This window comes from Hibiscus syriacus, unplaced genomic scaffold (genome assembly GCF_006381635.1).
Source record: "Hibiscus syriacus cultivar Baekdansim isolate YM2019G1 unplaced genomic scaffold, ASM638163v2 tig00110328_pilon, whole genome shotgun sequence".
NCBI classification, from domain to species: domain Eukaryota; kingdom Viridiplantae; phylum Streptophyta; class Magnoliopsida; order Malvales; family Malvaceae; genus Hibiscus; species Hibiscus syriacus.
The window spans coordinates 2,194,576-2,266,664 of record NW_024062685.1 but is presented as its reverse complement, the minus strand read 5'-3'; the positions used below and the strand labels follow the sequence as shown (position 1 = coordinate 2,266,664).

The 72,089-nt window shown below is 32.5% G+C and overlaps 1 protein-coding gene and 4 pseudogenes across 4 annotated transcripts; 2 read left to right on the top strand and 3 right to left on the bottom strand.

The window, feature by feature from the left end:
• Positions 1 to 4,001: 4,001 nt before the first annotated feature.
• On the bottom strand, positions 4,002 to 11,576 carry LOC120118845 (annotated as a pseudogene).
• Positions 11,577 to 31,196: 19,620 nt separating this feature from the next.
• Positions 31,197 to 36,403, top strand: LOC120118754 (prefoldin subunit 1-like). 4 transcript variants are annotated; one of them, XM_039138748.1, is made up of 7 exons: positions 31,197 to 31,325; positions 31,424 to 31,477; positions 31,604 to 31,657; positions 32,892 to 32,997; positions 33,641 to 33,647; positions 33,764 to 33,848; positions 36,090 to 36,403. In XM_039138748.1, the coding sequence occupies exons 2-7, from the start codon at positions 31,454 to 31,456 to the stop codon at positions 36,198 to 36,200; spliced, it is 387 nt and encodes a 128-aa protein (XP_038994679.1). In that variant the 5' UTR covers positions 31,197 to 31,325; positions 31,424 to 31,453; the 3' UTR covers positions 36,201 to 36,403. The 4 variants fall into 4 exon arrangements, with proteins under 4 accessions (XP_038994679.1, XP_038994677.1, XP_038994678.1 ...); XM_039138746.1 differs by having other exon boundaries at positions 31,409 to 31,477; XM_039138747.1 differs by having other exon boundaries at positions 31,404 to 31,477.
• A 771-nt stretch (positions 36,404 to 37,174) lies between these two features.
• Positions 37,175 to 59,172, bottom strand: LOC120118844 (annotated as a pseudogene).
• Positions 59,173 to 65,753: 6,581 nt separating this feature from the next.
• LOC120118843 lies at positions 65,754 to 68,601 on the bottom strand (annotated as a pseudogene).
• Positions 68,602 to 70,686: 2,085 nt separating this feature from the next.
• LOC120118842 overlaps positions 70,687 to 72,089 on the top strand; it is a 17,571-nt pseudogene continuing 16,168 nt past the window's right edge.

Sequence of the window (72,089 nt, the reverse complement as noted above, 5' to 3'; positions counted from 1 at the left end):
AGGGGTGTGTGATCTCCGAGATGCAGAACCCTTAGCAGCACCATGATGTCTACCATAGAGTAGGAGTGGGTATACAAGTATACTCACTAAAGAAGTAGACTTGATAGCTTGAGTATTTCATTGGTACACTTTAAATATGATCTAGTTGTTAGTGTGACACTGAGCTAGTTAGCTTAGCATTTGGAATTTATTTTCTTACGCATATTAAGTTGAGCAGTTGAGGAGCCTTAGAGTGACTGAGGTCCAGACCAAGAGCAGATCAGAGTACGTCTTAAGTTTTTGAAGGGCATGTATACTTATAGACCCTGTTGTAAAGTTGAGTCATAAATTCAGTTAAAAGTTGGTATGTATATGTTTTTGTTAGGATTTGCGGAAGCTCGAATTGACAACCGAAAGAGTTGCAAAGGGGAAAATTGATAAAATTTATTTAGGGAGTAAGGAGATAAAAAGATAAGACAATGAACACAAAGATTTATAGTAGTTCGACTTCTCAATTAAGTCTACCTCCACTACCTTAGCTTATCACTAAGGATTTTCTAACAAATTCACTAATTTGTTCTTTCTTTTTCAAGGATCAAGAGTAACCTTTATAAACCCCTTATATTATTACTTGGCTAAGATAGAACCAAAACCCCTTTACAAAAGGATAAAAGAAGTAAACAAATAAACATCTCTAAGGTAGGTGTTTACAAAATTTAGCTCATTAAAACACAAATATTTTCAAGAGAATTGGAATAAAGAGTGAAAAGATCTTCTCTTGTGTTTGATTGCTTGGATAGGTGTTCTAACCCTTCTTCAAGTGTCTTGATCTTGTATTTATATGTTGGAATAAAGTTATGGTTGTTGCTAACCGTTGGGAGTGTTTTGAAGCCATTGGGGATAAATTTTCATGCAAAATAAAGCTGCCCAAAATAGAGGGTATCGGTACTCCTAAAGGGAGTATAAGTACTACCTTTGTTATATTTAAATCAACTAAACGTTACTAACTGTTGGGGCCTGATGGTATCGATACTATACCTATGATATCGATACTACTATGTAGAGTAGTATTGGTACCCCTTTGGGTATCGGTACCATTTTTGCATTCTGGAATTTGAGCAATGTTGGTAGTATCAATACTACCTCGTGAGTATCGATACTTCCCTTACCTTTTGTATCGGTACCATATGAACAATATTGGTACTGTTTATGAGGTATCGATACTGTAAGAACAATATCGGTACTATTTGTCCAGAAAAATGTTTTGTGCTCAATTCCAAGCTTTAAGGACTTTGAATTATTTTTGAAAAACTTTGAAAGCTTTGAATAAATTCAATTCAGTCCAAAAACATTTTGCCTTAATTGTTATATCAAAATATAGTTCAACAATTTTGAATGTAAATATTTATTTTAGGAGTTCCCCCAATATAAAGTTTTAAATATATTTTATGGTAATTTTTTTTACAGAAATGATTATTAAAATGATTTAAATGGTTGTTTCGACCTAAAAGAAATGAAGAAATTTTTTTTCAACCACTCCGGTGGTTTCGTGTAACATTCTAGTCGTCGGCTGTGTGTCGTACTGGCTTAGAGTGTTACATCCATCTTTTTTAAAATGGGGTAATAGCACTTTTGGTCCTTTCTCATCCTTCTACTATTTTAAAATCTTCTTTTTTTACGACTAAATAGGCCCGATTCAAGCCCAATTAAGCCAAACAACTTAAATTATGAAATCCACAAGGTTCACAAGTCTCTCGAGTAAACTTGAAACTACTAACTCAGACATTGGGGTGTTACAATAATAATATACAAAGATTATAATTTAGTAAAATATTACTAAATTTGAGTTTTTAAAATTATTTTCTATGTTTAATATTTAATATATTAATTATTTGTAGTTTTTATGTCGTGAAAATAATATTTTTGTAAAAATATAATTATTTAAAATTATATCTAACTTTAAGTTATTAAAAAATAGATCTCATACATTGACCAATAATATCTTTTTCCATTCAATACTATAATATTATTTTTTTCCGTATTATATACACCCTCTGCCCCATGAAAAATGTTCATTATTGACTTTTTTTATCAATTTTTTAACTTTGACTAATTATTTTTTAAAATTTATTATTGATAAAAATATGTAATTTTTTTTATAAAACTTCAATCAATTAGTTTTTAATTATATATTTTATAAAATTTAATTATTTAAAATATTTAAAATAATCAAGATTGAAGTTTAAAAATTTTGACTTTTTAAAAGTCAATAAAGGATATCTTTATGGAATTGAGGGAGTATATTTTATATAAATGCATATAATACTTATGAAAATTATTTAAAAACATAAGTTTTATATACTAATTATATGTTAAATATATTTTTTCTCAAAAAGTTTGACAGTATAACAATTAAAATATTTCTATGAATTGTCATTCAAATATTTATAATTTGATATTAAAACTTAACTTTTTAAAAAAAAATTATTTCACAAAGATAATTTGGTAAAATATGCATTCAAGTAATCTTATATTCCTCTAACCAACCACCGTAATTTTACATTCTTGCTAAACAAACCAAACAAGGGGTAATACATCATTCTTATAGTACCGTTACGTCCCGTAATGTTATTCTCAAAGGTAATCTTATATTCCGTGAACAAAACGCCCTTTAAATTATAATGGGATAAACTACCTATTTAGTTACCACCTATTACTTTGTTTCTATTTTGATCTTCCAACTATTATATTTAAAAAAATTATATTTAACTTTACATTTTATTTTTATTTTTATCATCTATTGTTAACATTTTAAAAACAATACTAATATAATATTTTTTAATTATTTTTAATTTTCATATAATTATTCTTTTATTATTTTTAATTCAATTTTATTGAACCAATAAGATGGTGACAAAGTAGAGATAGTTGGAAATTAAAAATAAATTAAAAAGAATAAAAAATTATGTAGAAATTGGAAAAAAATAAAAAATTATGTTAACATCATCGTTAATTTTTAACATGTAACCAAAATAGAAATAAAACGTAATATTATGTATGATTTTGTTTAAATAATAATAATAATAAATTGGTGATCAAAACAAAAATAAAATAATAGATAAATGACTAAATAGGTAATTTACTCATTCTCATGTGGAAATGTTACATCAACAACATACGTTGACAATTAGTCAACTAACGATTTTTATCCAATAAAGAATATTTTAACCAAAAGCTAAAACGTTCTAAGCTAAAATGCTCCGAAGAAAAATACGAAGAATTCAAAGTGTTCATTTAGACAAATATTGGAGCTAATTTTATCATTATGCTTAAATAAAATTATCAAAAAATATATAAAACTATAGGCAGAAGGATATGCGAAGCCCATGTACTTAAAAACCAACGTGGCCCTCTTAATATTTCTCTCTAAATGTAACATTCAAACTCAAAAAAAAAACTCAATGTGACTCTTTGACCGACGTTTTTCGTTATTGACCAACAACTCCGTTAATTCCTATTGATGTTGATGCTTTCTCAAATTTGTTACAAAGGGAAAACTACTTGTGATGTTGGTAAAGACGAAAATAATCAATTTACAATTACATGTGCAATTACTGAAGGGGAAAGAAAAAATCATGAAGGTGAAGATGATTTTTACATAAACTTATGGTTGACTTATTACATCTTAATGGCAAAGGACTTACACTAACGTTGATCAATGACGAAAACGTTGGTTAAAGGACTACATTGAGTTTTTTTTTTAAGTTTTGAGAGCCACATTGAAAAAAATAATAATACAAAGATTACATTGGTTATTTTTAAATACAGGGATTCACGCACCCTTTTGTCAAAACAATACTTTTACAAGTTTGATCCGGTTTAGTACCAGTTTAACTAAGGATTGTTTTAACAACAGTATTGGTCCGGTTTACTATTCCATGCATAAACTAGCAACACATAACTTTTGCACTTTAGCAAGAATGATTCAAACATTGTTCACCTAATCACATTATTTCTACTAATCAACACACCGTAAGCTTGTTTTTGCGCCATATCCAATAGCTTGCTCTCAAGGAGTCTACATGTTCCAAGATGTCACAAATTGCCGTTGCCGAATCAGGATCTAATGGGTGAGTGTCTGAAGTCCAAAGAACTACTACAGCATCTCTAAACTCTTGGCATGGCTGAAAACCATAACAAAGAAGTCCGAGAAGCATTTTCAGCGTGAAAATGTAGTCATTTTTTGTGTTTATTACCTTCAAACATACAGATGAGACCTCCCGGTCATTAACCAAAGATTCAATATCGTCTTTGTAAAGACCTCGGAGGTATCTCCATGGGCACTCGTTGTTTGGGTTGGACAAAATGGCTTCCACAGTGTATCTCACTTCAGATGCTCTCATGGCTGTCAGGCCTCCCAAGAAAGGAGATCTTGTTACAACAAAATATCTCTGTTGCAAATAAAGAAACAAACAAATAAATGTAAATCGATATTATCTTATTGGAAACCGAAAATATCAGTTATGGTATGAAGTAATTGATGGAGATAGTCCAGCATTTCAGTGGCACCAAATATTGGGTTGGCAAAATAACCTATACGGCCATACCAATCGGGTTTTTCCTATAGGAGCAGTTGTTTTTTTTAAATGAAGTTCGGTGCAAGGCATAAACGTTAATATAGCATAAAGTTTTATGTAAAATTTTGGAGTGACATCATGTTTGGGGGTTAAAGTGTCGAATAAATCCAATTTGAGATGGGTCTGAGAATGTATACACAAAACTCGGGTTAAAGTAGGAGTGAGTGAAAACCCAGCAGCTGAAATACCTAATCATATGTATTGCTGGAATACACAAATTCTTCATTTTCTCTGAAACATCCATGTCCAACTCATATTCTAACATGGGAATGAAGGAATGATTCTCCAAATGTATTGGGGAAACTTAGATAACTTTGAGCATAGTCAAGTCGGACACATACCCATATCAAACACAAACCCCCACGTCTGGGTAACATAGAGCAGAACAATGAAGCATACCTGATTCCAAGCAGAGTTATTAAAGATATCTTCTTCAAGAAGTTGCCGACAATAATCAAATTCATCTTCCCAGCCTCCTAATGCCTGAAGCACCCACTACACTCAAAAACAAAAACACCTACAATTTAACCTCAATTCTCAAATAAACTACAAAAACCTTTAAACGAACAAAGATCAATAAATAAAAGTGGTTTGACTAGAATAATCAAAAGGTGCCTGAACTTTACCATTTTATTTAGATAAGCTCTTATACTTTTATTTTGCCAAAATAAACCTCTATCTTTTAATTTTAATTGTTCCTATATAAGTCTCAACCTTTAACTTTTGTTTTTATTCAAAGAAGCTCCTAACCTTTAACATAAACAACCTTTCATTTGGAATTAAGCTTTTTTATATACAACTAAAAGGATAAGAGCATATTTGAATACAATAAAAGTACAGGGGCTTGTTTAAAAATGTAGCGGTCAAGGGATTTGTTAATATTTTAGTCAAGAGGCTTCAAAAGATTCTTATGATAATAATCTACAATAGATGTTTAACCAACCTGCCTATGTGACCAGGCATGATAATTTTTCACATCAAGTGATAGTATACTCTTAATGAGATGAAGTTCCTTGGCTCTAGCATTAGTTCCCAATCTCTCAACAACCCACCGCCGATGGTGCCTAAAGAATTTTACAGAAAAATTACCACGTAATGGATACAAGAAGGAAAATAACAAGATCATAGAACATGAAATCAATTAAATTGACTGAAGCGATGTTACTCAGACTCGAGTGTAAGTGTTAGACATGGTTATGTGTCAGACACATTAATGTTTAATATTTTCCAACATTTTCATGTATTTGTAAGTTCCTTACAGAATCATATCCCTATACCCTGCCTGAGCATGTATTGAACACCAATGTCAGAAAACACAGGACTATTGACTTCAAAATATGTAGTCTCACTATAAATTCAAGCAAAGTTACTGAGCTGTGGAAAATTGGTCACACCTAGAATTTGGTCAATATTCAATAACCATTTCCGTAATAAATTAGGCATACAATTAGCAAATAACATGCATTTTTGCCTAGCTATGGGTTGTAAAACTCATAGCATATAATCTCAAACATTAAAATCATGATTGGATAATAAAAATTCATTTGCAATCTAAAATTTATAACAAGCCATAGTTTGACTTACTAGATTTTGAAGTAATGATCCCATCACGAGTGTCACAAATCAAATCGACAATTTGCACCAAAATGATTAGATAATGCATTCTTTATAAACTAGCATTTTTATCAAGATTCAATGACTATTTGCATTTGTAGAAAACAGACTGTAGAAAACAGACAAGTCTGTTATTTTTATTCTTGTGTACATTCAGTAGAACATATTACATATTTATATACAAATTATGCCTCTAAACTAGGAAACTCTAAGAAAGGAAACTAATCCTAGGAGATGTAATCCCTTGAAATAAGGGATTGAAAAAACAGAAAATAATTACATAATCTCTTAACTTAAGGGATTGACAACTCATTTCTATAATTCCTACACTCCCCCTCAAACTGGTGTATATATGTTGTATATACCCAGTTTGAATGACATCTCATCAAAAGTCACTCGTGGAAGGGCTTTGGTGAAGATATCTGCCAGCTGTTTCTTTGTCGGAATGTACTGCAATTTTGCAACTCCATTGTTGACCTTCTCGTAAATAAAATGTCTGTCTATCTCAATGTGTTTCGTTCTATCATGCTGCACTGGATTTTTTGCTATACTCATAGCTGATTGACTGTCACTAAAAATCTCAAAATTCTTCTTGTCATCTAAGTCCAGTTCTGTGAGCAGTCTTTTAATCCACATTCCTTCACATATTCCGAGAGCCATTGCTCTAAACTCTGACTCAGCACTACTTCGAGAGACAACAACTTGTTTCTTACTTCTCCAAGTCACCAAATTACCCCAAACGTAGGTACAGTAGCCACTAACTGACCTTCTATCAGTTAATTCACCTCCCCAGCTTGCATCTGTATAAACCTTCACTGTTCTGTCTTGATTTTTTCTAAATATAGGTCCAGCTCCTGGGGTAAATTTCAAGAACCTTAAAATTCTGTTAACAGCTTCCAAATGTTCTTCTCGAGGATCACTCATATGTTGGCTGACAATGCTCACTGAGTATGCAATATCAGGCCTGGTCAGTGACAGGTAGATTAACTTCCCAACTAACCTTTGGTAGGATTCCTTGTTTACTGGATTTTCAGTCCTCTCCTTGCAAAATTTCAAGCCTGGCTCCATTGGAGTTTCAACTGATTTGCAGTCGAGCATCCCAGTTTCTACAAGAAGATCCAAAACATACTTACGCTGGTTTATGACCAGCCCTTCCTCGGACCTTGCAACTTCCATACCCAGGAAATACCTCATACTCCCTAAATCCTTGGTTTCAAACTCCTTTGCAAGATTCATCTTTAGCTTTTCTATTTCTTCTATATCACTGCCAGTTATAATCATATCATCTACATAGACAATTAGGAGGGTTATCTTACCACTCGGTGTAATTTTTCTGAATAATGTGTGATCTGCTTAGCTTTGTTTGAAACCATTCTGTGTCATAGCCTTAGCAAATCGATCAAACCAAGCCCTGGGAGATTGTTTTAAGCCATATAAGGATTTATTGAGCTTGCACACAGTTTTCTTAGTGACTTTTCCTTCTAATCCGGGGGGGACCTCCATGTATACCTCTTCTTCAAGGTTCCCATTCAAAAAAGCATTCTTTATGTCCAGCTGATGCAATTTCCAGTCCATGTTAACAGCTACTGATAACAATATTCTGATGGTATTCAATTTTGCAACCGGTGCAAAAGTCTCCTGGTAGTCGATGCCATAGGACTGAGAAAAACCTTTAGCAACCAGCCTTGCCTTGTATCTTTCCACACTCCCATCCGAATGATATTTGACTGTGAATATCCACCTGCATCCAACAGCTCTCTTCCCTTTTGGCAAATCTGTCAAACTCCATGTTTTATTCTTTTGCAATGCTTTTATCTCTTCTTCCACAGCCTTTTTCCACTCAGGAGATTGAAATGCTTCTGTCACATTTCTTGGGATTTTCACAGTGTTAATACTGGCAGTGAAGGCCCTGAAATTATACTGTAATTTCCTATATGCAACATACTTATTTATGGGATGAGCAGTGCATTTTCTTACCCCCTTCCTAATAGCAATAGGAAAGTCATCAAGATCAACAGTAGTAGCCTCTTGGTAACCATCATTACCTTCTGTTTCAGCTGCAACAGGATCCGAATCTGGTTCTTGGCAAATGCTAGGCTGACTGATTTCTTCAGCAACATCTTTCCTTCTTCTTGAGTAAACACTGAGTTGTTTCGGTTGGGGAGTTATGGTTTCAGGGTCATTGTTAGGTGCATTTTTTGTAGTGGTGGAAGGTGTTTTGCACGGACTAGAGTGCTGAGATAAAGAGGAAGGTAATTCATCATAGTTATTTAGGTTATTCCCATCACCCTCCCTAGGAACTGGGACAGTGCTAGCCGGCTTTGGAGAGACAGTAATAGGTAAGGAAAGGATAGGTTGTAAAGAAATATCGGTTTGAACAGGTTGAAATTCCTTGTAACTAATAGGCTGTAAAGAAATATCGGTTTGAACAGGCTGAAATTCCTTGTAACTCTCCCCTGAATTTTTGTTCCTGAAAAATAAGGTTGGTTTTAAAAAAATGTAACATCAAAGGAGACATAGGTCTTTTTGGTGGAAGGTGAGTAACACTTGTAACCCTTCTGACTCGAAGAATAGCCCAAGAACACACACTTTATGGACCTAGGATCTAATTTCCCTCTGTTGTGGATATGAACAAAGGTTGTACACCCAAACACCCGAGGAGAAAGACTTGAGTTTAAATGTTTAAAATGGGGATACAGCTGAAACAGAACCTTAGTAGGAATTTTGAAATCTAAGGTTTTACTTGGCATTCTATTGATGAGGTAAGTGGCTGTAAGAAGAGCTTCCCCCCAAAGATACTTAGGAGCATTAGCAGCAAACATAAGAGACCTAGTAACCTCTAGAAGATGTCTATTTTTCCTTTCTGCTACCCCGTTTTGTTGAGGTGTGTTGACACAAGAAGTAAGGTGAACAATGCCTTTTTCCTTAAAGAAATACCCAAGGGTTTTATTCAAATACTCACTCCCATTGTCACTCCTTAGAATTTTGATTTTTGTGTCAAATTGGGTTTCAACTTTTTGATAAAAACTTTTAAAGAGAGACTCAACCTCAGATTTTTCTCTCATTAAGAAAACCCATGTTGTCCTAGAGTAATCATCTATAAAAGACACAAACCACTTATACCCAGAAATACTTTTAACAAGAGAAGGGCCCCAAATGTCACTATGGATGATGGAAAAAGATGTTGTTGGTTCAAATTTGGCTGGAATACATGGTTTTCTGGTGTGTTTGGCCATTTGACAAATTTCACAGGAAAACAAAGACGGATCTTTATTAATGAATAAGTTCGGTAACATTTTGGAAAGATAGAAAAAATTAGGATGACCTAATCTAGAGTGCCATAACATAATTTTATTGGTATTGAGATCAGAAGATAAAATTGGTTTCCTAAGAGCACTAGATAAGGCATGATTATGAGATGCTTTACCTCCAAGGGTGTACAATCCTTTGCCCAGCCTAGCACTGCCAATCACCCTCTTCGAGCCCTGTGTCTGAAAAATGCAACCACCAGTACCAAACACAACATTACAACCAAAATCTTTAATTAATTTGCTGACTGACAACAGATTGCATGCAAGTCTAGGAACATAGAGGACATTATGAAGTAGTAGATTTTTGTTTAATGTAACAGAACCACTCCCTTTGACTGTAGTGAGAGAACCATCTGCTATTTTGATAGAAGCTGGTAAGCTGCTTTCACTATATTCCTCCAAGATATTAATATTTCCTGTCATATGATCTGATGCACCCGAGTCTATTATCCATTGTACCGAGGAAGCATATGGATTATTTCCATCAGTAGTAGTATAAGTCACATTTGTAGGCTTGGCTGTCATACTGCTCAAAATCTGCTGCAGTTCCTCTATCTGTTTCTTGCTAAAACTGCTTGAGGAATCATCTTGAGAGGCAATATGAGGCTCCTTTTGAAACCTGGACCGTGTGTGCTGCCAATCGGCTGGTTTTCCGTGCAGCTTCCAACATTGATCTATCATATGGCCTGGCTTCTTACAATGTTCACACCAAAGGCGATTTTTCTTCTGTTGCTTTGAAAATTTGAAAACTGAAATCTGAAAATCAGATTAAGAGGGGCTGGTCTGGGAAGTGATTTCGGATGCTGAGGGATCCGGATTAGCCATGAAAAAAATAGAGTTGAATAGGAATTGATTTAGAGAAGCGGAAATCGGATTGATCGCTCTAACCTGATACCATGTAGAAAACAAACTGTAGAAAACAGACAAGTCTGTTATTTTTATTCTTGTGTACATTCAGTAGAACATATTACATATTTATATACAAATTATGCCTCTAAACTAGGAAACTCTAAGAAAGGAAACTAATCCTAGGAGATGTAATCCCTTGAAATAAGAGATTGAAAAAACAGAAAATAATTACATAATCTCTTAACTTAAGGGATTGACAACTCATTTCTATAATTCCTACAGCATTATATATATTAAGCCTACAATTAAACATAACATGCATGTCAGCAAAGCTAAGAATGAAAACCGGATATCACAGCAAACATCAAAATCATGCTTGGAATAAAAAAAAACCATTACAGATCAGTTGAAATCAAATATTTACAGCAAGTCATAGTTTCACTTGTAAGATTTTGGTGATCAAAAAGGGGGAGTCCATGTTACCAGGACTTTTCATTTTCCAAATACTACTTTGACACTTGAGTTTGACATATCAGGACCTAAGTTCAAGAGCATGAACTTTCAATACCTGAGAAAAGTTTAAAAACTCAAGCATACTCGAGTTTGACATATTCCCTTATCAAAAACCGACAAACCAATATATCACCAAGTTCAGGAGAGGATTAACCCAAGCTGAATAGAATCCCTGAATTAATTTCAAGATAAAACATTTTTCTTCATGTATGAATAACCAAACAGGACGAGGAAAATAAATTGAAAGATGCAACTCACCATAATTGATAGTTCTTAGAGTTAGAATTAGCAATCCGTTATAAAATCCAATTCCTCGTCCAGATCGGAATTGAGTGCTTCGAGCACCAGTCGTCTAAAATGCCAAACCTTCATCAACACAATAAACAACCAAGATTTACAGAATTTTGAGATTAAAACGACAAACAACAAGCGCATATATAAAAAAAATTACAGTGTAATTGCCAGGATTAAGATGGATGACTCGTCGAGTGAGGCGGAGAGCACGAGGGGAGCGTTCGTCGGCCTTGTAAATGGCACGGAAGTAATCCATGGTTTCACGGAATTCTTCCTTGTAAGTTATGGAGACGACAGGGTTGGGGCCATCGTCTTGAGGAAGAGGCGTCACATCACGCCACTCCGGTATCCGGCTAAGAGGCTCTCCGCTATCGTCCTCTCAGCGCGACTACTGGATAGAATCACTTCACACTCAAGATGGGAAGCGCTAACCGCTGTCTAGTTTGGGATCATATTCGTCAAAGAAAAATTGCTTCTACTATTTTGGGTTGAAGTTAAAAAATAGTGTAAACTACACTGTTTATCATCGAACTATAATCTCTCTCCTATTTTCCTTACCCAACTTTCAATTTATTCAATTTTCTCACTGAATTTACATATTGAATCATTTGCTCACTCACCCGTTTTCTCTCTAATGGCTGGATAATATGGTATTTTTTATTATTATTTTTAATATAAAATAATTAAAAATATTAAATAAAAATATAAGTTGTTCGGTTGCCACCTTTGGCCACCTTCGACCGCTATGGATGGTGGTCATTCGGTTCCAAATTCCATAGACCGCTTCGCCTCGACATCGTGAGTCTGAATCCGACCTCTATTTTGTTAGAAGTTGCTTCAAAGTCCACAAATTTGAGATTGAAACTGAGAAAGTTGAAACGTTTCAGTCAAGATTTACGGGTTTTGAGATATTTTCCGGTGAAATAACCACTAGATTTAGACACATGGGGTCCAAATGAACCAACCCATGAAATTTGGGACCGAATGGCCATCATCAATGACGATGGATGGTGGCCGAAATGAAAATTAAATAGTGGCAAACAGAGAGAAAACGAAGAAGAAAAGTAAAAAAGGTAAATTACACAATTCCTCACTAACTTTACTTCCTCTCTTATTTTACTCACGGAACTTTCAATATAGGATTCGAAACAACATTGTTTTGGTTGTTGTGCCACATCATAACGTCGTTAAATAGTTAATTGTAGAGTGAGCAAAATGATTCAATTTGTAAAGTTCAATGAGCAAAATAGAAAAATTGAAAGTAGAGTCAGGAAAATATGAGAGAGAATATACTTCAGTGAGGAACGATATAATTTACCCTAAAAATAAATTGTAAAAAGTACACAAATGATCTCTCGTCTATAAAACAATATTTTGTTGAGTCTTCAACTATTAAAAGTTATGAAATGGTCCCTTGACCATAAGACATTAATTTGTTGAGTCACATTACTATTATTAATTATAAAATGACCATTGGGCTTCGACTTAAAGGAGTGTGTTAGAGTTGCCACCGATCATTTATTTTAAGAAAAAAGGGTTAATCGGACACCTCGATTTCTTACCTGATCTGTATCTTACCAAAGATATGTCGGATTCGGGAGTCGGTTACAGTCAATGAAGGATTAACACCCTTGAATTACCCTTTCGGTACTAATTAATTTCCAGTTTTCTTAATTGAGAAAATTGCAAGTTTAAATTAAAAAGTAAAGTTTGATCCAAATTACTCACTTTTAATGGATTTACAAGCGTACCCTTAAAAGATAAAAACGTTATATTTATAAAAAGGCTGAATCAAAAAAAAGAAAAAAGAAAAAGATTAAATTATGATATTTTAAAAAAAATGTATATACATACTGAGGAATTAACTGAAATAAAGACAAAGTGCACATATTAAAACTCATGAAAAAAATTAAAAAAAAATAATGTAAGGAAAAGAAGTTTATTAAAGAAAATAAAAATAAAAATAACAATAACAATGCTAATTGCAGGAATAAATATAAAAAATTACTAAAATAAAGAAATAAAATAAAAAATAAACACCCTAAAAATAGCTAAATAAAAAGGAAAATAAATAAAAAAATAAAAGGCTTAGTTTAAAAGAAATAAATGAAATAATAAAAAACCAGAAAACTAGCTAAAATTAAAAAACAATTCAAAAAGAAGAAAACAGAAATAAAAATAAATAAAATAAAATAAAAATTAAATTAAATTAAAAATCAATTAAAAGAAGAAAAAGAAATAAAAAATAAAAAAGGATTAAAAAAAGAATAAAAAGAAATAGAATAAAAAGAAAAGAAAAGAAAATTAAAAAACAATTAAATTAAAACGTAAATTAAATAAAAATGACTAAATTGAAAGAAAAATAAAATGTGTGGTAAAATTAAAAAAGTAAATCGGGGTAAAAATTGAATTTAGGGATGCAAAATGAACTTTTAAAACAACAGGGGACTAAACCTACAATTTGACCCCTTTTTGGGTAAAACACGCGGATCCTATGGGGAGTTGTGTAACACCCCCAACCCGTATTCGACCTAAATACGAGTCCGAGATGTCACATTACCCTTTCAAATCATGTACTTATTTAAAATAGAGGAAAAAAATTTAAACATACTAAATAATTTACTTATATTAACTCAAAAACTTTTACAAATTGTTCAGAGTTTATACAATTTACTATTTTAAATACATGCCAACACTACATAATACAAAAGGGAAACCTACTGTAAATTTTTCTGATATGATCTTTGTTGAAGTTATGCCATCTCCACTGCCTATCTACTCTTTTGAACTACTCGGATCCTACGTGTGAAACACTCACACGCTAAGTCACAAACTTAGTGAGACATGTAAACAATTAATAGAACTATAACTACTTAACAAATGCATGTACATATCATGCAAAACAATGCTTATATACACATATAGATCATCATTAGCATACTTATCATTACTTATATTATTATCACTAATTCATTTTTATCATATGAGCATGTACTTATCATTTCTATACACATCATAAAACACGAATATCATTTCACAAAAGAGCACACATAGTATTATACCAAGTGGATTTATTTATTCTCTTTAAAGCCCATGTATACTTCTGAGAACTAAAGATATGTGAATAAATAGAGTTTGTGCACATATACTTTCACAACAGCTTGTATAATTCCCACTAGGGAGACATATGATTTGTCCCAAAGGACCACATATAACACATATGTCTCGAAGGACCACATATAACACATATGTCCCGAATGACCACTCCTTAAGGACCATATACATATTCCAATGGATCAAGTAAGTGTACTAAAGTACCGCATATATGTTCTAAAGGATTACATATATGTCCCGAAGGACTACGTAGAACCCTCGACTCTTGGCATGCCAACTATACTCTTAGCTCTCATAACACATAACATGGGCATTATTATTTATGTTTATCACACATTCACATATTCATATCACAAAAGCATATAAACTCATGGCTTCTTATCAAATATATCATGTAATACTCTCATGGAGTCTCATATCTTCTTATCATGTATCTTATAACACATGTTCTTATATTCATATAACATATAATCACATAGATTACTTTCACATATCTCTTGTCATATGTCTTATCTCTTATGATCATATAGTCATACAATTTATTATCACATGGTTCATAATTACTTAATTTATCACACATACATGCATTCACATAAATCACATATAAAGATGCACTTAAACTCTAGATATTTACATATAATTATATACACATAAACATCATATCACTACATGCTTGTATCCTTGTACTCATATAATCTAATATCAGAATTAGACTTATCGCAAGTCTTAATTCTTTAACCTAACTTACACTTAATATCATGTACTCACGCCAATATCAATCTCTTGTTTCCTTCTTGTAATTCTTACTCTGACAGCCTATCTGAACTTTGCTTTCGATCGATATCTACACGAATATAATCCAATGAATATCGGAATTGAATTACTTGACAAGATTCATATCAAAGCAAACTTAATAAAACACTAATTTCCACTTTCCAACTTAAGTAGTATCGGTACTACCATCACAATAATGATACTTCTATGCTTGTAGTATCGATACCCTCCCACGGTAACGATACCCAATTTCTATTATGTAATCTCCTTGTAAGAATGGTATCGATATCTCCCTATTGGTATCGATACCCCTAGTAGTGATACTCTTCATTCAGTATCGATACTTCATGAAGATTTATTATTCTTTTTCCTTATGGTATCGATATTGTTCATGTAGTATCGATACCCCATGCATAAATTTCTCATAAATTGCCTTATAGTATCGGTACTAACTCAACCAGTACCGATACTACTACCCAGAATATAGTTGCTTAAACCCAAAAATTTCAACACTTTACCCCAAACTTTACTTGTTTGCCTCTCCCCATGCCTTAAAATTTAACTATACATACTTAAACCCTCTTTTAACACTATAACACTTCATTATCTTCAATATCTCACTATAACTCTTGAATTAAAGAATTTCACTAAACTTTTAATGTGTTCTAAAATCATTTATAATGCTTTAAACTTCTTAATCCTTCTTATGACAAGTCAAATTTATCAATAGAACTTCAAAAACCTCTTCATACAAATAATTCATTTCTACACCCTTGTTACAATTTCCTTTCTAATTCTCTCTTCTTGATGTTTAAAACTTATATAAGCTTTCCTTAAGCTTATATAACACCCAAATAATCAAAACCAACTTATAAATTCAAGAAATCAACAATTATAATCCAACTCACCTTTGCAATGAAACTTACGGGAATAAGAAAGTAAGAAGAAAAGAGCTTCCATATAACTCTCCTCAAAATCCCCCGTGTTTATCTCCTAATAAGGGGGAAAATATCCTTTAAGAGAAAAAGACCATAATACCCTTTCAATCTTTCCATAATTATCATTTAATCCAATACTAAGATATTCATATTTAAGTCCTTGAACTTTTCAATTTTTCCTAATGATAACCAAATTTCAAGAACTTTCATTTTAGTCACTAACTCGATTTTTGGGATGTTACAAGTTGGATCGAGTCACGGGTCAACCTGTGGGTCAACACGTCAATATAAATGCCAAACCCCACAAACATATTTCATAATTCTCTCATTCCCGCATTTCGATCAAACCCAAAGCCCCAATTTTCTCTCAAAAGTTCATCGTGTACTTCGTGAAAACGAAGAACACTCAACCAAACCTAGAAATCCGGCCGGCCGCCGTAGATCGGTGGTGACAATTTTTTTTTACATTTTTTGAAAGATTTTCTCTTCCCCTTTTCGAAAACAAGGTTTATTTTTACAAAATAATCTTGGGGAGGGCTATATCTGAGAAGAAAGTTCTCGAAACCCTCATCCATGTTCATCAGTTGTTCGAACCAAAAAAAGAAAAAAATCAAATCAAATCCACATGTAAACAAAAAGGAAAACCGATCAAGGTAAAAAAATACCTTCTTTTTATTGTGTTTCTTTTCGATAGTTTACAAGTGTCGTAACCGTATTTCGGTTGGGCCCCGAATTGGGCTTCGACTTGAAATAATTGGGTTGGGAGTCGCCACCGACCACTTTAAAATGAATTTAGGTGGGTCGGACACTATCTTACCTGATATGCGTTTTTACCAGAAATGTGTCGGGTTCGGGAGTCGGTTACGATCAAGGAAGGATTAGCACCCTTAAACCGCCCTTTCGGTACCAATTAATTTGTCGGTTGTCTTAAATTAGGAAAATTGTAATTTAAAATTAAAAGGTAAAATACGATCACAATTACTTACCTTAGATAGTTTTAAAGGGAAATATATATATATAATAAATAAAAAATAAAAAAATAGTAAATATATATATATATAAATTAATAAAACTGATAATAAAAATAATATATATATATATATATATATAATCTAAAAAAATAAAAATATATACTAAAGTAAAAAAGAAAATGCATTAAATGTAAAAAAATATTACATGAAAAAAAAGAAAAGAAAAATAATAAAACAATTAAATAAAATGAGTAAAAAGGGAAATGTGCGTATAAATAAAGTTAAATAAATAAAATAATAATAATTAAAACGTAAATGTAAGAGACCGAATCAAAAGTAAAAAAGATGCTACCTTTTATTTCCTTTTCGAATCGTTTATAATAGCTTTGCCTTTGTATTTTCCATGCTTTCCTCTGTATTTTTGTATGTAAATCGTGTGTTACAAATAGGGAGGATTACATGTATTTATAGTGAAAAAACTAACTATTTTTAGAATCCTATTAACAATAGAATCCTAATGTAACTAGACTCCTTGCTCGGTTGTTGCACGTTTGTTGGTGTGGTTGTTGCTTTAAAAAATATGGTGGTGGAAGAGTCCTCCTAGGAGAGAAACTCTTGCTAGTTCTATCTTTTAAGAAAATGGGTGTCTACAGCTGCCCCTCTTTGTCCTTTTTCGTGGAACGAAAAATAGGACAAAGATAAAAAGACACAAATTTTTCGTTCAGTGGAGTTGAAGAATAACTCCTTGTCGAATTGAATTGCGGATGGCTCCTCCATCGCGAAGTCAAGTCCATCTTGAAATAATTTGAATCAGAATGTGGCTTCTCGTTGTAGTCCACTTTGGTATTCTTCTTGGTTTAAAGACCTTGGCTAAAAATTTGACTGGAAAGTAATCTCTTGACTCTACAATGTGGTTGATATGCCCTCGAGCTGAATGAAACCGAACTCAAAAAGTCTTCGCTGACAGATAGCTTTTCTCGACTTAAGTTATGCTGACGGAAAAAAGGCTTCTTGCTACTAAGGCACGGCTAACCCAGACCTTCTTCTCGGCTTGAAAAACCTCGATTGCAGCCGAACAATAGTATGATTGAGGTGTCATCGAGCTGAATGGAATCGAACTCGATAATTTTATTGACATATAGCCCTTCTTGCCTTGAGTTATGCTGTAAATGATGTGCCTTAGAGTTGAGCATAGTCAAACTCGAATGCCTTTTGGTGACAGATAACCCTTCTAGCCTTGAGTTATGCTGTAAATGATGTACCCTAGAAGATGAGTGTAATCAACGAGGGTTTGGTGTTTCAAGAGAAATATTTTCAAAGGTTTTTTGTGTGTGTGTTTCAAGAGAAACAATTTCGAGGGTTTTTTTTTTGTGTTTCAAGAGAAACTGTCTCAAGAGGGACAAAATTCATTTCAAAAGAAACTGTCTCAAGAGAGACAAAACTTAGTTTTAAAAGAAACTATCTCAAAGGAGACGAAATTTGTTTCAAGGAAAAGATATTCAAAGATTTTGTTTCAAGGGAAACTGTCTCAAGAGAGACAAGATTTTGTTTCAAGGGAAACTGTCTCAAAACTCGTTTTAAGGGGAACTGATTTAAATATTTTGTGTTTCAAGGGAAACGTTTTCATGGTTTATGTTTCAAGAGAAACTATCTCAAGGGAGACAAAATTTTGTTTCAAGAAAAACTATCTAAAGAGAGACAAAATTAATTTTAAAGGAAATGTTTTCAATGTTTATGTTTCAAGAGAAACTGTCTCAAGGGAGACAAAATTTTGTTTCAAGGGAAACTACCCCAAGCGAGATAAAATTTATTTCAAGGGAAATGTTTTCAATGTTTATGTTTCAAGGGAGACAAAATTTTGTTTCAAGGGAAACTATCTCAATCGAGATAAAATTCATTTCAAGGGAAATGTTTTCAATGTTTATGTTTCAAGATAAACTGTCTCAGGGGAGACAAAATTTAGTTCCAAAAGAAAATGTCTCAAGGGAGATGAAATTAGTTTCAATGAAAACAGATTCAAATATTTTGTTTTAAGGGAAACTTGGAAACTGTCTCAAGAGAGACAATGGTGAGCACGATTCGCTTCGTCGTGAAGTTGAAACCGTGAATGCCCCCTTCGTTGTGAATTTGAGCCTTGAAATTGGATATCCTTCGTCGTGAAGTTGAAATCCAAGTAATTTGTATTGTTCTGAGTCCAATATCCTCCACCGTGAAGTTAAAATTGGCTCTGGAACTAAGAAATTGTTTGTTGACAGCCAGCCGCCCCTTCGCTGTGAAGTTGAGCTTGTGCTGTCTCGAGTCCAATATCCTTCGCTGTGAAGTTGAAATTGGCTCCGAAATTGGGAAATTGTTTGTTGACAACCAGCCGTCCCTTCGTTGTGAAGTTGAACTTGTGTTGTCTCGAGTCCAATATCCTTCATTGTGAAGTTGAAATTGGCTCTAAAATTGGGAAATTATTTGTTGACAACCAGTCATCCCTTCGTTGTGGAGTTGAACTTGTGTTGTCTTGAGTGGCACGATATCCTCCGTCGTGGAGTTGAAATCGCAGGTGGCCCTTTCATCATGAAGTTGAGCCTTGACTTGGATATCCTTCGTTGTGAAGTTGAAATCCAAGTATTGTATGTTGCGGGTGGACACGATTCCCTTCGCCGTGAAGTTAAAACCGTGGATGACCCCTTTATTGTGAAGTTTGGCTTCGAGCTAGATATCTTTCGTCGTGAAGTTGAAATCTACTCTCAAGCGAATTGTGTCACTTTGAGTTCAATATCCTTCGCCGTGAAGTTGAAATTGACTCTGACTGAAACTGGAAAGTTGTTTTGTTGTTAGGAAGTCGCCCCTTCGCTGTGAGGTAGAGCAATCACCATGTGTTTTTTAATCGAGCATCCTTCATCTTGAAGTTGAAACTTGACTCTAAAAGCTGCAAAAACTTATGTATACAAAAAATGATAAATGTGATACTCTTAAGTATGTCTAAGATGCATGTAACATGAATTAGTTTTGTTTTATCCTCTGGATGGAGTCTCGTGCTTTGTGTACTTGTTCCTGCATATGGAGGAAATGCCTTCAAAAGGTCTGATAATTTGCATCAGGATATTGAATTCCCAAAGATGCCCCAATATTCGATGTTGAATCTCAAAAAATGCCCCAACATTTGATGTTAAATCTAAAAAAATGCCCCAACATTTGATGTTGAATCTTCAAAGATGCCCTCATTGTTCTTGATTTCTTGCTTCAACATTGATTCTAAGCATGAGTTTTGTGTTTGAGAGCCACATTTCATTTACCAAGATACACGCTAGAGAGATTGTCTTGTTTTGAAAAAAAATGTTTTTCTTTCTTTTTTATTTTCAAAGTTATGAAAATATCAAAAAAGAGTTTCGAAAAATGTTTAACCAAAAGTTTTGAAAATATTACCCCTTTCAAGGTTTTACAATTGAGACAAATCATAAAACTAGAGTTCATTGGATATCAAAGAATTAATTACATTGTTAATCCTTCAATAAATTATAGACGTTTGACACGTGCCAAGATCAAATCTATTTTTGGGAAATGGTTAAGTAAGGAAAGGATAAAAATGTCTCAGGTTATTATGTTTGGTCAAAGGTTTGGCATTTTTGTTTATTTGATGCTCAAAGGTTTGATGGGGTATCTTGCATGCTCCTCTATTGGAAGTGTTCTCCGATTCCCATCTTTTATGGTTAAGCTCGGATTGTGCGATACCTTATCAAGGAATTTGTACAATCGCCTCAGCTGCCCATTTTTTATATTCGAGCCACCTTTTTAGGTTTTCAACTCGAATCCTCTTTTGGTTTCAAGACGTCATTCGTAATTTACGTCTTGAACCCCCTTTTGTTTTTTTTCTCTATCATACATTAATTATACTATTTTTGCAAATAAAGATTAATCCTGATGGGCGGGATGAAATCTGAAGATATTCTCTTCTGTTTAGAAATCCATGTATGATTAGAATGGACTTTTAAGGCACGTAACGTAGGTCATGGTTCATGGTAATGAAAGAAATAGATAAAAGGCCCAAACAAGTGTTTAAGGGTGATTGAACCAATGATCAATTCATTCTGATATCTTCGATCATATCTTGCTCAATTTGAATCTGCTCGTGTGTGTCTCTCTCTTGATGCTCCATGATCTTCGAGTGGAGTGATTCAGTAATTTAGAAATGATTGTGCTTGATCAATCTCATTTGATGCTCTATGATCTTCGAGTGAAGTGGTTCAGTGATTCGGAAATGATTGTGCTTAATCAATCTCATAGTTTGAATCTCGATGCGTTATTTGAATCGAGAGAATCTTTGCATATGCATCTTGTCTTCTTTTTTCTTAAATTTTCCTTTATTTTTTTCTCTTTTTATTTTCTCTTTGATTTTTTCTCTTTTTGTTTTGATTAAATCTTTGCACTTGGCATTTGGTTCACTTTTCAATATCTAAACAGAATCAATGTCTTCACTCATACGAGCAGAGTTTCTCCACCTTGCCCCCCAGTATGGAGGGTGATCCTTGGTTAGGGTTGAATCAGAAGAAAAATACTATAGGCTCAAAAGGGGACACAAGGGGTATCTATTTTCTCCTGTTGTGAAGGAATGAAGAAAGAAAGTCGTTCATCATTTCATACATGGAAGTCCTCACAGAAGAGGTATCCATAGGGGGATAGATTTTCAGGATTATTTTTATTCACATGAAAACAGTGCAATTAATGCATGGTAGAATTATTCCGAGTGAATTCTTCTTTCTGCTTCTTGCCCCCAACATGTCTCAATGTTCATGCTCCCTGCGAGATGCCCCAAGTTGTGTCTTAGAAGAAGGCTCATGTTCAAATGAACAACTCAATGCCTTGGGTTTTAATGGCATAAACATGTCAATTTTGAGTCTAAAAAGACAATGATGTGACTTTATTTGACTCAAAGAAAGGTATGGGTGTATTAAAAGATAAAGACAATGTTCAAAAGTTTCAAAGGGATGTAATGTCAAAATTTGATCTTTTTGGTAATGACCATGAGTTATTTTGAGTAAAGAATCAAGGTATTTTATTTTGGGGCTTGAGACAGGATAAGAAATGCCTAAACTTGACATATGTCAAAAATCTATTATTCTTGAAGAATTAAAAGAATCCTTATTTCATTTAATATTCAAAGAACTAAAGATTAAAATTTGTTCAATTGCTCCACCTTAGAAAGTAGCATAAATTCAATCGTTTAAAAGATTAAGCAAACATGAAAGATCAAAGAAGTGTTCAAACAAAACAATCCTCTAAGTGTAAATGATATATGCAATGTCCCTTTCTTCGGCTGTCCATGCCCCTGAATCCATCAGGTTTTGGATCTCGCGCTTCAGCGCCTTATAATTCTCAGAGGAATGTATGGAGCATCCTATGTGGCAACTGCAAATAGCTTTAACATCGTAGCCCTTAGGATATATGGACTCTTTTCTTATATCATCCTGATAGGCTTAGTCGTACAACCAACTGATCGGGCTCATTCATTGTGATTTCAGTTTTTTTCTTTTGATATTACAATCTTGCTTCCATGTGGTGTCATGTGGTTAAAACCACTTCATCGAATTCTCCATGAAGAAATTTCATGTTTATGAAAATGCTTTAAAAATTAAATATAGATGCAAAATGCAAAAATGCATGAAATATTCGAGGCATTGATCCAAAAACATGTCTGTTATTATAAATAATCTTTATTGGGATAAAAATGTTTTATCTTTTAAGAGACAATAAACATATTTAAAGGTACATCCAGACTAAATCCTCTAGACCCTGAAATAATTTGACTAGTCTTCTGCCTTCGTCTATCACCGGTCAAATACCTTACCGAACCGCTCCGGCTTCTCTGGCTAAATTGTGCAAGTGACGAGCTGTTTTTTGTACTTGTTCCCAGAAGTATCGAATGACTGCATCTCTGGCTTTCATCCTTTGCTGAACCTGTTCGATAACGGAAACATCATTGAAATCCTCCATCAAAGGGATTATCTGAAGTTCATTGAATTTGTCGACAATGGCTTCCAATTCAGCTATCATTTTGTCATCTTGTTCTTGTTGTCTTTGAAGGGACTCTTAAGGTCAGTAACCTTTTTCTCGTCTTGCCCCTGCCACCTTTGTCAACCCATTTTTGAAAAGTTGACTTTTGATCTATTTGATTGTGGGCACCATGTCTTCTTGATCGAATGTGACACATAGTTGTCTTCCAGATTATTCTCATTTTCTTTCTGAGTATTTTCTGACCATAACCGAACCCCTGCATTTTCACCTATTGTATTACAACCCCTTTGTCCATTAATGCAGATCATTCATGTTTTAACAAACATGTTTTTGGTGGATCAACACCTCTTTTAAATGATGCAAATGATGAAAACAAAATAAAAGAGAACAAAAGTAAAATAGAGTTAGTGACGTAAATCGAAAAATCCTACCCCACATGATATCTACCCCACATACCCGGACATGATCTCTATCTTGCATGCTAATTCCACACAAATCCTAACCGCATATTTGTCTAGTTCGCATGCTTTGAACAGAAAGTAAATCATGAAACAAAGCAGCCTAGGGTTTGGAATGAGATTTTGGGGTGGGCTCTAATTCCCTGTAATCTCCCAGTTTAGGTTCTAGAAAACGGTACCCAAGTTCTCCTTGTCGGCGCCCCCTGGGCTTACCAGACCCTTAGTCCTAAACCCATCACAGGCTTGTGTGGACTAAGTTAAACTCGAGAGGACACATTCCCTTATGTCTATGCGATGAATAAATTCACACGAAGACATAAGGTATATGAATCCCAAAGGCTACTTGCTAGGCCTGTGTGGTGAATAAATTCACACGAAGGCGTCGCTTTCACCCCCACTTAAACAGGGTCCAGAGCTCGGGTTTAGAGCATTAAGTGAAAAACAAGCTTTGAAGGGATGAAATAATTAGAAAACGGTTAGTACAAGTATTTACTCGAAAATATAATCAAAAGTAAGCAATAAGGATCGAAATGTTACCTTACAATTTAAACTTATCATTTTCGTTAAAAAAGAAAACTGGAAATTACCTTAGCCTGACTCACTTACATATCCCCAGCGGAGTTGCCAAGTTGTCGTAACCGTCTTTCGATTAGGCCCCGAATTGGGCTTCGACTTGAAATAATTGGGTTGGGAGTCGCCACCGACCACTTTAAAACGAATTTAGGTGGATCGGACACCATCTTACCTGATCTGCGTTTTTACCAGAAATGTGTCGGGTTCGGGAGTCGGTTACGATCAATGAAGGATTAGCACCCTTGAACCGCCCTTTCGGTACCAATTAATTTGTCGGTTGTCTTAAATTAAGAAAATTTTAATTTAAAATTAAAATGTAAAAATACGATCATAATTACTTACCTGAGATAGTTTTAAAGGTGTGGCCTTAAGAAGGTCAAAAATCATGTTAGATAAAAAGGTAAGAAATAAATAAATAAATAAAATTAAAATGAAGAAAAAAACAAATTAAATAAAAGATAAGATAAAGAAAACAAAGATAAAATAGTAAGTAAAATAAATATAAAAAAATAAAGAAAAAGAAGAAAAAATATATAAATAAAACAAATAAATAAAATAATAATAAAAAAGTAAAAACAATATATATATATATAATAAATAAAAAAAATAAAAAATAGTTAATATATATATATATAAATTAATAAAACTGATAATAAAAAATAATATATATATATATAATCTAAAAAAATAAAAATATATACTAAAGTAAAAAAGGAAATGCATAAAATGTAAAAAAATATTACATGAAAATAAAAGAAAAGAAAAATAATAAAACAATTAAATAAAATGAGTAACAAGGGAAATGTGCGTATAAATAAAGTTAAATAAATAAAATAATAATAATTAAAACGTAAATGTAAGAGACCGAATCAAAAGTAAAAAAAATGCTACCTTTTATTTCCTTTTCGAATCGTTTACAATAGCTTTGCCTTTGTATTTTCCGTGCTTTCCTCTGTATTTTTGTATGTAAATCGTGTGTTACAAATGGGGATGATTACATGTATTTATAGTGAAAAAACTAACTACTTTTAGAATCCTATTAACAATAGAATCCTAATGCAACTAGACTCCTTGCTCGGTTGTTGCACGTTTGTTGGTGTGGTTGTTGCTTTAAAAGATATGGTGGTGGAAGAGTCCTCCTAGGAGAGAAACTCTTGCTAGTTCTATCTTTTAAGAAAATGGGTGTCTACAACAAGCACGATTCCTTGTGTTTCTCTCGTGATTTTCTTGTGTTCTTTCTCACTGTTTACATGCATATTTATAATCTTAGAAATCTAATTTTAGTTAGACTCGTATTAAAACTAAATTTTCTTTGGATTGTTTGTTTTTGTGTCCTACGAAATCACGTCGCCGAGAAACTTAGAGATGGTGGCATTATTGTCGTTGGCAAGGAGACTATCCAAGAGTCCTCGATTTGACCGGCTCCTTGTGTGTTTGGCTGCTGAGGGAGATGTGGCGTTGAGGATGGAAGGGGTGAGAGTTAAGGTTTGCAAACCCTAACTACCTCGGGTAGAAGCTTAGGCCAGTTCGGGTCGGGCTTTAGTGGACCCGGATCTCGCGTCAGGCTCCAGATCCGGGCTGCTACTGGATCACTGTTGTATTGGGTTTGTAGTCATTGGTGTTGGGTCACCATTTGTAATGGGCTTCGGGATTATGTTTGGGCCTGAAAAAATAATAAAATAAAATGATAAATATGTATAATGTAATAATGTAATGTGTATATATATAATACCATATAATATACACATACTAATATAAATACAATGTATACAATGTATGGCCACCATATAACATCATAAATATGCAATGTGTATACCATATAATATATAAGATAAATAGGTCACATGATGAATATATTATATAATGTAATATCACTAGCAAGGTCAGACGAAATCGTGTGTCTATGCTATTTATATATTTTTAAAGGGTAAATTGCACGCTTACTCACTGAACTTTACTCTCTCTCCTATTCCACTCACCATACTTTTAATTTTTTTCAAGTTGCTCACTGAACTTTAGACATTGAACTTTTTTGGTCACTCTATCGTTAGTCAATAACGGGGTATGTTGAGTTAATCGATCGACGAATCGGGCAAGAGGGGGTGAATTGACAATAAAAAATTTGGTGGAAGCTTTTGTAGAAAATAGAAAATAATTGCACAACAATTTAGAGTGGTTCGACTTTCTCAACCAAAGTCTACGTCCACTACCTTAGCTATCCACACTAAGGATTTTCCACAAATTCAATAATTTGTCTTTCTTTTGAGGACAAAGAGTAACCTTACAAATCCCTCAAGAATTATACCCCAAATTCTTAAGAACACTCTCTCCCAAAGAGAACGATACAAATTTCGCAAACTTACAGAAAAACCTCACAAGGTAAATTGTTTGCAGAATTCTAGAACAAAGAAAGTACACTCAAGAATGAATACAATTGAGTACAAATGGTGTTCTTGAAAGAAAAATGAATATTGAATGAAAAATAAGCTTGAATAGCTCAAACTTGATGTTTAAAGCTTTCTCCTTGATTCTCTCTCAATTGTTTTTTCTTGTTATTGATCAATAGTTCCTAAGCTTGTTTAAATACACCTTGATCACTTTTGAACGTTGGGGATCATTGGTGAAGTCAATAGAGCCGTTATAGTGTAATTATCAATTAATAAAACAGTTGGGAGCGTGTGTACATCGATGCATACACAAGGTGCATCGGTACACTATGTGTAAAATTCAAATATTTCGACCGTTATAAGACTTAGTGCATCGATACACTAGGGGTGCATTGATGCATTAATTGCATTTGATGTTTCAAAATAGCCAGGAGTGCATCGATGCATGGTATGTGCATCGGTACACAAAATCAATTCAATGTTTCAAAATATTCAAGAGTGCATCGATGCATGTCTTGTGCATCGGTACACAAAATGCATTCGAAATAAGTATGCATCGATGCATCATATAGTGCATCGGTACATCACTTTGTAAAATTGATTTTTGGCTCGTTTTTTGTTCGAAATACTTTGTGAAGATTGTTTCAAAAATATTTTAAGTATAAAACACAATTTTATACTTTAGTAAGGATTGAAATTGAACTTTGAAAAACTTGGAGTAATATTTTGATATTCGAATAATTGAATCAAATATATTTTCAAAAATGATTTGTAAAATCTTAAAATTCATTTATACTTAATTTGTTATATCTAAGCATCAAAAGTTTTCAACAGGGTGCTTATGTGGCTTATTTTAATAATAAAACATGTCAAACGTTTACTCACTACAATTTGTCCTATCTCCTATTTCACTCATTGTACTTTTAATTTTTTTCAATTTTAATTTAACGCAGTTAGAAATTTAAGAGTCGAGTAAACAAAAAAGTTTAATGTCTAAAGTTCAGTAAGAAAATTAAAAAAAAAACTGAAAGTATAGTGAGTGAAATAGGAGAAAGAATAAAATTCAGTGAGTAAGCGTGTAATTTTCCCATTTTTAAATTCATCATTTTTATTAAAAATTGTCAGTAATATGAGTTGGACGTTAACCTGCTGACATGATAAGATAAAATCTAATATCAAAATCTCAAGCAATTATCATATCTTAGTTAATAAGTTAACGTTCAACTCAGACAGTTATCATTTTTAACAAAAAAGACTGGTTTGAAACATATAAATTGTAACACCCCTATCCCTTATATAACCCCCATATACAATGTAAAAGTATCACATCAATTGTATAAAATATATATTGTTTGAAAATCAGTAATTTTTGTAACATCAAACCCAACTTAAGCACTTACAAAACCTTAGCAATTCTAGTTCTATTCTCGTATCTCAACATTCAAATGACATTCTAGTAATATAGCAAAAATTGCTAGAAAGAGATGATACACATGTAAATTGGTAAATAATATTTTTCTGTGACAAATAGCCAACTGCAAGGCTATAAATAGCTTTGTCAGATTCGAAATCCAGTACAACTTATTTCCCACGAAATCAATAGTCACAAGCCATCATCTCTCTTCATATTCCATTTCAACACATGACTGTAAAGTTTATCATCTCTAATCCCAGTAGCTGAATGTTTATATTTATAGGATCATTAGAAAAATATCAAATCCATAAGAGATTATCATGGACTTAAGGAAATGAGAAATTTTTGGGTAACAAGACTTTAGGTTGAAATTACATAGCCAAGCAATGGTAACACATCATTACAATCTCACGTGCTCCGTCGGTCACTAATAATGAACACCCTTGGAAACACCAATGATCTAATCATCATTTTGAATTTGAAAACACTATGCCAACCATTTCAATAAACCCATATTGCGCCGTACATTGATAAAATTGAAACTATAACCATTCATTAATCCAATTTACACTTACAATCCAATTTATATTTTCCTCTATCGTATTCTTCCAGCACAACATTTCAAATCCATTCTAATCTAATTCAAATCAAAACCAATTCAATGACGTTATGCACTTTCTTTCATATAAAGCTCCATAGGATGCCATCTTGATACTTGCTTGATAACTTTTATTGTAAGCAAATTCCGTTAAAGGTAAGTATTTCTCCCACGATCCTTTAAACTCAATTACACATGCCCTTAGCATATCTTCCGGCACTTAGATAGTTCGTTCAGACTGACCATCTGTCTGTGGATGAAAGGTTGTGCTGAAATTCAGTCGAGTACCCAAAGTTTCATATAGAGAATTCCAAAAGCTCGAAGTGAACCTTAGATCTCTATCTGATACAATCGAAACTGGCATTCCATGTAATCGAACTATCTTTCTGATGTATAGCTTTGCATACATGTCCATCGAGTAGTCAATCCGAACATGAATGAAATGTGTTGTCTTGGCCAGTCTATCAACTATCACCCAAATTTAGTCATTTTTACTCGGTGTCAATGGTAGTCCTGTTATGAAATGTATCGTAACTCTTTCCCATTTCCACTGCGGAATAGAAATCGGCTGTAGTAATCTAGATGTCACCTAATGCTCAGCTTTCACTTGTTGACATGTCAGACACTTTGCAACAAACTCCGTAATAGCCATTTTCATACCAGACCACTAATATCGACTCTTCAAGCCCTGATACATCTTATTCCCACCTGGATGCATAGTCAACAGACTAAAATACACCTCGGAAATAATCTCTTTCTTCAACTTACTATAATGTCGATTTTAAAAGATACAAAAAATTTTACTGATTTTAAAATAATATATGTTTTATACAATTGATGTGACACTTCTACCTTGTATACGGGGTCGTATACGGGATAGGAGTGTTACATAAATAGTCAGGTGATCATTTTGTAACTTTTAATAATCAAGGGACTCAACAAAGCAACATTCTATAATTAATGGATCATTTTATAACTTTTAATAGTTGGATGATTCAATATAACAATACCCTATAATTAAAGGATCATTTGTGTACTTTACCCAAAAATAAATTAAACTTAATTGATTAAGATATGATTTTTAACTCATATCATGATTTTGATTGTTATAAAAGTGACTACCTATTGCTGTAATAAAAATTTTAAAAAATTTCGAATGAAATGATATATTGACTTGCAAAAAATATTATAATGGAAAAAATTCATAAAAAATTAATAAATTGAGAATAAACTCAAGAAAACACAAATAATAAAAATAATATTTTTTAGGATCTTACACCAACAAAAATTATCTATTCCAAATAAATAACTTATGAAATAAAAATAAAATTAAACGAATCAAATAAGGTGTATATAGAATTAAGTCAACTTGAGCTATAACTCTATATTTATGGGCGTGTTTACATTATATATGAGTTATACACCCAATATGTGATTTTTAATTTATTAAATTTTGGGTCACCCATCTAATTTTTGTGGGTGAGTCTCCCAACAAAGATTTTCTATGTACACAAAAGTTCGAACTCAAGACATACTTAAACGATAACAAATTGTTTATCACTTAAACCAATCCCCGTTTATCTAAACTATGCAAGCATGGATGTGGGCGAAAATTTAAAATTACCTTATATTTTAGATTTTTTCCTATGTATTTTTTATTAAAAATTTATTTTCGTCCCATAAAAATTTATAAATTCAAGTTCGCCCCGAAATTTTAAAAATTCAAGTTTATCCCACTTAACATAAAATCTTGCGTACATCTCTCTACGCATGCAAACACATAAACATGATTTACTGAAGATTAAAATAAGTATATTTTGAATGTAACAAGCGAAATTAATGTTTAAAATTTTAATATCTTAGGTTTAATATAATGTAATGTCAGTTCTAGACCAACATATCTACATCTATATTCGGGAGTCGCCATGTTTCGATAGGTGGGATAATTTTTCTTCTCATTTAAATTTAAGAAAAAGAGTAATAATCCTTTTGAATTATTTATTCATGAAAACATATTTATATTATCAACTAATATGAGTCATCTTCTATATTATAATTAATATTATAATATTATTTATATTTAGTTAAACCGCGATAATCAATGATTTGATATTTACTTCACTTTGTTATTTTATATGTAATATCAAACTTGAGGACAATGCGCATGATAAATCAGTACACATAACATATAAAATCTTATTTATTTTATTTTAGTTAAAAATAAATTCAGTAATTACATGAGTTGTTTCATTTAAGGCATAAGACTCCAACAAAGCATTTTTTTTAGAGAAGGTAAATAATATACCTTGAAATCAGTTGGATGATTGTTAAAGAAAATTTAAATATTAGAAAATCAATCATTTAGATGATTTTTTTTTAATTTTGAATGATTTTCAAGAAAATAAAATTGAGAATTAAAAATGAGTAAAATGTGAATATTATGATATTAATATTATCGTGAATGTCAACGATAATAAATATAGAAGAATAAATAATTTTACACATAAAAAAGGAAAAAAAACAAACACATCATCACACAATTAACGATTTAATGATATAATAATCAAATTAAACTTAAAATTCAATAATAAAATCGATAAAGATTTAATGTTTAATGACTAAAACTGAACTTAAAATTAACAAGTTTTTCAAAAAGTTCCATTATCATGGCAACCACTATGAGCCATGGGTACATAAAAGACAATATTGGCCGTTGGATCAAAAGTGATATAAAATCCAAATCTCACAAAACCATACGGTGTCTTTAAGGCGGCGGCAATCTGTTTCTTTGTCTATCTGACTCTATCGTCTCGTCTCGTTCAAACAATCCGATTTCTAATTTTCTGACAACCCGACCCTAAGCTGGAAAGGTCCAAATAGAAGCCAAGTTCCTTCATCCAGGTAGGAATGGCCATTTACCCTTTAATTTCATTTTATTTTTCCATTTTTTATAGTTTTGATTTTAGTGTTCAAATAAAGGTCAGAACTGATGCTTTTAGGGCTGATTTCTTCTGCTTGAATCTTCAGATATGACCGAAGAAATTAACAAAACTGTAAGAATGAATCTTTCTCTTGGCTTGTTTTCTTTAAACAATTCGTTATTTGATTTGATTACCGGAAAAGTTGAAAAGAAGTGAGGGGAGATCTCAGAAATTTTAATGGTATGTGTTGGATAACAGGCGTTTATAGAGATTCAAGGTCGAATGGTTGAGCTCAAGGGAAAATTAAAACAGGTCATTATTATTTTTTCAGATTAGTAGTTTATAGGTTACTCGAACTTCTCATTTTTTTTCTTAAATTGCTTAAGCCGGCTTATATTCGTACCGCAAATACATTTCTGACTTTCACATCAGAATATGAGTAACATTGTTAGTAATACGACTCTGTCGTGATTGTTTATGTATCCAATAAATTTTTCCTTGGCCGAAGATTTTATTCATTATTATTGAACGGAGGAATTACCGAATTAGTAGAAATGGATTGAAACAGGGACTTGTTTTCTCTCTATCTCTCTAATTATATATAGCTCGTGTACTGCAGAACTAACTTGATACTTCCTACTTTTTAGGGGTAAAAGTAAAAAATTGCTCAAAGTTTTATTTAATGAAGCATAATCGTTGGTTACGTAGCAAACAGGATGCCTTTTTGATCTTGAACCTAGAATGATTGCAATCAGAGTTGGAAGTATAGGTTCGTATTTGAAGTTTTTTTGGCTGGGGTAGGTGTTGTTGAAGATTGGGGGAGTAATTTAGCGAGCTTAAACTGCAACAAGGTTGCGCTTAACTTGAAATTCGAGTTTCGAAAGCTGATTCAAGTCAATTGAGTTTCCTTTTTAGAACTCGAGCTTGATTCAAAGATAAAAATTGAGCTACTTGCTTTCGTATGCTTAGGCTCAATTACTTAGTAAAAAGATGGACTTGTCTATCATCCTTGACTTCAAACTTGATTATTTATGTTAGAGTTTGAATTGAAATTTCTCATACTTATAGGGAAAAAACTTGATTAGGCCTGCAAGTACTTCGAGTTAAGCATTAGGATATTTGAAGACACAAGATCTGTTGAGTGCATGTTTAATCTAGCACATGTGTGTGATGCTCAACGCCTATGTTACTCTAAACTTGGATGTGAGTGTTAAACACATGTATGTATGTGTCTAACACTGGTATTTTTCAACTTTTTCCAAGTCTCCATGTATATGGAAGGTCATATCCCTATAAATATATTCAGGTATTTATCGGACAAGGATACCAAGAAAAAATAAGGATACCTATAGAAAAATGAAGAGTAGAAGCAACAAAGCTGGACCCTTTTTTAAATAATCCCAGAAAATAAAAAATGTTTTATTTTCAAGAGCGGCTGTTGTATAATTGATGTGAGTTTTGTACCCAACTAAATTTCCAAACTGGAGACTTGTGAGAGGTATCTTTAGCGTCCGAGACTGAGGTGAGCAAATCCTATGACTTCTAGGTGCAAAACCAGATGCGAACCAAGGAAGGTGAAAAGAAGCGTGCTTTCTTAACATTGGAGGAGTTGAGTCAGGTGCCTGATGATACAAATACATACAAATCCATAGGTACGTTACTAAAACTGTGTTTTTGCATTAGAATAGGAAGCTAGTGTTGTGTTCTCTTATTCACATTGGATAATCAGGATGCTGGGTTCAGACTTCTCTTTAGTTTCACAGCCTGGCATTCTGGTTAGGGTGTTTCATATGTTTTGACTTATGAGCTGCTATTTAATCTAGGGGTCATAACAGTCTGGTTCAGTTTTGGGAAAAAATCATGGATAATGTGCAGTATTCTGGCTTTTCAAAACCAAACCGAATGCTATAGATGATTGGACCGAATTGAATTCTATTGCACCGGAGTAGTTTGGTTTGGTTCATTGGCTTGTTATTATTAAAATCTACTAATCTAGATCGAGCATCTTTATTTTTATATCTTAATTTTTTTAAAAGTTAATTAGAATGTAAATAAAAATTTGAATTCAATTTGTTTTGAACCATTTCAGTCTTTTAACTTTTGATTTCTGAACTGAAAACTTAATCTAACTAAAGTATTCACTGTTACACAAACTAAAACTGGACTGAATTAATAGAAACCGAGACCTAATACTGCAGTTTGAATCAGTTTTCTGCTCAGCCCTAATTTTTACCTGTATTAAGATTGATTGTGCCAGATCTGCAGAGCTATAACCTGTTTGTTTATTTTTTGCAGGGAGAACGTGAGTTGCTGTTGACCTAATTAAATGGTTATAATGATTCACGGACTATGAGAAAGAATACATGACATGGACTGACAGAAATTTTTTATTTGCCTCTCTTTTTATCCTCTGTCCAGGTTTGTTTTAGAGCCTAAGGCAGTTTTAATGAATGAACAAGAACAGAAGTTGAAAGATAGTGAGTCTGCAATTGGTTCATTACAGGTAATTTTCTATGTCATGTATAACTTTTAGTTTGCATCATTTGTTTCTGTTCATTTTCTCCCCCTTTTTTTAACTGTTACTTTTCTCTTGTCTGTAACTGGTTTAACTAGCCCTTCTGTTGGATAGTTATTTATCGATATCACAAAAGCCTGCTAAAAGGATATATTTACTCCCTTTTCAATAGGTGATCTTAAGTCAAGTGACAAGCTGTTGTGTGTTAATGTTGAATAAGAAAAGCGTCTTAGACCTTTTCTTAGGGCACATTTTGATTAGGTGCTTGTCAGAAGCTTCTAGCCTTTTTTTTAATTATTAATTCCATCTTTGCTGGCAAGAAAGTGAATAATATCAAACTTTCCACTTTGTATTTGAGTATTCAAAAACAGACAAGAGATCATAAGGAAATCTTAAAAGAAAGGAAAATTTTGCATTTGTTGTAAAATAAATCGGACCTGGACCACTTTGACTTTTTAGTATCATATATATATATATGCACCCACAATCAAGTACACATACCAAAAGTTCTAGCAATATAACAGTTCTAGCAATATAACATTGTATTGAATATATCACCGCCATGTTTTGGTCATGTTTTATCATGTCATAACTACCTTATGTTGAACTATTTTGAGATTTGTTGTGATTTTATGGTTTATATTGCCATGAGCCCGTGATCTGTTGTGGCTTTTCTTTATTCTTAATCAAATTTGTAGGATTAATTTGTTATAAGAACTTTACAAGTTGTGGAAAGTACTCTCTTGTTTGTGCTCAAGTTTTACAAAACAGTAAGAAACAAAGAATAACATAAGTCCAATTTTTTGTTTGAATATATTGTTATAACCAAATTTCAGTATGAAAATTTGTAGATAATTACTTGTGAACCATTGATCAATGGCCAGATCAAGTTTGGTTTTGGACAAGCTGACAAACTTTCTTCCAATGGATATAACAATATGTAGGATATGAAGGGGTTTTTTAATGAGGCCTAATATTCTATCAAAAAAAAATAACAATAATGTTAGTTTTGGATGGGGCATTATTATTAGGGATGGTCAAAATACTCGAACCCGACGGGTCCCGACCTGATCCTATAGGGTTGGGTTTTTTTTTTTGAAATTTCAGAATTCAGGTCTGGGCGCGACAGGTTATATGATAGATAGGTTCGGGACAGAGCGGGGACAGGTTTAAGGTAAAAAATCACCGACCTGACCTGGTATAAACCCTTATATATATAAAATATATTTAAGATCTTAAAGGTTTTTATTTTTGTAGTGTTAAAATAGGTTTTAAATTGTTAAAAATGTAATAGATTATTATAAAATATATTATTTTAACAGTTTAAAATATGATAAATAATTATAAATATATTATTTTACTTTAACTATTTTAAAAATATTATTATATTCAGGGTGGGGCGGGGCCGGAGAAAAGCTAACAGTTATCGGGACGGGGCGGGGCGGGTCGGGGCGGGATCGGATATTAGCAAATTTTGGGTCAGGGTCGGGGTGGCCAAAAAACCGCCCTGCTCCACCCCATCCCTTGCCCATCCCTTATTATTATTGCATGGTAATTGGTTTAAGAGCTATAAAAGAGTCGATATGTTGCTTCGACTTTGTATTAGGCATGTTTCTGATGCATATAAAATTATGACTCTTCTTGGATCCTCTAAATACTTGAAAAAGCTTAGAGAAAGTTAAGCGTATCCGTTTTGAGCATGAATGCTCGAGTCCAAGCAACTTAGAGGCAAAGTAAGCAAATATTTTCGTGCCTTGGCTTTTATTTGCATCTTTTCCTTATTTTGAAGTTGTTGATGCTACTCTGAACATTTTGACTGCTTTCGTTTGAGATAATTAACCACATTTTGAAGTATGCTGATCAAGTTTCATTTTTAAAGTTAAAGCTCGATTCAAAATGAAAATTGAGCTGTTCAGGTTCATTCTACTAGGCTATATTAAACCCGTTTACATAGTAAAAAATGAGCTAGATTCCTGAACGCAACTTCAAATGTGAGCTTAACTTTGAATTGAAATTTTTAAATACTAATGTAAATTTAACCATCTATTAAGCATACTGATTAGGTTTATGAATTACTCCAGTATACTTGAATTTCACTCGGCAATGATCGAGTCGAATTTGAGTTTGTATTAGTTTAATTCAAGTTGTTTGCAAGCATCATGTTTGTACATGAAATGCTGACCCATTCACATCAAAAGTTGCCTAATTTGTTGAGCGAGTTTTTGACAGACCTCAAAGGAGTACATGGAGAAACAGCTCGCCGAGGTGGAGAACAACTTGAGGGAGCTGCTGCAACAAGATCCAGGTCTTGCTCGTCAGATAATGTCGATGAGTGTGTAATTCGATGCCCTTATCAGAAACTTCCTGGTTTATGGTGTCAAGTTGGTAGCACCGTGAGTCTACATTAATTAATGCTCGTGTTCTGAATTGGCTACATTGACTTGGTGTTCTTAAACTCTTACTATCAATCTCTTTTCATGGATGGATTGCATTAAAAAATTATATAACTTCTAAATCTGAAATCATATTTTGTAATTAAGAAGAAAGCTCTGTCGGTAAAAGGTTTGAAATTCCATAAAAATGGAAGCACAAGAGATAATCTGATGCACCACCGGAGATATTAGCTTTGTACAAGCTACGTGTTTGGTATCTTTATTTGTACTGAGCCTAACTGGTACATGATTTCGACTTTTAAATTACATGTTTGAATATTAGAAAAACATGAACTTATAATTAAAAAAAATCATAATTTTCAAAAAGAAATATATTTAAAAATCATAAAAATTTATATATCCATAAAGCGAGCTTAACCTCCCTTTTCTTTCTAATTTTTATTTTTAATTTTAATTTTAGAAAACACTTTACATTTTCTATTTTAAAAAATAAAAGCACGTCCGATAAATAAAATAAAAATTTGTATAACGTATTTGTATCTATTTTCTCACGTTAGAAACTTGTGGAATAAAGAAAAAATAACAGATTTGATATTAAAAAGTTATTAGAAAAAATATTTATGTGCTTATATCCGGGTCATTTCATCAATTAAATTTAAAGTTTAAAAAAATTATTTTCAATCTATCCAGTTTTATATAGAATAGTTTTTTTTTATGAAAAGCAACGTGTTTTTTTTTCATAATTTTAACATTTTCATTTTCTAAAATTTAAAAGTTTTCAACTAAACATATTTTCTTTAATACTTTCCACTTTTCAAGCAAAAAAGAAAAGAATAATGAATTCGACATGAAATGTATTTGTTTTGGAAATACAAATGTTTCAACCATGGGAAGAGCCAAATAATAGCAATGCAACCATTGGCGATCGATCAAGCGTCCATTGAACACAATTGAGCTGCAAGCTTCACCACTCCCCACATGGGCGTGTCATTCTGCATAAACATAAACATCGAATGCCAAATTAGCATAATTGTTGTCAAACTTTTCCAGCCCTCTTCCACCTACAATTTGTACGCCTAGAGGTGTAGTCAAGACATTTGTGATCACATGAACACGGGAGAAACTTGAATCGGCTTGGTTATTGTCGAGTTCTAGCTACTCGAGCTATCGGACTGGATGCATCCAAGTATCCTAATCTTGACTTGAGTAGCTCATAAGCCTAATCAAGTTCTTTCTTAAAAAAAATAATCAATCTAATGTATTTTATTTTTAATTGGTACTGGATTTCAAATTCGAATCTGAAACCATGCTCGAGAACAAATATCAAGCTTGAAGACAAACATGAAAGGGGTGGTCCCGTTTCGAAAATGATTTTAGTGATAAATTTGTGATAAAAACGTGGTTCGCGGAGTCGCCACCAATATTTGATTAGGGTGTGATTGGGCATCTAAAAATATATTTGTCATTTAAATAAAATATTAATTTTAATTAAAACGACAAACTTGTGATCTGCGTTACCAAATTTTGAGTTCGGGAGTCGGTTACGTGTGGGGAAGGATTAGCACCCCCACAACGCCCTAAATCGGTACCTAGTCGATTAATTAATTGTCTTTGCAATAAAATGTACAAGTTCGAGTTTAACTTAATTTAAGATCCCCTAGAATAATGTTCTTTGAAATATTGGATGAAAGATAAAAATATTTAATTATTTCCTATCGAGAAGAATCGATCTATCATACCTTGAAGCAATTGATTCTTACTCCAATCGAAATAAAGAAATATTGGAATTCCATTCTAAATTTCAAAATAATAATACCTAAAATAATGTTAAGATTGAAAACAATAATATTTGATTATTTCAGATCGAACATTATTATTTAAAAAAAAACCTTTGAAAACACATGCCAAAGTTAAATAAATAAATAAACATATCAACCAATTGATTAATTATTTATTTTACCAATATTTAATGAGAATAAGGATATTCAACTAATTAAATATCGCGAGACGAGACAATAGATTCGATCTAACAGTATTTTCTCGATGAATTTAATTAAAAGAATATGATTTTTTCTCAATCCCTTAATTTTAAAGATGGCTAGACGTCCTCATCACGAAGGAACAATGTCATCCACTGACCAGAACTCCTCATCACGTAGGAGTCGTGTCATCTTTAGATAACCAGACGTCCTCATTACGAAGGAACCGTGTTATCTCAAATATCTTTAAAGATGACTAGACGTCCTTATCACGAAGGAACAATGTCATCCACTGACCAGAACTCCTCATCACGTAGGAGCTGAGTCATCCTCAGATAACCAGACGTCCTCATCATGAAGGAACCGTGTTATCTCAAATATCTTCAAAGATGGCCAGACGTCCTCATCGCGAAGGCACAATGTCATACACCAGTTGGATCTCTCCCATGAAGAATGGAACGGATTTCCCATCAAAACATGAAGTCAACTAGACGAAAATTCATTGTCTTTTTATCGTTGCTCTATTCTTGTTAACACAAATATAAGCAAAGAGGGGCAGTTGTTGACAATCATTTTCGTCCGAGACTATCATATTATTATTATTATTATTATTATTATTATTATTATTATTATTACAAAATAAATTGGGAGCCCATTTACAAAACCGGAGGCCCAGATTCAGATCTAGACCTGGCCCAAGACCCGATTCAGATACTTCTAGGGTTTTCTACTCATCTTCTCCAGGCGCTCCAACCAGATGCTACCACGCCTCTGCCAACTTGACAGAAGACTCCAGAAGCCACAGGAGAGTCGCACACCTCGCCCTATGGTGAGTCACCGTTGTAGATCCGGTGACTCACCAAAATGAACGGTTGTTTGAAGCTTCCTGAGGCCTATAAAAAGCCTTGAAAACCTGCAAGAAAGAAAGAAAGAAAGATAGGAACGAAGAGATAGAGGGGAAGAACAAGCGCAAAGACGGAGAGAAGCAACAGACAACAAAGAGAAACGAACAAAGGAAGCAAAAGAAAGGAGAAGAGATCTTACCTCATGAAGCTCAAACTTCATTAGAAAAGTGATTTTACCGAAGAGAAAATCTTAGATCTAGTCCGATTGACTAGTTAGCGAAAAAAGAAGCTTGGATTTAGGATGAGGGAAAGCTGATATACGATTTGAGCTATTTTATTTTTCCGGCCACCGTGAATAGTGATCGACAGTGAATAGTTACCAGAATAGTGACGTGAATAGTGACCGGCCGGTGGCCGGAGCTCCCTCAGGTGAGAGAATTTAGAGAGAAGTGAGAGCTTATCTCTCTAAGGAGAGAGAAGCGAAACATAAAAATGAGGAAAAATGACCATTTTTGGCCTATTTATACACTTATCAAAACTACGTCGTTTTGGGGAGGGAGTGTGTGTGCAATTTCAAGATTGATAAATCACGTCCATGGTCTCTGTATTTTGTAATCTTCTATTATAGTCACCAAAATCAGATTTTTATATCTTTTAATTTTATTTTCACATTTTATTTATTTTTATTTTAGTCACTACCCGTATATTTACATATATTTAAATAATATTTTAGGATTATTTACACTTTTAATATATATATTTTATAATATTTTGAATATTGACAAATAATTTATATATTTTTAATTTAATCCTATATTATTATTTTGGTTATTATTTAATAGTAATTTTATTTTATTTTTATTATTATCTTTTATATTTAAATATTTTAAATCTAGTACTTATTTACTTTTTTTTTATTTTAGTCACATATGTATCTTAATAATATATTCTAGTGTTTAAAATAAAATACATATAATAAATAATAAGGACAAAATAATTCCATTATTAAAAATAATAATAAAAATTGGAAAGGAAGAGCACTAACTTTTGTTCATAACATTTGCTATATTTTAATACTAATTTCACGTTTTTTAATTAATTATATTATTTTACTTTAATTTTTGTTTTTTTATAAGAGCATTATAATGGATACTCCACTTTCAAATATATTTATAAGAGCACAACTTTTGTTCATAAAATTTACTATATTTAAATACTAATCCCACATTTTTTATTTTAATTAATTATAATGTTTCATTTTTTATTTGTTTTCTTGAAATATGTATTTTATTCTCTTAATTTTAATATTTTTAATATTTTCATATTATTAGAGGATTATTTATAACTATAGTACTTTGCATATTAAGTAGTTATAATAGTAACCTTAATTTTTATATTTTCTTGATTAAATCATTAAAATTATTATATGTAATTGGGTTATATTATTTTATACAATAAGTCATAAAATATTTTCTTAACTGATTAGGAAAGTATTTTAAATGATTTGTTGGTATAAAATAATATCCTTCCTATTTTTATGGGATCATAAATTGAAATTAAATAAAAATTTGTTAAATTATTGCAAAAACATTAATTAATAAACAAAGGTACCAATTTTGGGCGTTATGGGGGTGCTAATCCTTCCCCACACGTAACCAACTCCCGAACTTATTTTCTGGTAAGCAGACCCTTTTTGTGTTATTTTAATATTATTTTTATAAATTTTATTAAAATAACATAACATTTTTTGTGACCAACCACACCTAGATCAAATATTGGTGGTGACTCCCGCGAACCACGTTTTTATCACAAATTTATCACTAAAAATCATTTTCGAAGCGGGACCACCTCTTTCCCCATTCGGGTAAAAGACCGTTTCAACAGCTTGGCGACTTTGCTGGGGATTGAGACGGTATTTCGCCCGGCGAAAACATATGTTGTTGCTTTCTAAATATCGTCTCGAAAAAGTAAGTGTTTTTCTTTTTGTATAAGATAAAACATAATTTGTAGAGTCGCCACCAATCATTTACCGAGGTGTGATTGGTCACCAAAATTGCTATTTTATTTTAATAAAATTTATAAAAAAATATTATTAAAATAACACAAAAAGGGTCTGCTTACCAGAAAATGAGTTCGGGAGTCGGTTACGTGTAGGGAAGGATTAGTACCCCCACAACGCCCAAAATTGGTACCTTGTTTATTAATTAATATCTTTGCAATAAATTTAACAAATTTATATTTAATTTCATTTTATAATCTCATTATTCCATATTTAATCGCATAATTTTATTTAAAGAAAATTCTAAGAAAATTCTAAAAATTAAATATCAAAATAAATATAATTAAGTTAAACATATTTTATTTTTCAGGTTTTTATAAACAAAACATTTATTCATTTTTAAATATTAAAATATGACATCTAGTTATGTTAAGACAATTCTTTCTTAATATTTAAAAATAAATATTACCATTTAATCAAATTATGAAATTGATCAAGTTATGCTTATGAATTTTTCATATATATTCATAGGACTAAAATAAAATGAATAGAAAGTAAAGTGAAATAAAAGTATTGCGATATATTTGTCACAATAAAAGATTAGAATAAAAAATATAGAAATTTAAATGCTATAATATAGATAATAAAGAATAAAGACATAAAAATTAAATGAATTCTTAAATTAAAATTGCATAAAATAAAAATATTAATATTAAAAAAATAAAAACTTAAATATAAATAAAACAAAAATGGCACAAAATATTACTATAAATAAGGATGAAAATAAATAGAAATAAAGTTAGGAGGTCATATTAAAAGTTAGTGAAATAAAAGGGATAGAAATAAAGACCAACGAATTTTGGAAACCACTCTCATGATTATCCCCTAAATTAATGACTAAAATGATAATAAAATAAAGAAAAGATATCAAAATAAAAGAAAATAAAAATATAGTAGCCAATTTCGGAATAATTAAAAAAATAGAGAAATCAAGGACTAAAGTATAAATATGCGCCTAAATTATAGTGATTATTTAGTGATTTTCCTTATTTTAAATGAATAAAGTAATAAACTCCCAAAAATCAGTGACCTCACGCGTGATTTACCCAAAATTTTTATAAACTTAAAAGTTATCTTCTTCGTCTCTATTTCACACGCAGAACACCCCAAAGTTTCCAACTCTCCTATTTTCTATTTTTCTATTTATTTATTTAACTTACTTTTTTTGAAAATAAATAAAAATAAAATATAAAGTTGAAAAAATAAAACCAAATGTAAAAATAACCTTTGTAGTGCTTTTTATTTCTGATTTTCTTTGTGTATTTTGCTAGATTTCTCCTCTATTTCTCTTGATTTTTCTCCCTTCCTTTTACATATTGTTCTGGGGTTTTTATAACCCCAGTTTACAAAAGAATAATCAAAGATGATTGTTTTTCTCCTTGTATGTGTGGTTGCTGTTGATGAGCGTGGAGGGGCTGTTTTTGCTTGTTGAAACGTGGAGGGGCTGCTTTTATGGGTGAAGCTGCTGAAATTTGTTGTGGTGGAGCTGCCAACGTGGAGGGGCTGCTTTTGTGGGTGAAGCTGCTGGCAGCTAAAAATGGTGATTACAGCTGCCCCTCTTTGCTCGTTGATGTGGAACATGAATGGAGCAAAGACATAAAGCATCATTTTTAGCTTGAATGGTTCAAACTTCTGATATATAAGTTATTCTCATTATGAACTCTTTCATTGGGAATGTTGACGTCTCAAGTGAGGTGTCATTGATTCAACTCTATATACGATGAATCGAGGCAAGGTTGAACAAGTTTTTCTTATTATGAACTCCTTCTGGAAATGACGATACTGATCTATCTCCTTCTGTGATAGAGTCGAGCAAAAGGTTGAATAAGTTATTCAGATTATGAATTTCTTCTTCCTCTTCAGATGAGTTCTTCTTATTACGAACTCTTTCTGGCAATGTTGATGCTAAAATATATCTATATGCGATGAATTGAGCTAAGGTTGAACAAAGTTGATCCCTCAAATGGGGTTCTTCTCTAATTCAACTCCATAAGTGAGAAATCAAATTAAGGTCGAATAAGTTCTTCTTCTTCAGACGAGTTCTTTAGATTATGAACTCTATAAATCAAGAAACCCCCGAAAGCTTAGTTTCTTAATTATCAAGGAACCTCTTTTGTTAGGCTCAACTTCCTTTAACAGCCATTTTGAGATAATTAGTAAACCCCTGAAGGATTGGTTTCTAAAATCTCATTTGAAAACATCCTGCACTGAAGGACTTATGGATGACCCGAAGGCTTTTTAAAAACATCCTGCACTGAAGGTCTTATGCATGACCCGAAGGCTTTTTAAAAAACATTCTGCACTGAAGGTCTTATGGATGACCCGAAGGCTTTCTGATAACACCCTGCACTGAAGGTCTTATGGATGACCCGAAGGTTTTACAAATTACCTGGAGGTTTTAATTTTCTAGAACATTAAATAAGAAACTTTGGTAATCGTTTTCTCATTTTCATGCGAAAATCATATGTGAACATCTACCCAAAGGCTTTACGGATGGCCTTAAGGACTTATTATCTTGCTCAAAAGACTGACAGATAACCTGGAGGTTTTAAGCATCATGCTCGAAAGACTAACAGATGACCCGAAGGATTTACAAATTTGTGGGAATTACTTTACTAGGTAAGAAACTTCTTACTTTTCAAGAATTTGATTTTCTAGAACATTAAATGAGAAACTTTGAAAATCGTTATCTCATTTTCATGCGAAAATCATATGTGAACATCCTACCCAAAGGCTTTACGGATGGCCCTAAGGACTTATCATCTTGCTCGAAAGACTGACAGATGACCCGAAGGTTTTAAGCATCATGCTCGAAAGACAAACAGATGACCCGAAGGATTTACAAATTTGTGGGAAATACTTTACTAGGTAAGAAACTTCTTACCTTTCAAGAATTTGATTTTCTAGAACATTAAATGAGAAACTTTGAAAATCACTATCTTATTTTCATGCAAAAATCATATGTGAACATCCTACCCAAAGGCTTTACGGATGGCCCTAAGGACTTATCATCTTGCTCGAAAGACTGACAGATGACCCGAAGGTTTTAAGCATCATGCTCGAAAGACTAACAGATGACCCGAAGGATTTACAAATTTGTGGGAAATACTTTACTAGGTAAGAAACTTTTTACCTTTCAAGAATTTGATTTTCTAGAACATTAAATGAGAAACTTTGGAAATCGTTATCTCATTTTCATATGAAAATCATATGTGAACGTCCTACCCAAAGGCTTTACGGATGGCCCTAAGGACTTATCATCTTGCTCGAAAGGCTGACAGATGACCCAAAGGTTTTAAGCATCATGCTCGAAAGACTAACAAATGACCCGAAAGATTTACAAATTTGTTGGAAATACTTTACTGGGTAAGAAACTTCTTACTTTTCAAGAATTTCATTTTCTAAAAAAGATTAAATGAGAAACTTGTTGGTTGGTTACCATGGCCCAATTCAAAATAATACTTCATTTGTGGATTGTGTTCATTTATTCTTCAGATGTTCATAACATGTACGTATTTGGGATTTGAATTCTACCTTACATTTGTAAGGTACTTTGTCTCTGCATCTTCATGTGAAAAATGTATTTATGCAAATGTAATCAAATGTAATGCATGATCTTTTATGCAAATAATGTTCTTATGAATGCTAAATGTCGATTCAATCTTCATTAGACTTCAGAGTGACGAATTCAATATTCTTCCACTTAATAATTCCTTTCCAGGGTTTCCTCCAAATATCAGTGTAGCAACTTATGCTATCAGGCTTGCATTTCTGAAGAACCATATGATAAACTTGTATCTTTGTGTCTTCCTTGTCTCAATTTGCATTAAAGTCTCAGAAGAAATGTTTCATTTACGGAGCTCTTGTTGCATTTATAATTATGACCTTAGTGTCCCCATTTTATCCTTGAACTTGTGTGAAAATCCAATAAAGTTTTCATTTTTGAAATGAGAATCTATCATCTTTGGAGAATATAGATGTAAATATTCCAAACTCAGCAAATACCAATGGGATAACAGTGTTTGTTTTGATTTGACTTTTGAAACACATCACAAGGACAATTTATCATAGTTCTTTTCATGTGACTTCTTCCCAGATTTTTTCAGTGAAGCTCTTTGCATAACATTCAGAGCTTTTGTAGGACGTCACTTAAGAACAAAGCTCATTGGGAATACAAGTGGGATGCCTTAACTTGTCAGCATCAATGTAGGTGAAATTACCAGTATAATGCAACCGTATGATGAACAAAATGATCATATATGGTAATCTTCATTGTCACTATTTCACTATTTTCATTCTTCATACCTTTCTGTATCATTAGAAATATTTGTTCAAATCAATGATCTTTCTGAAAGATGATATGGGCTTTAAGCATGCCCCAATGTTTGCTTCTTGTTGATACGAGCCTTCAAAAATGCCCCTCATGGATCATTTCTAATTTATTGGAATGGGCCTTCAAAATGTCTCAACTTTCTATTTCTGGTTGAAATGGACTTTCAAAATATCCCAACCTTTTTATGCTGGTGTGAGCCTTCAACATGCCTCACATGGATTACTTCTGTCTTTTTCATGCTGATGTGAGCCTTTAAAATACCCACATGGATTACTTGTATCTTTTTCATGCTGATGTGAGCCTTTAAGATGCCCCAGATAGATAATATGGACCTTCAAAAATACATCCAACCTTCAAGTCAAAAGGTTTACTCTCAATGTCCATTGAATTTGAATCTCATGATTTCTACGAGGTATAACTTTGATAATGCCTCATTGTGAGTACTTGTAGCTCTCTTCGTGACCAAATATGTTATTCTTGAACGCTCTCATTCCATTGTTACTAAACAACAATGTTGTTAAGTAACTTGAGGGATTCTCTTCATGTTGTCGCCAAAAACATTTAAGAAGTAATCAATCCTTCTGATAGAAATGTCTGATATATATGTCTCTTCTAAATGAGGTGATTATCTTCTTCTTGATTTGGTTGCATTTTTTCCCTTTTGCTATGCACCAGGATATATGTCCTTTTTTAATAGGGTAATCATTCTTGATGAATTGTTGATAATGTCATAAAAGACTATTTACAAGTGCAATTCTCCAGACTTTCTGGCTTATTGAACCACTTGCTTTCAAGAATGTGAAGTGCTTCATTATTCTGGCATTTCTTATTCTTTTTCTCCGATAAAGGTAGAATAAGCGTCAACTTGTTTCAAAGACCTTTCTCCTTTAAGACTATCCTGTTTGAAAATGTTTTTCCTCATTTCTTTATCAAAGAATGGAAGAATTTTGTAAAATATTGCCCCTTACAGGTTCACAATTGAATCAAATCATAAGCATGAGTTCAAAGAATATCAAATAAATTAACTACTCTTTTAAATCATTCAAAAATCATAGTCCTATGGCAAGTGTCAAAATTATTGACTAATTTAAGGTGTAGGTTGATTTTGGAAAGGTAAGTTCTTTCAGGTTGGTCTAGTATATATGTCTCTTTGAGCGTCCACTAACTTGAAGAAATGGTTGTTATGCTCATCTTATAGAGATAATTCTTGATTCCAGACTCTCAATAACATCTTTGGGATGTGTGGTGCTTCATCAAGAGCTTAAGATCATTTCTTATGTCATTGTTGCACCATTCAATATTCGAGCTGCTTTTTCAGGTTTTCAACTCAAATCCTCATTTGGCTTCAAGATGTTATTTAGAAATTTTGTATCTTGAACCACCTTTTATCATTTTTCATATCATGCATCAAAGATTTTAAAAATAATTTTTGTAAATAAAAATTCATCTTGAGAGGCGGTATAAAATCTGAAGATAGTCTCTCTTACTTAGAGATCTATGTATGATTAGAATGGACTTTCTAGGTACGTATCGTAGGCCAGGGCTCATAGCTATGAAAAAAGGGATAAATAGGCCCAAACAAGTGTTTAAGGGTAATTGCACCAAGGATCAATTCATTCTGATGCCTTCAATATTGCCTTGCTTGACTTGGATCATTTCTTTTTCTGGTTCCCTCTATACTGCCAATTTTGGATTCATTTCCATTTTCTTATATCTCCAATATTTCTTGTGTTTCTTGTTGAATATGAATCTTTGAACTGATTGCACTTGATCAACCTTGTAACTTGAGGCTCAATGAGTCACCCACCTTGATTCAATTTCTTTTCTCTTTTCTCTTTTTTTTCTTTTTTTTTTCTTTTTTTTTCTGATGCATGAGTATAGGACTTTAATTGCTTTAAGCACCTCTTTTTTCTCTTACATTTCGAAAATTCTTTCATTATTCTTAACTGGATTTGATCTTTAAGAACTTTTTATTTGGCCTACCTTGTGGTTCAAAACTCTCTTTACTTTATGGAGATTTGTCTTCGTAATAAAACTGGATTGAAGATCTTTATTCCTGTGAGCATATATCCTTCACCTTGTAACCTAATATGGATAGTGATCCTTGGTTAGGGTTGAATCAAAAGGAAAAATCATTCAGGCTCAAATGGGGACAACAAAGGATATATTTTTCTTCTTTTGCGAAGGGGTTAGTGAAAGAAGGTCGTTCATTATTTCATACACGAAAATCTTTGTGAAAGAGGTATCTCCAGGGAAATGAATGTTCAGGATTAACTTTATTTACATGAAAACAATGTAATTAATGCATGATATATTTATCTAAATCAAATCTTTTTTTCTTTTTTCTTTTTACTTATTCTTTCTTCTTTTTGTTGCTTTGAGTATGCCCCAATTACTCGAAATTCTCTTTGATAAGTTGATTCTCCATCTCCTTTCTTCTTGCAAGAAGATTCACGGATAATTGAAAGTTTGGTTCTTTTGAGGTCTTTTGGTTTCATCGGTATGACGATTTTGTATTTGGAAGGACAAAGGTTTGACTTTTGAAGTCGTGTATATGGTGGAAAACAATCAACTTTACCCGAGAAGATAAACATATGGATTTGGTGTCTCAAAAATAGGTAGAGACATTACTTCAGAGTCTTAGATAAATGTAATGTCAGGATTTGGTTTTGATAAGGACCAAGAATAGATTAAGTATTTGTATTTCTAGCATTGTATGAGATTTGAAAGGTCTAATTTTACCGCTTGCCACAGATCTATAACTCTTGAAAAAATTAAAAGAATATTTAATTTACTTGATACTCAAAAAACTGCAAGATTAAAATTTGATTCTTTGCTCATAACCTTAAAAGTAACACAAATTTATTTATATAACCTTACAAAAAGGTTTAGAAAAGAAAAAAACAAATTCAAACAAGATGCTGAAAACAGGAAGTAATACAGTGGTCGATAACAACTTCCACTTATTTATTTAGCACGCCCCATTACTCTTAGAATATGGGATGTATAATTGGGCCAGAGTCTTTGTCCTCATTTGCCCCCACTTCTTGATCATTTCTCTTGTCAAGACTTCTTTGTCAATGATCATCTCTATTTCTTTTAACAGTGGTCTACAATTCCCTGTAGAATGCCAAATTGCCCTCAAGTGGAAATCACAAACACTATATTGATCGTAGCTATGAGCAGAAGAGTTTGGTGGCACTTTTTTTGGCCTCGGTGTGATGTAATGACCTTTAATCAAATAAGGATACAGCTCTGAGATAGAAGTTTGGAACACCTTCAAAGTTGTTTTCGATCTTGGGACTTTCTTTGGTCGATCCGAATGACTAATTACTCTTTTTTTTGCGGTTACGGGGATTCTGGATACGACATTCATTCACATCATCAACTTTCGCTTTTTGATCAGGTGGGATTTTGGATGTGACTTTTAAGTTTCCTTCTTTGATTTCATTTTCAATCAATTCTCCACTTGTCACAAGATACTTAAATCCATCCCTCGAACTTGCCAGAATTAACTCATAGAAAGGAGTTGGAAGGGAATCATGAAACATATATGATATCTCTTCTTCTATCATGGCGTTGGGGGCAGCCTACTATCCTACCTCCCCCTTACCCCATTGCATATGAGAATTGGGTTTTGTTGTTGTTGTTATTTTCTTCTTCTATCATGGGAGGTTGAACTTGTGCTGCCACTCCTCTCCATATTAAGGCATACTCTTTAAATCTTTCATTGGCTTTCATCCTTATCATTTGAAGATCATTACGTTTAGAAGCTAAGCCTTTAACATATCTATATTGTCCCAAAAATGCATCAGTTAAATCAACCCATCTCTTAATCTGCTCTCATTTCAAATGATTGTACCATACTACTGCTGGCCCAACGAGACTATCATGGAAGGAGTGAATTAACAAATCATCAACATTTAGGAACCCTTCCATTTTTCTGTAAACTATTTTCAAGTGGATTAGGGGACAACTTGTGCCTTCATATTTCTCAAAATCAGGAATCCTGAATTTATGGGGAATAACCAACTCTGGAAGCAAACTGAGCTCTCTTGCTTCTAGTTCTTTGTGATAGGCATTAACACCTTTCATAGCTCTGATTTCTTCCTCCACCTACTTGAATCCTTCCTCATGTTGTGTATAGTTATCGAGGCTATTCTTTAGGTTCGAGTGGGATGCCCCAGGGCATTTTATCATTCACGATGCATTAATCTGATAGCACTATTGCTCTGCAACAGTCATACCTTCATCATTAGCAGTCTTAGTTTCCATTATTTTGGACCATATGATTCAATCCATCTTGTAAAGATCCCAATGTTTCATTAATCGTATCTTGATGTAACCCAGTTAATTGTTCTGGTAACTGATCTTGTGATCCCTCATGAGATTGCCCGATTGTTTCCATGATGATACGGTAATATGAATGAATGATCTCGATTTAACTGTTACAAAACCTTTCATGAATTATTTACATGCTCTTATAATTAATGCATGAAATAATACTTAAATAAATAAATATGATGCAATTACGAAAATGCAAAAATGGGAAATAAAAATGTTCAATACAAATGCATGTATGCAAAAGATGTCATTCAAGAGTGATTATCTTAAAACAACTTTCATTGAACACAAAAGTTTTTATACATCAAACAAACTTTACAGATAAGGGATAACTTTAACTCCCAGTTTTTCTATTTCCCTCAAAAGCCAAATTAACTTCCACTCATGCTCAGGTCTTGAGTTGTCAATCTGCTTTAATTCTTGTGTAAAGCCAACTAAATCAATAAGTTTTTGAGCCACATTGCTTGCCTGAGCAGCAACTTCCTTTATGGCATTGTCTTTTTTCTTCATCTTGCAGGTTAATTCTTGGATTTACAGACAATATTGTTCATTTTCTCTTATAAAAGAATCTTTGTGGTTATGAAGCCCTTGTATAAGATCTCTACAATCATCTACAATCCTCATCAATGTATTGTTCTTGGCTTTAGTGGCTTCTAGCTCAACATTATTTTCCTGCTTATGGCGTTGATATGAAGCTTCCATATTAGTAATGGACCTATTCAACATCTGATTTTCGACTTGACATCTTTCCAAATTGATGATGGATGTATTGAACATTTCTTTTACAATCCACAAATCAAGAGAAAACTTCTTGGCTAGACCTTCGTGTGTCTTACAATTCTTTTTCAGTTTAATGACACCTGTTATCCACTCGTCCAGGGTATTTCCTAAACTAGCCTTGTGAAATGTTTGACTAATCTTTTGGAAATCCTTACTTATGGTTTCCATTTATGCACTCAATTTATCATTTTCAATTTTCAAATGATGCATTTGAGCCTCATATTTCTATAGATATTCTTCCTTCTGGATGCCCCCATTGACACTCTTACCTTTGAATACTTTTGGTATCAACCTGATAGGATAATCATTGACCAAACTAGGTCGATTCTTTACCTCGAACTCTAGAATTCCATAATCTAAAAGATTTTGAACTCGATGCTTGAAAGTGATGCAATTCTCAATGGAATGTCCTTGAGCTCCGGCATGATATTCACAATGAACATTGACATCATACCAATTTGGATAAGGAGAATGCCACAATTTCACATAATGCGGATCCATTTCTCGTACTTCTAGTAGCTTTCCGTATAACTCCTTGTATGATATAGGGATATCATCAAAATGAAAACCACCTTTCATCTTGGATTGATCTTGAGTTTTCGATGTTGGGAAAAGACTCTTAAATACTGATGAATTCTGATTACATGATTTCTTTTTCATCTCTGGGAACTTCTATAGTTGTCACCATTTCCTTGGTATCTCCAGACAACTTGTTGATACGAATGATGAATGTGTGTGATATCTCAAATTGGTTAGGATCAGAAGTCCCTTGTATATATGAGATTGCAAGATTATGTTCATTGAGCTCTCTCTTTTTTTGTGCAAGAGTCTCTTTTCCTTTGGTCAAAACATATATTTTATCCATCATCTTGGATATTTGCTCTTTTATCTCTCATATCTTCTTTTTCTCTTCGACAGACAGACGATCATTGGGTACATAGCCCTCTTCTATCCTTGAAGCTTCCTCAGGATGCCATTCCTTGGCTGCGTTATAGTTTACTTGATCATGAAACCCTTTGTCCATAATGAAAATCTTTTATTTTGATGACCACTCTTGAATCAACACCCTTGATTATGCCATGATTATGCAATGCAAGCAAAAGAAATCAATATAAACAAGTTAGAAGAAAATAAAAAATGTATTTACAGAATATACAAAGATAAGAAAAATGGTTAATAATATTTAATGGAAAGGAAAAGATTATATACATCCTAACCTCATGTTTCCTAGTTTCATACTTTGTTTGGAAAAATAACCTAACCGCATGATTTCTAGTTCGCATGCATTTATTTCGGAAAATAAAACAATACTAAATAAATTAAAAGACTCAACATGTTTTTCCTTGTGTGCTAACCTTACGAGAATTATTTGGGTCAGATTCTACCTAGACTGAAGCTCTAGGTTTACTATATGCTGATTTATGGCTCTAAGGTAAAAAGGGTCAAAAAATTGTCCTTTATTGGTGCCCCTTGGACTGTCAAGCCCTCAATCCTGGTCCATTACAAACTTTTGGATCGAGTTTAATTCGAAGGAACACACTTCCTTATATCCATACGAAGGTGAAAACCACACGATAAACATAAGGTGTGAGCTCAAGGAATGGTCCCCTATCCCATACGGAGGTGAAAACCACATGAGGGAGTAGTTTCTCATTCAAGCTAAATAGGATAAGAGCGGGGTTTCAGCTCATGTCATGAATGCAATGCTCAGTATGTGAGGAAAAACATAAAAAGAAATAAATAATGTACAACGCACAAATATAATCTTTAAATCTAAAGAAACAAATAATGTACAGCAAACAAATTTATTCTTTCAATATAAAGACATATAATTAAACCTGAAAACAATAGCAAACCAGTTCGTACAACTATTTATACAGAAAATGGTTATTAAAATAATCAAGGAATTAAAACAAAAATAAAACAAATTTATAATTTTATTGCAAAGACAATTAATTAATAAACTGGTGGCTTGACTCTCTAAAAATGTCCCCAGCAAAGTCCCCAGCGGAGTCGCCAAGCTGTCGAGACGGTATTTCGCCCGACGAAAACATATGTCATTGCTTTCTAAATCTCGTCTCGAAAAAGTAAGTGTTTTTCTTTTGGTATAAGATAAAACACAATTGGTGGAGTCACCACCAATCATTTATCGAGGTGTGATTGGTCACCAAAATTGCTATGTTATTTTAATACAATTTATAAAAATATTATTAAAATAACACAAAAAGGGTCTGCTTACCAGAAAATGAGTTCGAGAGTCGGTTACGTGTAAGGAAGGATTAGTGCCCCCACAACGCCCAAAATTAGTACCTTGTTTATTAATTAATGTCTTTCCAATAAATTTAACAAATTTATATTTAATTTCAATTTATAATACCATTATTCCATATTTAATCGCATAATTTTATTTAAAGAAAATTATAAGAAAATTCTAAAAATTAAATATCAAAATAAATATAATTAAGTTAAACATATTTTATTTTTTAGGTTTTTATAAACAAAACATTTATTCATTTTTAAATATTAAAATATGACATCTAGTTATGTTAAGACAATTCTTTCTTAATATTTAAAAATAAATATTACCATTTAATCAAATTATGAAATTGATCAAGTTATGCTTATGAATTTTTCATATATATTCATAGGACTAAAATAAAATGAATAGAAAGTAAAGTGAAATAAAAGTATTACGATATATTTGTCACAATAAAAGATTATAATAAAAAAATATAGAAATTTAAATGATATAATATAAATAATAAAGACATAAAAATTAAATGAATTCTTAAATTAAAATTGCATAAAATAAAAATATTAATATTAAAAAAAACAAAATTAAATATAAATAAAACAAAAATGGAACAAATATTACTATAATAGGGACAAAATAAATAAAAAAAGTTAGGAGGTCATATTAAAAGTTAGAGAAATAAAAGGGATAGAAATAAAGACCAACGAATTTTGGAAACCACTCTCATGATTATCCCCTAAATTAATGACTAAAATGATAATAAAATAAAGAAAATAGATCAAAATAAAAGAAAATAAAAATATAGTAGCTAATTTCGGAATAATTAATAAAACAGAGAAATCAAGGACTAAAATGTAAATATGCGCCTAAATTATAGTAATTATTTAGTGATTTTCCTTATTTTAAATGAATAAAGCAATAAACTCCCAAAAATCAGTGACCTCACGCGTGATTTACCCAAAATTTTTATAAACTTAAAACTCATCTTCTTCCTCTCTATTTCACACTAAAAACACCCCAAAGTTTCCAACTCTCCTATTTTCTGTTTTTATATTTATTTATTTAACTTATTTTTTTCGAAAATGAATAAAAATAAAATATAAAGCTGAAAAAATAAAACCAAATGTAAAAATAACCTTTGTAGTGCTTTTTATTTCTGATTTTCTTTGTGTATTTTGCTAGATTTCTCCTTTATTTCTCTTGATTTTTCTCCCTTCTTTTTACATATTGTTATGGGGTTTTTATAGCCCCAGTTTACAAAAGAAGAATCAAAGATGATTTTTTTCTCTTTGTATGTGTGGTTGCTGTTGATGAGCGTGGAGGGGCTGCTTTTGCTTGCTGAAACGTGGAGAGGCTGCTTTTATGGGTGAAGCTACTGAAATTTGTTGTGGTGGAGCTGCCAACGTGGAGGGGCTGCTTTTGTGGGTGAAGCTACTGGCAGCTAAAAATGGTGATTACAATCAAGCTTGAAGACAAACATGAAAATCAAACTTATTTTTAACTAGGTAAACAAGTCTAGTCGAGCTTGAACAAGAGAGCAAGAGCAATTTGATCTTTACCTCGAATGGAGCTTTAGCACTCCAACTTGAGTGGTTCAGCTTGGTTCGGTTCCATTACATCCCTAACAATGTCAATGTCACCTAGACTCTTCATTTACTCTAACGTAATTGTGCCCAACTCACATATTTGAACATAAATGTGAAAGGAGATCATCCTCAAGTATTTGGAGAAACTAACGAAATGTTGAACATGCATGTGTCAGCATATCGGGTACATAACCAAGTTCAGGTAAGAGAGGACAATGAACGTAAACAGGAATGTCTACTTTCACACTTTATGATGGAAACCCCAACTTCCTCTGCCTGAAGACATTGGAAAAGCTTTGCATCTCTAGAAACAGATATATATACAACGCTTAGACATGGAATACAGTAAGGAACTCGTTTGAACAGACTATGACAGAGCTTTGCTGGCAACATAAGTAGTGCCAGAGACAGATGGGTTTCTCTCTGCAAAAGCTCATAAAGCACTCTTTCATGTTTTCATTTAGGGATGAAAACATCCTAAAATGCTAATGTAGCAATCTACTGTTATATATGAATGGAACTAGTTCCCTAGGCTCATATAACAAGTAACAAACATGTATAAAACTTGAAAAATACAATTGAGAGAGAGGGAGCTCCTGGATGGATGAAAACTTAGTTAAGATTTGACTTACCATGTAAACAATATCAAAGGCACTGCAGTAGCTCTCAAGATTCTTCTCGATGTTGTCATTCCTGAAAAGTATTTCAAGGAGACATGCGATTAGATAAATTCTTACCAAGAATGTAATCAAAACTGATCTCAAAGAATAAATGGAATCAGAACAAATGTAACGAGGAGAAAAGAAAAGAGAGCAGGAAAACAAATAGTGTCAACATTATCTGAATAGTTGCAACTAACTAATAGCATAGCAGAACCAACAAGTACCAGTTTTTCTTCTACTAAAGACATTTTACTTGCAGGAGTTTAGGATAAAACAATGTTACATGGACTCGGGTGTAAGTGTCAGTATGGGTAATGGGTGTATCTCTGACACATTTATGTTCAAAATTTTCAAGTTTCTCCATGTACTTCCCTCACATCCATGTCCAAACATGTGTCAGGCACAAATACTTCATGCAAAATGAATAGTAGTACCAACATCGGGATAAAGGGTTTTAATCGCCTATCGGCTATGTTAGTCACTCACATGTGAGTATAGGATACTAGTATGTGCCTGGCATGGGTATATTCAACTTTTCTAAGCTTTTCTATGTATTTGGAGAATTTGGGGAGGGTTATATCCTCATACCCATCTTCGTATATGAGCCAGAAAAAAGTGCTGGACACAAGTACTTCAAGTAAAAAGAACATTAGTCCTCTGCTTAACTGAGGCATTGCCTTCAAACATATGAATATGAAGGGAACATATAAGTGTTTTACTTACAGAAATCCCACAGATATACGATTCTCATAATTCAACCCATCAGACATTCCCAAATCACCAATGTGATCACCTAGAAGTAGCACATTAGTCCTCTGCTTCACTGAGGCATTGTCTTCAACAGGAACATCAGTTCCACCCATTTGATCATGAAGAGGTGTCGCCATATCAAGAGCATGCTCATTTTTATTCAGACTGTGAATCAACTTCCCTAGGCATAAAGGAGCGTGTAGGCAAATCAGTAAAAAGTAACATTCAATGCAATTATCAGCTTATCAGTCGTTTTTATTCCATCATATTGCAAAAAATAAATATATACTGCATGAGCATACAAGAAGGGATATCTTGAAAAGTATACAAGGACTTTTCCTCCTTTAGCTGTCAGAGAAAATATTGTATGAAACAGTTACGCCATGTCGGACATATATCCTTCCATTCAAATTATGTTACAGAATTAGACTTTTTTATAAAGTCAACTATGTATTATAAGAATCATTAATGAACTGCTGAAATAAAAATATAGCATTTAGTTCTTACATGTATTGCATATTAACAATTGATTTTTTTCTCAAACTCTGATTACGTGATAAGACTTGAGTGGAAGATATATGATGACCTGGCATAACTGTTCCATATATCCTTCCTCTAGCTGTCAATTTTATCACACACGGCACCTCCAAGAGGACAAATGTTTCTCAAGACTCCGGTAGAGATATAAAGCAAAAGTGATAAATGCAAATTAGAAGATGGTACTGGAAAAGACTGATATAAATACAAATTTATCTGAAATAAAATTTCAGCAATCTTTGAACAAATAAAAATTACAATATTAGGCAGCAGGGTAAATAACATTTGTTAATGTATTATCAGCAATAATTTCAGCAGAAGACAATGTGAATAAAGGATACCTTTGAAAGATACAAGGTGACCACAATCGTCAAACACCATCTGGTTTGAGACAATCTTAATGTTCTTAAAAGATCTGTGAACTTTCTGCCTTAAGACCTTAAATAATAAGAAAAAGATGCAAAAATGCATAAGGAACAGATTAGACTGGGAAAGGTTAAAATGCCTCTTCTAATAGATGACCACAAGTCCAGGAAAAAAAATCTGCCAGGCTAACCTCCTCTATAATATCTGCAAGCCCTGCTGAAAATATGAGAACCGGGACATCTCTCTCCTGAATATTCCAGAGGAAACAAAGAAATTGAAGCAGAAATGGGGAAAATCTGAGCCTTACAGACGCCGAATGCATCCGTACATCAAACATGCATATATAGGTTTAAAACATTTTAATTTATTAAAACCCTCCGCTTTTCTCTATTGTATTTCAACTCCCATGCATTATAGGATAGACTTTCCAATTTATCTTTTAAAGCTAGATTAGATAGTCTAGCAATGGTGTCTATTATGTGATACAACCATGGAAGAAGAAATTTATTGCTTCCATATCTATAATTTTAGTGGCAATTTAGGACTACTTAAAATTCTGGCTATTTTCATGTATAGGGGCATAATAGCAATTATCAATTCCCTGAAGACACAGAGAAGAAAGCTGTCTTCTATCATTGTACAAATGAAAATTAGCATTTGGAGGCCACATAATGATCTAGATTATAGAGACAAACTATGGTTTTCTTCTCATTATTGAGTATCAAAAAATAGCCTTCACCCCAACAGTGTCATCCTAATAAATCAACTAGCATGGGTGTATACTGTAACAGCTAGAATTAAAAAGGAGAAAGCAAATGACAGTTAGCAAGTGTTTTGCAGAAAATATCTTCCTACTTTTAACTAGCTGGGGTCATTGGTATTTACCAGTTATACCATGAATTGTTGATGACAAATTCAAAAAACGGGATGAAGAGAAAGGAACCTTGGGGGCACAATTTTCCAAATCAGTGTGATAAGGAATGAGGGAACTATCAACTAACTACAGTAGTTCTTCATTCAGTTTGCACAAAAAAGAGTTTAATAAAATATCCTGTTAATACTTTCCACTAAATATTTGACACGTTCAACAATTCTTAATGCTTCTTATTGAACAAGTATTTAGGGCAGTGTATTTGGATTTGGTTTTTCAAAAAATTTCAGGAGTGTGTGAAGCAACTAACTAGCCATGCCCATCATATAAAAATCAATAAAAAATCACTATACATATTTATTTAAAAGTATATGAAATACATATAAATTTCAAAATTCTATTATATTCACTTCATAAAGATCTAATAGATTCATGATTTTAATAAATGTATAAAAAAATGTCATGAATCATGAAAATTGTACATCAGTCGAAATTTAGATTCTTCCAGTAAAACGTATGACACCAAAATGAAAGCTAAAATGATAATAAACCAAAAAAGAAAGTCTGAGAGATACCTCCAAAAACTCAAAAAGTTCAACTACACCATCCCCAAAGGCAATATTAGAATTAGCAACAGAGTTCTTTATCGCATCATATGTAAGGCCTCCTTCAATAAGAAGACCATGTGTTTTCCCCCACCTACAAGGTTTAGAGTAAATAGCATCAATTTTTCAGAACATAATCGAAATCCAGACAAATCAAGGCTAAAGACTTCTTTGTACTTGTTTAAATAAACAAAAGAATAATTCACAAGAAACGTAAAATAAACCATTCCTATCATTCACATGCTCGTATGCTACTAGAAGTCTAAAACAATGGGTGATTAACATACCATTCTTCCATGAGTTTGGTTTTCTCTTCAAGTGGAATTGTAGGATGGCTTTCCTTGCTTCAAAAGGCCATGGCTGCCTATACATATTATATTAGAGCGGGGAAAAGTAAAAAAAAAAAATGTAGATAAATTATGATCATATTTATGATATAAAGAAAGAAACATGGTAAACCTACTTTGTCCTCGTTGTCCACTGATCCAGTACCTTGTCAAAGTTCCATCAAAATCCGCAATTACCTGCAAAACAAAACCTAACATTTTGAACCGAACGAGAATAAATAGCAAAAGAAAATGGTTCAACAGAATTGAATAAAAACGAAAGTCACTAAACTCCAACACAATTGCTTAAAAAAGTATAAAAGCGTGCAATTTTGCTCTTCAGAAAACAAACATTAAAACTGTTGATCACTCAAAAGCAAAACAGCAAGCTAAAAGAGCAACTATAACAAAACCAAAAAAAAAACGAGGGAGTAAATTTGCAATCAATGAAATATGTAAAGCAGAGAACCAGTATGTTGTTGGAAATTTAAAAAGAAAAGAAATTACGAAGAACCTGGAGTTTAGAAGGGCCGGCGTTGCGAATGGCGGAAATTGTGTGGTTGAGTGAGTGAGTGTCGTTGATAACGGTCAAAAGGACCGGTGCAATTAATTTTAATATCATGTGCGAGATAATAATATTATGTCTTATATTTGTATTATATAATAGATAAAATATAAATAATTTTTTTAAATTAAAAATATAATAAAAATTATAGTTAAATAATATCAATATTAATACAAACTAAAATCTACAAGGCTACAAATATTACCTAAAACAATATTTTTGTGTATTTTTTGAAACAAAAACATCTATTATTTTATAATAATCAAGACTTTGTAAAAATATTAGGTGAAGTTTTATTAACTATGAATGTAACATTACATGGCAACTTTTGACAATATAATATTTTTTCAGATCAGAAACATTTTAAGAGCCAATGAATTAATATTTGGGGTCTGTTTGTTTGGCTGTAATTGATTTTTCGAAAAATGAATTACTAGAATTTGAATTATTAGAATTTGAATTATTGGAATTTGAATTCTGGAAAATGAATTACATTTCTGGAAAACGTTTTCTGGAAAATGTTTTCCGTAAAATGAATTACATTTTTCTGAAAAATATATGGAAAACGTTTTATGATGTTTGGAAGATGTTATTTAAATATTTTTTTCACTAGTTGAAGAGTTTTTTAAAAATTATTAATTACAAATATTAAATACAATAAATAATATTATTTATCATAAAACTTTTTTATTATTAAAAATAATTTATTTATTATTAAATAGTATTTTTATAATTTTATTAATAAAAATATTATTTTTTGTATATTTTAGTGAAATAAAAATATTATAAATATTATAAATTATTTATTAAAGTAATTTGTTATATTATATTTTAAAATATTAATTAGTATATTTTAAATATCTTTATTAAATTATTATTTAAATATATAAAAATTATTCATTATTAAATATATAAATTTTTTATTATATATTATTAAAATAAAAATATAATATCTTATATATTATAATATAATTGATTATTTTATATAATATTAAAAATATTATATTATTATAAATATTATAAATTAATAAATAATATTTTGATGAAAATGATATTAAAATATTTATTAATATTAAATTCAAAAAATAAAATTATTTTGAGTATTTATTCTTTGAAGTGAAAAGTTCGGCAAATGACTTACGGAAAATGAATCCGTAAGTCATTTTCCAGAAAACAAAAAGGAAATTTTGTTACTGGGAAAATGAATTACGTTCAGGAAAACCAATTACGTGAAACAAACACTGGAAAATATTTTCCGGAAAACGAATTACGTGAAACAAACACGGAAAAACATTTTTCAGAAAACGAATTACGTGAAATAAACACGAGAATTCGGGGAAAACCAATTCTGTAATTCCAATTACGGCAAACAAACAGACCCTAGGTGAAGTTTTATTAACTATGAATGTAACATTACATGGCAACTTTTGACAATTATTCATTGGCCATGTTCATGGAATAGATAGAACACTTCCACAAAATTTACATAGAATTTTCAACTGCAATATATGACTCAAATGTAGAGCCTATATATATATATATATATATATACAAACACACTTTCAAGATTATATTCAGAGGATTGTACATTCATACTTCCGTACACATATCTTAGTATTGTCAAACCCACATAGTGTTAGTTACAGGTATAATAACAACGATGATAAAAGCAAATGCGAGAAGAAAAAAACTAAAATAGATTCAAGTTCTTGAATTAAACCCATGAGACCACAGGATGATTGTATCATTACCTGGTTCACAAAGTTGACGAGAGCTTCTAACTTCTCCATTGCTATAGCCACTTGAGGAAGGTAAGTACCTTGACCCATTTGACCAGATGTTAAAGTTGCAGACACAATTTCCTGAAGTTTCTCCATGCATTGCGAAAGGGCATCTTCAGCTTGCTAACATGATTGTTTCAAGTTACAAACTTTCAAAATTTGGTGATCTGTCAAGGAGTCTATTTGAGGCACTAGCACCTGTAATCAAAATATAATATGTCACTAGCATAAAACTAATGCATATGTCCCTCCATGCTACCATGGGCTGTCGCCCATCTGGCATATGTATTGGGCCGACCCTTAAAGGTGAATTTGGAGAGATGGTGACCCTCCATATCCAATTTCTTGTTTTTACTGCAACACCAAACCATATTAAACAAAAAGAAATTAGGTATTTGATTGGAATTGGAATTGGGGGAATCTGAAGTTTGAAAAGGCATTGCACTCAGTGTTGACAACGCTGCTGCTACTGCTTAGGAACCTGCAAATCATTTCAACCTTATGTTTCTTTTTAAAGATTAAAGTTGCATTTTTATAATATTTGCTTTTTTAACTTAATACAAAATAATTTACATTATATATTTAAAAAAAATTATTAACGCTACAAATATTATTATTTTAAGTATATGATTATTAGAAATTTGATTATGTATCATATGTCACATTTATAGAATTTTAATTTTTTTTCGTCAAATGGATAGCCAAAGAGTGGACAAACGTCCGATTATCACTGCAGTGATTATTCTAAACGATCAGTCAAAGGATTTTAAGGGATTTTCAAGAATTTGAATATTTGAGATTTTAGGAATCAAAGTTTAAGAGTTTAAGAAATTCAGACTACAACTGCTCTCTGGGTTAGAAACGATGGTTGGGATAATTATTCATCGATGATGGATCGAGAGAATAATGACAATGGCGGTATCGATGGTGATAATGATAATGTCAACGACGACTGATATTTGAGGTTTAAAATTAAGATTTTTAATGTTTTTGCATTCTTTTAAATTCAAGAAAAAATTATATTTTTTGAAAAAAATATAATTTTAATTTTTTTTATTTTAAATACAAATTTAAAATTGGGTAAATTATAGAAATGATCACTGCATTTGAGTTTTATAATTTTTTCTCACTTAATTAAAAAAACATAATATTTTGTCACTTTTGTTTCGTTTTAATTTAGATATAGTCACTGAAAGTTAATTGTCATTAAACCTTTAACGGTTTGCTAATGTGACACGATAAATATATAAAATTAAAATTACATCATTTCTACGTAAATAATATGTAGATTAAGTTGCGGTCACCATACTTTCATATTTGTACACGTTTGTCTACTTGCGTTATCGTTTTATTAAGTTTTGGTCACTTACGTTATTATTTTATTAAGTTTTAGTCACTAGGGAATTGAATGTCGTTAGTTTGATAACGTGACTCATTAGTAAAATAGTTTACTTTCAATTTTAACCCCTACAGTTTTGACAAAATACTGACTATGAGTCTTTTTTGTAAATTCAAATTAGTTTAGGGAAAACATTTCAATTTATTTATTTTTAGTAGTCTTTCTTCCCAACCACATTATTATTCATCTTCTCTTTTTTTCTTCTTCAAACATCTCTGTTTCATTGCTCTATTTGTCTTCTTTTCAATGACGCATGCTACATTTTAATAATAATGAAATATTTCTAACTTCCAATAACAAATAATAACACCGCAATTTCAGAGAAAAATGAGATGGTAGGTGTAACACCCATTTCTCGTATATATTTTTGTATACAAGTTACAAATGTCGCCTAACTTTTAAAACATTCCGCTTTTGAAAACCAGTAAATTTTTGTATCTATTCATAAAACATTTTAATTTAATAATAATAAAACGTTCGTTAACTTTTAGTATGTAAACAAATCTTAAATTTCGAACATATTAAATTTTACATCATCATAAGTCAAATACTTTTCAGAGCATTATCATAAGTCTATTAAACGCCAACTAATGACATCAAAAGTAGACATAGTTTTCGTACAATTACTGATGAGGCGACCCCTGATTGGCGATATCTGAAGTACTCCCTACTCCGCTTGTACTAATACCTACGCGTGAAATCAACACACGCTAAGTAATCACTTAGTGATGCATAATAATAATGAAGTGCATTTTAAAACATAAGTATATCATAACTATCAAAATACGAATTGAATATTACAACTCATTATAAATTTTGTGATTATGCACACATAGTGTTGATACGGTAATTCACAAACTCATTATGAATTATTTAGGTTGCACACATAGTGCCAATACGGTAATTCACAAACTCATTATGAATTACTTAGGTTGCACACATAGTGCCGATACGGTAGTTCACAAACTCATTATGAATTACTTAGGTTGCATACATAGTGTCGATACGGTAATTCACAAACTCATTATGAATTACGTAGGTTGGACACATAGTGCCAATACGGTAATTCACAAACTCATTATGAATTACTTAGGTTGCACACATAGTACCAATACAGTAATTGCAAAATATACATTAAACAAAATGCATCTATGATTATCATAACATGTAAGTACATAATAAATGCATTCACCTAGTTTGCCTCACTATTATGCCCAAAGTGTAGTCCGACTATTCGACGACTTTATCATTGCTTTTCTATTTGCTTAACTCAGGAGGTTGATTACGATCTTAGCTATGGAGGGTACGGGATGACGGGAATAAGAAGAAGAATAGAGAACTATTTCCCAAACTTACTCTTTTTCCCTTCTTTAACCCTTAATAAAAAAAATATTAAATTCATTTCTTTCTAAAAGATTATATTAACCCTCCATTTATTTCATTCTTACTAATAGGTCTTAAACACAAATTTTTAAATAAATCATTGTACTTTTCAATTTATTCAAATTAACCCACCAAATTTTAAATCCTTTCATTATGGTCACCGACATGATATTTGGGGTAGTACAGTAGGCATCTAGAGATAAAATGAAGCTGAGTAATCTCAGTTATACAAATTAAAATTCAATTTACAAATATTGAGATTACATAATGCTAAATCAAACAAGGAGAAAAAACATATTGATGGATCCAAATAACCCAATAACCGAATATCACTCTTCGTGGTGATTTTCCTTGAGAAAACGCCTATGATCAAAATAACTCGATAATTGGATTTGTGAATTCATCCACTGAATTTAATCCAAAATCCATAATCTTCAATGTCGAATCTTTTTTTGGGTTCAAGAACAAGCAATTTTCCGATTCTAGATCCCTATGAATCACCGTTAACCTTTGCGGCTTGCACGATCTATCGCACCACCACCATCACGCCGGCCTCCGAGTACCTCGTTTTCAAGTGGCCAAAACTTAATACAACAATAAAGTAAATGAAAAAAACTTAATAAAACGATAACATAAGTGAGCAATAGTGCACAAATATAAAAGGAAAGCAAAACTTAATCCATTTATTATCTACGTGAAAATAATATAATTTTAATTTTATATATTTGTCATGCCACGTTAGCAAACCGTGAAAGGTTTAGCGGTTGCTAACATTCAGTGACCACATCTTAAATAAAACAAAACGAAAATTATCAAATTTATTTTATAAAACTCAAATGAAATGACCATATGTAGTATACCCTTTAAAATTTTGTAAACACAAGTGTCAAAATATTTTTTTTACAACCATTATGAACCACACTTAAAATTATAACACATTAGACACCTATATACAGAAGAACAATTTTAGACACCTAAATAAGAGAAAGTGTATAATTTGAACACTTTTTTATATTAAACCTTGTTTTATTTAATTTAGAAATAGACTTAATACATATATTAGTCCCTAAACAATACAATTTGTTCTAATTTGGTCCTTTCAGATTTTTTGCCTAGATCAGGACCCAACATTATTGTTTTTTTTTCTATATTGGTCATATTGGTCATAATCTTAATAATTTTATTAAGAAATTTGAAACAAGATATTTCCAATCAATTGGATCACGATACGTGAGATATTTCCATCCCACACTCCCCATTGGAATCAAATGGGGTGAACACCGACTCCAACATTATCCATCAATAGTGCTCTTTTAATTTTTATTAAATATAATGTCAACAATGTTCTCTTGATTTTGTTAAACAATGTGCGAATGTAGTTGGTGATTGAGTTGCAAACCATATTCTCGCAGTTTTCTGGTATCATCTCCAACAATATAAAAATGAAATACAGAGTTTACCTTTCTCTCTTTTTGATGTAATAAAGACCTAAATTATTACATTAAGAGGAGTTTATACCAGTAAGAAGATGAAGCTTTGACAAAAGAATCAAAATGCTTCATTAGTTTCTCATCAGGTAAGTGATGATCATCAACACGTCATCTTGAAACGACGCCTTCTCAAATCCACGAGCCCATGCAAGTTTCAACTCTTCAAAAATGCCCCAATGTTTGGCTTAAAGAACTGAAGAAAACCCAAGTTTCTTACTGTAACCAATGTGAAATATAGAGAATCAAATAAAAATAACAAAAGAATTACTATTTTATTGAAAACAATAATAATATCTGCAATTGACTTGCATAGCTTTAATTTAATTAGCCGATAAAATACTATTGCAAGTGCAACAGGATTTAAATATACTGAAAAGCAATTGTCTTCAATTTAGAACTTAAAAGGTAATTTATAACAAAACAAAATAATATTTTATCCCGACATCACAAGGAAAAAAAGGTTAGGTCATCTTCCAAAAGCTAGATCTTTCCATACGTTTTATGAGTTCCCAGAGCTAGCAGCACTCTAGGGTAAAACTGCTAAGCAAACAACAATATTGAGAATGATATTTTCAAATAATCTTGTTAAACAATATTGAGAATGATATTTTCAAAATAATCCTGTTTCCTACGCATCTCTTCCTCTAAGTTAATATCCTGTAGAGTTGTTTCCTCACACTCGTCCAGCTCCATATCAGTCAGCTGGACTGAAGTCCTTGGAGGTAGCACGGCCTCTAGTGCCTTGCACTGGTCAGGGGACAAGGAGTCGGGAAATTCGACAGTGAAGTGAATGTATAGTTTACCCCTCACGAATGGTCTTTGATAAACGGGCATTCCTTCATCGTTTATCAACTTGAATTGATCTTTGTATCGCAAAGCGAAAGTACAGATCAGAAACAATATCACATAATGATACCAGTTGTAAAGATCAACATCAAAGCTAACAGATGAGGGGTCATTAAACAAACACCAACTAAAAGGGTCGATACCCACTAAAACATAAAGAGGCTTTTAAAAAAACGACAATATTCAACAACCACCGATACTACCCAAAAGATGACAGATGCACAGATATTATCATTAGAAAAAGAATGCTGCAATTTATGCAAGTCGGCAGAAATTTGACACTTACCAGGCTTAATCACTTCACCAGGTTGGGTCTTAATGAGGAGTTGCCTGCCATCTAGGTGGGTCAATATAAACTGGAAGCCACAGAGTGCCTCGGTAAGTGTCAATGTATGTTCTATAATTAAGTCATCACTCTTTCTTTTAAACTTTGAATGATCTTTCTGTTGGAGGACAAAGACGTCCCCAGTGGCTGTGTCAGGCTGCAAATGAGAGATTGTCAATAGACAACAAAAGTACTGACAGCAAGAAAATTGTATTCGACAATACAAAGCAAAATGCAAATCTGTTAACAATGACAGAAAGAAAAGCAAGAGCCAATTTATTGGCCTTACAGCTTCATCAGCTTCACCGGGGAAAGTAATCCTCTGTCCATTCTGCATACCCTTTTCAACAATAACCTCCAAGACTTTCTTCTCTTGGACAACCTTATCGCCTTTGCACTGTGGGCAGCGGTCCTTGTCATTGATGATTTCACCGGTACCCTTACACTCATTTCACCGGTGCTGCATCTGTTGGATCATGGAAGGACCAAGGTGCCTGATGGAAACTTTCATTCCTGAACCTTGACAGCCAGAACATTTCATTGATGCACCTGACTTGGACCCTTTACTGCAAGATTTTCAAAAAAAACATTATCTGTTAAAATAGAACAAATAAAAGGCAGCCACAAACATTACTCAATTCAAAATCTTACCCCTTGCATTTGGAGCAAATTACATTGCGTGAAAGAGAAAGCTTTTTGGAAGTTCCATTATAGAGATCTTCCAAAGAAACCTTGAGGGGATGGATTACATCCTCTCCCCTTCTTTGTCTTCGACCTCGGCTGCTACCACCACCTGAACAGGCAACCAAGATTTAAGCTCGGAATGATGAAAAAATTATAATATTCAAACCACTGAAACAGAAAGAGAAAGAATTAATCCAAAATCCCACCACCAAAAGGACTGCCACCAAAGAAGGATTGGAAGATATCAAATGGATCATGGGCATCACCACCTCCACCCATTCCTTCTTTAAGAGCATCCTCGCCATACTGATCATATATCTCACGCTTCTCCAGGTCACTCAGCAACTCATAAGCTTGAGCCAGCTCTTTAAACTGAACTCGAAACACAATCCACAATCAAACAAGCTACTTTCTGGAAAAGTTAAACAACCAGCATACACCAAAAATTCAAAACATTTCCAAATGAAAACCTGACAAACAAGACTTCATAGTAATCCTGACAATACTGTACACAGATGGCATGCATGACACAAAATAATAATCAGAACACACACAAAAATGGAAATAAGACAAACATTAAACGTACAGGAATGTTGTACAAATTTCATATAAATACCTTAAACACGATTATGAATGACACACAGACATAGCATACATACAGGAATTGCCATGTCTACTTTACAAACATAGTAAAAAACCTAACATATTCTAAACCCAAATTTTTAACCATGTGCAAAACACTACCATAATTAATCAAGCTACTCTCTAGACAAGTCAAAAACCAACATACTCAAAATCCCATGTTACTCTCCAAGTCTACATTGTGCTAACCAGTACGTGGCATCATCATTAGAAATGTATTCAGACAATAATGTAGATACATAGCACTACAAAGGCCCTCCAACTACATGAAAAAAAGTCTTCAAAGATAAAATTGACCGTACTCGACATTTACACAAGTCACAGTCAAAGTAGCATAGCTCAAAACCCAAAATTTTAACCATTTCCAAAGCACAAGCATAATCAAACAAGCTACTTTCTAGTCAAGTCAACAACAAGATGGTTTAAGCAGAACCATCCTGAATTCCACGAGACTTCAAATCTATCAACCTTTCAACCCAAACGATGACCAGTTACTAAAAACGAATCATGGAATTCAAAAAGAACTAGATCAAAGCATATGATAATAGATTAGTTCATAGTCCGCTCCGATCAACAAATAGAATCGACGAAACAAACAAACCCGAGGTTATTAAAAACACAAAATCAGTCCAAAAAAACCAGAAAATTAAAATACAAAATCAAACTTTTCAGGATCGCCACCCTTATCAGGATGATTCTTAATCGCAGCTTTTCTATAAGCCTTCTTCAAATCATCTTGGGAAGCGTTTTTGGGTACTCCCAGTATCTCATAGTATTTAGTATTGTCGCTTTTCTTTGGCGCTCTCCCAAACATATTTTTTTTATCAGATCAGATCCTAAAATCAAACAAAAATATCAAGAAATACTCACAAAAAGCGGACTATAAAAAGATATAGGATTTACAAGAGAGAGAACTAACTGATCTCGAATAGATATGGGAGGGTTGCAGAGAGCCACAAGATCGGAAGAGAGACGTCGAGGCAGAGAGAGAAAGAGGGAAGGGTTGAAGGGAGGTATATTTGTGGTTAGAGATGAGCTACAGTGGGGGAAATGTACGGTCGGAATCTAGGGTTGAAAAACTTTTGAGAGGTGGATGTTTGTTTACACTCGTTTTGGAATTTGGTGCATAGAAGGATCTAGAACTCTATATCCAACGCTTCTAATTAAAATTTCTTTTTATCAGAAATTCTAATTGCAATTTCCACTAAGATGTACATTTCATCTCGATTAGACGCATTTCCACCTGACTCGTATTAGTTTATTTGAATTTTTATTTTGAAATTTATGTTTAAACATTAAATTTTGGATAAACTACATAATTAGCATTTAAACTATCAATTTTGATATGTTTTAATACTTAAACTTTTAATTTTTTTTAAAATCATATCTACATATAGTTTTTATTTCATTTTAGTATCAATTCAGTTTTAATTTTTTTGAATAGTTTAGGTTAAACATATTAAAATCGATAATTTAGGTACTAAGTGTGTTAGGTTTTTAAGGACAGATACTAAAATAAAACAAAAACTAAATGTTAGATGTGATTTTTTTTAAAAAAAAGTTTAAGTACGAAAACAAATAAAAAATAATAGTTTAGATATTAAACACATAATTTATCCCAGATGTTTTGACCTATGAGATCACATTGGGTCGTATTTAAAGTTGGAATTAAAAAGTTTGATTCAATATGATATTATATTTATCACTTATATATTAAGGGATAATTGTAACATTACTTTTTTTTTATTTTTTTTAAATTAGCTCCTTTTTTATCTAAAAAAATAATTATATATATTAGGTCAAGTGTAGGTTTTGACTTAAAAATAGGATCGGGTAATTTTTTTAAAATTTTGAATTGGGTTAAATGCAAGTAGAAGACTTCAGTTTTTAGATCGAATGAGATTCTTCTAAACTTAGATTGAATCGAATGCCTATAATGGGTTTTAATTTTTCAAGTCGAATGCCTATAATATGATTCAATTTTTAAATTTGAATTTGGATGGACTAAAAATCCCATTCATCGTGTTGTCATCCCTAATCGTGAATCTGCTAGTAAATGGCTATCCCTTTTTCCCATATATATTGGGTAAGGGGAGGTAAGATAGTAGTAGGCTACCCCCAACACCAGGTTGAGAACAGCTTCCGTAAGAGACCTCCGAATTATGAAATGCCCTCTGTGGGACTCGATCCCACGACCTCAAGATTAAGAACCTTGTGCTCTACCAACTGAGCTGGATGGTCATTTCCGTGAATCTACTAGTAATATACTGAAATTCTTTAAATTTAAAAAATAATTGCTTCACACATTCATAAATTATGATCATCATCTTAAATTGATCATAAACTTTTAAAATGTCTCAGTTTTATTCCTAAGCTACAATTATCATTTTAAATTAGTCTTTAAACTTTTGAATATTTTAGTTTTATCCCCAAATTATAACATTTATTTTAAATTAGTCCCTAAACTTTTTGAATATTTTAATTTCATTCCAAATTATATGTATATATTAATCACATCTATTGCTAATAAAATCGTTAAGCCAAGTTATATTATTTAGTTTAAAAATTAGTTTAAACTATGATTGTAACTAATTACATATTTGGATGAATTTGGTTTAGGTTTAGAGATAGAAAAAGAGAGGAGCAAGAAGAAAGAAGAAAAAATGAGGGGAAATGGGAAAAGAATAAGTTTTAATCGAGAACCAAAACAATGTCGGTTTGAACTAAATTTAGCTTTATGCAGGGATTAAAAACGATGCCATTTTGGTACAGGTTGCCATGTCATTAGTTAAAGGTAGAGTGACTAAAATAGAAACAATTCAAAAGTTTAATAGTTAAAAATGAAAGTTTTGAAATTTTAATGACTACAATATTAACGATAATATATGGAGTGATGAATAGTATAATTTACCAAAATAATTTTAAGAAACAATCACGAACGAAAAGTTTTTCGCAATTACAAAGAAAGTCCAAACGCAGGCAACCATATAAACAAGAATACGATGAGCACACAGCGCACCCGATTCCCAAACTTATAAATCTTTCCTTAATAATCCAAACGATGTTTTCTTTCCATCTATAGAAATGTTCATCCGCCCAATACCCTTTTCCACAGTCCCTTACAATGCCGTCATTCTCTCGCCTTCTTCGTATTTTCGGCGACACCCGAAGCATTTCTCAAGGCAAACCACTCCACGCCAAGATCATCATATCCGGGGTTCCCCGATATATTTACACCAACAATCATTTGCTGGTGATGTGCGTGAAACTCGACCGTATTTCGTATGCACGTAAAGTGTTCGATGAAATGCATGATAGAAACGTTATTTCCTGGACGGCTTTGATTTCAGGATATTCTCAAGTTGGTATGGCGGGAAAGGACCTGGAATGCTTCAGTTTGATGGTTAATGAATGGTATGGTGCCAAACTATTATACCTTTGTTAGTGCTGTTTCGGCTTGTGCTACCATAGGTGATGGTAGAGCTGGGAGGTAAGTTCATGGGAAGATTTATAGGAGTGGGCTGGATTTTAGTACGCTTGTTAGTAAGAGTTTGATTAATATGTATGGGAAATGTGGGTTGTTGAAGTTAGCTCATTTGGTATTTGATAGTATGTTGGAGCCGAATTTGATTTCTTGGACTTCACTTCTTTCTTGTTACAGTCGATGGGGAGAAAACTTGAAGAATTCGAAGATTTTCGCCCGGTCGAGAAGGGTGGGCATGAGAGCTAATGAGTTTGCTTGTGCAAGTGTTTTGAGTGCATGTGCCGGATTGGAAGACTTGAAGTTTGGAATGCAAATACATTGCTTGGTGGTTAAATGTGAACTTGAGTTCGACAAATTTGTCGAGACGGGGTTGATTAGTGTTTATGCAAAGTGTAGAGACCTGAGTTCGGCTTGTCAGGTGATTTTGGAGGTAAACCAATCAAACTTGGCGGCTTGGAATTCGTTAATTGGAGTACGTTCAACAAGGCAAGAGAAGAGAAGCCATTGATATTTTTCTTAAGATGCACTCTTCAGGAATCAAGCCTAGTGAAAGAATATTCTCTTCGATACTCGGAGCCAGTGCTGATGCTGAAAATATTGAAGTTGGGAATCAGTTTCATACTTTGATCATTAAAATGGGTATATTTCATTTTTAATTGTCAGAAATGCTTTTCTGGATTTTTACTCAAAATGTGGGCTTCTTCAGGAATCATTGAGAACTTTTGAAGATATGGACTAGCACGATATAGTCTCTTGGAATTCGCTGATCTATGGGTATGTTGGGTCAGGTCAATTTGAGGATGCCATCAATCTCCTGAAAGATATGTTATTTCATTAAACCTGCATTTGATTCCAATGTCGTTGTTGGAAGTGCCCTCGTAAACATGTATGCAAAGTGTGGGGTGCTGAATGCTGCTCGAAAAGTTTTTGATTCTTAACT

Coding starts and splice junctions, on each gene's coding strand:
- LOC120118754 (XM_039138748.1), top strand. CDS start 31,454: ATGACCGAAGAAATTAACAAAACT. Junction 31,478..31,603: donor CCGAAGAAATTAACAAAACT/GTAAGAATGAAT, acceptor GTTGGATAACAG/GCGTTTATAGAGATTCAAGG. Junction 31,658..32,891: donor TCAAGGGAAAATTAAAACAG/GTCATTATTATT, acceptor TATGACTTCTAG/GTGCAAAACCAGATGCGAAC.